This window comes from Spermophilus citellus, assembly GCF_964194105.1.
Source record: "Spermophilus citellus genome assembly, contig: SCAFFOLD_416, whole genome shotgun sequence".
NCBI classification, from domain to species: Eukaryota; Metazoa; Chordata; class Mammalia; order Rodentia; family Sciuridae; genus Spermophilus; species Spermophilus citellus.
This window is the reverse complement of record NW_027672730.1, coordinates 93,892-157,084: the sequence shown is the minus strand read 5'-3', so window position 1 is coordinate 157,084 and position 63,193 is coordinate 93,892. Positions and strand designations below refer to the sequence as shown.

At 32.8% G+C, this 63,193-nt stretch overlaps 1 protein-coding gene across 1 annotated transcript; it reads left to right on the top strand.

Annotated features, from left to right (window-relative positions):
- Positions 1 to 3,945: 3,945 nt before the first annotated feature.
- Positions 3,946 to 39,074, top strand: RAB18 (RAB18, member RAS oncogene family; the record flags this gene model as incomplete). The annotated part of the gene is made up of 6 exons (XM_081312481.1): positions 3,946 to 4,006; positions 18,249 to 18,310; positions 23,562 to 23,634; positions 27,591 to 27,709; positions 27,784 to 27,850; positions 32,422 to 39,074. Coding segments are annotated over 6 exons (558 nt in total), but the record flags the coding sequence as incomplete, so codon positions are not given.
- Between the last annotated feature and the right edge of the window lie 24,119 nt (positions 39,075 to 63,193).

The following is a 63,193-nucleotide window of genomic DNA, read 5'->3' as shown; positions in this document are numbered from 1 at the left end:
AAGCAATCTCATATTTAGCTGTACTTTCTGATGTACCTTTCTTTCAAATAACTTTTTAAGATTATGAAGTCTTACCTTTCTAGGTACTTAAGGATTTGCAAGCTAATGTAAAAAATCTGAAAATTTGTAAATTTTTTCAAGTTTGACAATACATTCTCTTAGTTCTTCTCATCTAATGTACTTTGTATACTAAAATGCAGAATTTGCACATACCAAGGAGTAGATTAATAAAACACTCTGGGTTAGCATAATTGTGTATGTGTGTAAAGTGTGAACAAAATCATTTTCATGATCACCATCTATTTTTGTACAATTTGAAGGTCAGAAGTTAATATAGTAAACATTATTTTACTAGAAATTGCATAACCTGGGCTGGGGATGTGGCTCAAGCGGTAGCGCACTCGCCTGGCATGCGTGCGGCCCGGGTTCGATCCTCAGCACCACATACAAACAAAGATGTTGTGTCCGCCGAAAACTAAAAAAATAAATATTAAAAATTCTCTCTCTATGTCTCTATCTCTCTCTCTTTAAAAAAAAAAAAAAAGAAAGAAAGAAATTGCATAACCTTCTTTCCTTCCTCTTTGTTTCCCTTGAGATAGGGCCCTCATTTAAGACATGAAATTGCTGTTTTTGAATACAAGAATAGTTGGTTGTCATTTCATGTGATTTAACCCAATATATGATAGGTTGGCACATTAATTTATGATGAGTGGATGGTGAATTAAATTGTGTATATTTTTTTGTGGAAGGTTAACTGGAGGTACAATGAACTGGAAATAATTAGTTCCCCTTTTAGAATATGGTCTTTTATGTGGATTTATCAATTTTGCTCATTCACTCTAACAATCATATATATATATATATATATATATATATATATATATATATATATATATAAATTCATTTAAAACTTTCTCAGTACTTAATGGTGAGTTGTGAACTATTCACTGCAAAATTTTAACAGTGGTACTCCAAAGAAAGAATTGCACCTAGGGACGTAGCTGTTATTTTTATAACTAGATAGACATTCTTGGTCAGTGTGATGTGTTATAGAAAACAATAAATGACTTTAAAGTTGAAGTGAGTGATTTTTTTTTTATTTTATTGTTGGTTGTTCAAAACATTACATAGTTCTTAATATACCATATTTCACAGATTGATTCAAGTGAAGTGAGTGATTTTTAAGGCAAGTTAGTACAAGAACATTTGTCATACATATGCTCATAAAGTGTTGTTCTAACTAGTAATTTGCTTCTGTTTCTTTATAGAGCTAGATCAAGTGGAAGTGAAATGGCATTGTGTTGTTGAGAAATTATTGCCCAACAAAGAATATCTTAATTTGGGCTGGGGTTGTGGCTCAGCTGTAGAGTGCTCACCTATCATGTATATGGCCCTGGATTTGATCCTTAGCACCACATAAAAATAAATAAATAAATAAAATAAAAAGTATTGTGTCCAACTACAACTAAAAAATAAATATTTAATAAAAAATAAAAAAAAATCTTAATCTGATTAGTCGATTTCCTTCCAGTTTATTTCATATTGTTAAGAGTGTAAAGACTTTGCAAGATTATGAAACTAGTGCTGCTGCTTGTGTAACCTTGTGTGTGATATTTGAACTTTCTAGGCCTTCGCTGGAAAAGTGAAGAAGTTGGGATAGAAACCTCTCAAACACTATCCAAAATTAAATGTACAGTTTACGATTCTAATTCATGGCTAGGCCTGATAAAGTAAAAATGTAGCAAAGTGTATCAAGAACAGGGAAGAATTTATAGAACCCTTCTGTTATCTAAATTGATATCCTTCCTAGAGTTAAGAATATATTTTGGGCTACCACTGTACCCTGGCAAAGATCTGACTTACACTCAGTTTGGATTTGTTGCTCTATACCATACCAATTCCCTATTTTTCTGACAAAGTACCAACGATAAGGGCTGTTATAAGGATATACAGTTATGGAAGGAAAATCTCTGGCCTAGTGCCTGGTATATTATATGTTCATAAATAAGTCAATACCATTATTACTTGTATTATTATGATATTTTATTACTACTATATAAGGTTATGTTAACCTAAGTGTTTTTTTTAGTTTTGTTATTTGTGGTTTTATTATTGTTGTTTTGGTACTAGGGATTGAACCCTGACTTTAACACTAAGCAACATCACCAGTCCTTTCTATTTTTTATTTTAATGCAGGGTCTCACTAAGTTGCTTAGAGCCTCACCAAGTTGCTACAGCTGGCCTTAAACTTGCAATCTTCTTGTCACAGTCTCTTGAGCCACTAGGATTACAGGCGTGTGCCACTGCACCAGGAAAGCCTAAGTTTTTGTAGTAATATTTTGTGTTTGACCAAGTGTAGATATATATCTTTTATTCTTAAATTGTGGGTAACTGAGTACACTGAGAGAAGAAAATAATTTTTTAAAAAGTTATTAGGTGTTTTACTAGTGTTGTTACCTGGCTCATGTTGCAAGTAAGCAAAAATATAATTAAGATGTTAAGTAGAAAAACCTAGTTGACTCTTGTGTTTTCATTTGTTTCTGTGGTGCCTGTCTTATAGCAAATACAATAAAACCAAATTTAAATCTCTTACATATAATTAAATGACACTGAGTTTTGAAACTAGCAAAACTTGTGGATAAAACTTTCTCTAGCAGCAGTAATCACAATCTATGGAAGTTTTATAAAATTTCTAATTCAGACATGGGATAATGATTTTCTTAATTTTTTAAATACAAACAGGTTGATAAAACTAACTTATGCTTTAGTAGTTATTTAAGAGCAGATTGATTAATTTTGTAAATTTTGGGCTTTTTAAAGAAAGGCTTAGATTTATTATTTTATTTATTTGGTATTTCAGATTGAACCCAAGAGCAGTTAACCACTAAGCCACATCTCCAGCCCTTTTTATTTTTTATTTTGAGACAAGATCTCCTTGAGTTCTTTTCTTTTTTAATATTTATTTTTTAGTTGTAATTGGACATGATACCTTTATTTTATTTATTTTTATGTGGTGCTGAGGATTGAACCTAGGCCTCGCACATGCTAGGCGAATGCTCTGCCACTGAGCCACAATCCCAGCCCTCTCCCTGAGTTCTTTAGGGCCTTTGCTGAATTGCTAAGGCTGACCTTAAATTTACGATCCTCCTGCCTCAGCCTCTTGAGTCACTGGGATAACAGGCATGCACCACCATGCCTGGTCATAGATTTTATTTTTGAACAACTTTTAATAATTGACCCTTCTGCCTCATATTAAGTAAAATAAAGCTGGGAGACGTAAAATCTTAGCATACCCTTCTAATCTGATGTCTTGTTTTCATCTCTTCCTTTCTGATTTCTTTACCATTTCCAAGTTTAATTTAGTTTCATACAACCTAAGGAATATTTGCCAGAATATACCTACTCTGCCTGTCACTGATCTTTCTCCCTTCCTTTTTACCATATCTTTTCTTTGCACAGGGATAATAGTTATACTTCTTGTTACAAAATACTATGCTTTTATAGTTTCTTCTTTTTACTTGAGTACAGAATAGATACCCAACAGATTTTTAAAGTCATTTCATTTCATTTCAAGAAACTTGATTTTCACCCCCTTCATCCATGAAAGCTATCATTTTCTTAGAAGGGCATGCCAGTACAAATTTTTCTTTAAGTTGACAACAGCAAAAACAAAAAACAACTTTTTGTATTTGAGGAACTGTGGAGGGGAACATAGGGTATACATTTATGAGTAAGCTGCTTTGTTCTTGGGATTTTTAAAATTGCCTTTTCAATAATTTAATTTCTCCTGATATTTCTTCCCTGAGGTAGTATTACCAGAGCTGTCCTACATCAGCTCTTCTTATCTGCGTCTAATAACTTGTGACAAAATATAACTGTGATGAACACATTTGTCGTATGATTAGAAATAAAAGCTGAATTCCTAATCTGTCTCTTTAATTCTCTTTTAGCCTGCTCTTGAGGTTCACAGATGATACTTTTGATCCAGAACTTGCAGCAACAATAGGTAAGCCTAAGTTTAAAAATTTAGAAGGAATTTTTTTAATTTTTAAAATTGTTGTTTTGTCGAAATCCCCCTATCCTCTTCTTGCCACCCCACTGCTTCCATGTGTGTTGCAATTTTATTTCTTTTAAGACTTAACTTAGATTAATTAAAACAAATACAAAATAAAAAAAAACAAGATTTAACTTTGGTGTCATTAACTCCAAAGTCTTTTCTACATCTCACCCAGCAAAAACAACTTCTTTATCTTTTACCCATGACATTTTGTTGATGTTACTAATGTGATTATCTATACATGTTTTATTCCTATAACTATGGATTTCTTTTAATTTGTTAGCATATGCAATAATTTGAGTATTATATAGCAGATACTGTCCTAAGAAGTGGAGCTTTAATGGTGAATAATACATATTTGGTCAATTTTATAGTTTTAACATTTACTGCAGTGATTGGTATATATTCTGAACTCCCTCATTTATTGATAATATCTATTAAAGATTACTAGGAGCAATGATAACAAAATGCTTTTTTTTTTTGGTACTGGGGATTGAACTCAGGGGCACTTGACCACTGAGCCACATCCTCAGCCCTGTTTTGTATTTTATTTAGACACAGGGTCTTACTAGGTTGCTTAGGGTCTTGCTTTTGCTGAGGCTGGTTTTGAACATGTGATTCCTCCTGCTTCAGCCTCTTGAGCCACTGAGATTATAGGCATGCACCACTGTGCCTGGCAGCCCCAACTGCTTTTTAAAAATAAATTTTAGATTGCCTGAAAGTGGTTTATTACGCTAGCATATAATAATATTTGAGAAAATAGAAGTAAATATTTTAATATCACATGTTTGGAAAGTAGACAACATATAAAGCCATTAGGAGACATTTTGGAATAGTTGAAAGATTGTTCAACTGGGTTAGATCTGTACAGTTGTCATGGTTTCTTCTTGAACGAGGTGTGATCTTGAGCAGGTCATTTAACACTTGGATCTTTTCATCTGTAAGTTGAGAGGTTTTGGTAAGAGATACATTTTTCTTCCAATTCTAAATGACTATAGTATTATTTATTGTCAGGGAAAAGAAAAAGTTTCTTTCAACTGGCTTTATTTGTTTTTATTTATTATGAAATAATTTCAGATTTAGAAATAAGTTCTAGTAAATAGTAAAGAATGCTTATATATTCTACTCAAATTCCCCCAAATTTAATATTTATTACATTTGTTTTATTATTTTCTATTTAAATAGTGTTCTTTTTTAGTGAATTGTTTGAGAATAAGTTGCAGACATGTTTTTAATCTGAATACTTAAATGCTTATTTCCTAAATGAGCTTGGATATAATTCTCCTGTCTACAGACAGGTTCATTAATTGTCTGATTCATATTCTGTATAACAAAAGAAAAACAATTTTTTTGGTCTAGGATCCTATCTAGGGTCAAGCATTCAATTTAGTTGTCAGTTCTCTTCAGTCTCTTTTAATTGTAATGGTTTTCAGTTTGTCTTTCCATAGCCTTGACAGTTTTGCAAATTATAGATCTTTGTATGATGTCCCTCAATTTGTGCTTGTTGAGTGTATCTTCATGGTTAGATTCTAGCCATGTATTTTTGGTATGAATTTCAAAAACCTTCTCCACACATTATGTCAGGAGCAAACCATGTTTATTTGTCCCATTAGAATGCAACTTTGGTCACATAGGATGATATATAATTATTATTTTTAAAGAGAGATTGTGAGAGAGAGGTTGAGAGAGAGAAAGAGAGAGAATCTTTTTTGTAGATGGACACAACACAATGCCTTTATTTTTATGTGGTGCTGAGAATCGAACCCATGTCCCGTTGTGCTAGGCTGGCACTCTACCGCTGAGCCACAATCCCAGCCCTGTGATATATTATTTTCCACTGTGAAGTTAATATTTTCCCTTTATAACTAATAGATTTCTTATGGAGATATTTTTTGAAACTGTATAGACAGACATTCTGATTCTTACACTCTTTACACTCTTATTTTAGTATCTATTGATAATTCTTACCTGCAACAGGTTATAAGGATAATACATGATCCTGTCAGCCCAGCTCTGGTTGTCAAATGATTTTTCAAATGCCCTCATTCTGTTTATATTTCTTACTTAAAATTCTATAACAAAGAGCTCTTCTTTTCTTATTTCTTTCAATATGAATTCATAGTGCCCTCTAAACTTTTAGTAAAAATGAGATATTACTCAGCTTTTGTATAGCAATGATATTTATAGATTTATATGTATGATAAGAAAGGTAATTATTGAAAACACTAATAATTCAATATCCATTTTAATTTGATTTTGTGCTTTTTGCTCCTCTAAAAAGTTACTTAGTAGTAAAACATTTTTTTTTTTTTTTGAGAGGATGGCTGGTAATGTATAATGTGGAGTAGAGGAATAGTAATTGGTAGAAAAATAAACTTGCTTAAAGTTCAGATTTTACTGAAGGAATAGGCCTGTATATAATATGAAGGTATCTTCATTTCCATCTCAAATGAAACATGGAGAGTTGCAGTATGATAGATCATAGGTTGTTCATATTACTAAAAAGCCTTTGTCTTCTGCAGAAACAAATACTAAGATTATAGCATGCTGATGACAATGTAAGTAATTTGTTCCTCAGATAGGTCCTTGGTCTTTTTTTTTTTTTTTTTTTGAAACTGTCATTTATAATGGAACCACATAGCATATAATCTTTTGAGACATATTTCTTTTATTTTGCTTAATGGTATTTAATGGTGGGGCTTCAACCAGGTTGTTGGAAATAATTTATTTCCTTTTGTTTCAGCTGAGTTTAATTCCATTGTATGAATGTCCCACTTGGGTTTTATCCATTCACCTATTGTAGAACATTTAAGTTTTCCTAGGTTTGGTAATTGTGAATAGACCTATTGTAAACATTCATGTACAGGATTTTATATGAATATTAATTTTTATAGTACCTATTCAGCAGGGGGATTGCTGAGTCATATGGTATATGTATATTTAACTTTGGAAAACAGTTTGGCTGTATTTTTATAAAGTGATTATATCAATTTGCATTCCCATGAGGAGCTTATGAGAATTCCTGTTCTTCCACATCCCTCATTTACATTTAGTATGAGCAGCCTTTTAAATTTTAGCCATTCAAATAGCTGTGAGTTGTGGTTTAATATGCATTTCTCTAATGACTAATAATGTTGAGGATCTTTTTATGTTCTTATTTGCTGTTGTATGTATTTATTTTTGTGTGGTGTCTGTTTAAGTCTTTCGTTAGTTTTTAAATTGGGTTTATTTCTTATTTTTGAGTTTAGAGAGTTCTTCATATATCCTGCATAAAAGTCCCTTATTAGATATTCTATGTGCTTTGCAAAATTTTTCCTCCCAGTCTTTGACTTGTCTTCATTTTTGTTACAGTATATTTCTAAGTACATGTTTTTTTTTATTTCAATGAAATTCAGTTTATCAGTTTTTCAGTGTTGTAGCTTTTGCCAAGCAGAAGGGTGCAATGATTTTTCTCTGTTCTAGAAGTTTTACAGTTTAGGTTTTATTTTAAGGATAATTTTTTTACTGTTTTTTAAATTTTTGTGTTTATATGACAGTGGAATGCACTACAATTTTTATTACACATATAGAGCACAATTTTTTCATATCTCTAGTTGTATACACAGTATATTCACACCAATTCGTGTCTTCATGCATGTACTTTGGATAATAATGATCATCACATTCCACCATCATTAATAACCCCATGCCCTCTCCTTTTTCCTCCCACCCCTCTGCCCTATCTAGAGTTCGTCTCTTCCTTCCATGTTCCCTCTCCCTATCCCACTATGAATCAGACTGCCTATATCAAAGAAAACATTTGGCATTTGGGTTTTTTTGGATAGGCTAACTTCACTTAGCATTATCTTCTCTGACTCCATCCATTTACCTGCAAATGCCATGATTTTATTCTCTTTTATTGCTGAGTAAAATTCCATTGTGTATAAATGCCACATTTTTTTTTATCCATTCATCTATTGAAGGGCATCTAGGTTGATTCCACAGTTCAGCTATTGTGAATTGTGATGTATAAACATTGGTGTGGCTGTGTCCCTGTAGTATGCTGTTTTTAAATCCTTTGGGTATAGACCGAAGAGAGGGATACCTGGGTCAAATGGTGGTTCCATTCCCAATTTTCCATACTGCTTTCCATATTGGCTGTACCGATTTGCAGTCCTACCAGCAGTGTACGAATGTACCTTCTTCCCCACAGCCTCACCAACACTTATTGTTGTTTGTATGCATAATAGCTGCCATTCTGACTGGAGTGAGATGAAATCTTAGAGTGGTTTTGATTTGCATTTCTCTATATGCTAGCAATGATGAACATTTTTTCATATATTTGTTGATTGATCACATGTCATCTTCTGAGAAGTGTCTGTTCAGATCCTTGGCCCATTTATTGATGGGGTTATTTGTTTTTGTTTTTTTTTTTTTTTGGTGCTTAGCTTTTTGAGTTCTTTATATACCCTAGAGATTAGTGCTCTGTCTGATGTGTGAGGAGTAAAGATTTGCTCCCAAGATATAGGCTTTCTACTCACCTCACAGATTGTTTCTTTTGCTGAGAAGAGACTTTTTAGTTTGAGTCCATCCCATTTATTGATTCTTGATTTTAATTCTTGCACCACAGAAGTCTTATTAAGGAAATTGGGGCCTAATCCCACATGATGGAGATTAGAGCCTACTTTTTCTTCTATTAGATGCAGGGTCTCTGGTTTTATTCCCAAGTTCTCAATCCATTTTGAGTTGAGTTTTGTGCATGATGAGAGATAGGGGTTTAATTTCAGTTTGTTGCATATGGATTTTCAGTTTTCCTAGCACCATTTGTTGAAGAGTCTGTCTTTGCTCCAATGCATGTTTTTGGCACCTTTGTCTAATATAAGATAATTGTAATTTTGTGGGTTAGTCTCTGTGTCCTCTATTCTGTACCATTGGTCTACCCATCTGTTTTGGTCTACTATTACTCTGTAGTATAGTTTAAGGTCTGGTATACTGTTGCCACCTGCTTCACTCTTCCTGCTAAGGATTGCTTTAGCTATTCTAGGTATCTTATTTTTCCAGATGAATTTCATGATTGCTTTTTCTATTTCCATGAGAAATGTCATTGGAATTTTTATCAGAATTGCATTAAATCTGTTTAGTGCTTTTGGAAGTATGGTCTTTTGATAATATTAATTCTGCCTATCCAACAGCAAGATAGATCTTTCCATCTTCTAAGGTCTTCTTTGACTTCTTCTTTAGGGTTCTGTAATTTTCATTATATAGATCTTTCACCTCTTCCATTAAGTTGATTCCCAAGTATTTTTTTTTTTTTGAGGCTATTGTAAATGGGGTAGTTTTCCTCGTTTACCCAATGCATGGAGTTCATTCCTTAAAAGAAGAAAAAAGTCAACAAATAAATGACTTGAGATAATTAAAATCACAGCTGAAATCAGTGAAATTGATTGAAACAAAAGAAACAATTGAAAAAATTGACAGATCAAAAAGTTAGTTTTTTGAAAAAATAAATAAAATTGACAGACATTTAGCCATGCTAACGAAGAGAAGGAGAGAGAAAACTCAAATTACTAACATACGTGATGAAAAAGGAAATATCACAACAGACACTACAGAAATACATAAGATAATTAGAAATTATTTTGAAAACTTGTATTCCAATAAAATAAAAAATATCAAAGACTTTGATAAATTTCTAGAGTCATATAATTGGCCCAAATTGAATCAGGATGATATACACAATTTAAACAAATCAATTTTAAGTGATGAAATAGCAGATGCCATCAAAAGTCTACCAACCAAGAAAAGCCCAGGACTGGATGGATACATAGCCAAGTTCTACAAGACCTTTAGAGAAGAATTAATACCAATACTATCAATTTATTTCTGTAAATAGAAAAAAAGGCAGCACTTCCAAACTTATTCTGTGAGGCCAACATCACCCTGATTCCAAAACCAGGCAAAGACACATCAGTGAAAGAAAACTTCAGACCAATATCCCTAATGAACATAGATGCAAAAATTCTCATAAAATTCTGGCAAATCGAATACAAAAACATCAAAAAGATCGTGCACCCAGATCAAGTGGGATTCATCCCAGGGATGCAAAGTTGGTTCAACATATGGAAATCAATAAATATAGTTCACCACATCATATCAATAGATGCAGAAAAAGCATTTGACAAAATACAGCACCCTTTATGTTCAAAACACTAGAAAAACTAGGGATAATAGGAACATATCTCAACATCATAAAGGCTATCTATGCTAAGCGCCAGGCCAACACCATTCTAAATGGAGAAAAATTGAAGGCATTCTCTCTAAAAATGGGAACAAGACAGGGATGCCCTCTTTCACTACTTCTATTAACAGAGTTCTTGAAACACTGGCCAGAACAATTAGACAAAAGAAATTAAAGGTAGACACATAGGAAAAGAAGAACTCAAATGGGCACTATATGCTGATGATATGATTCTATACCTAGAAGACCCTAAAAGTTCCACCAGAAAACTTCTAGAACTAGTAAATGAATTCAGCAAAGTAGCAGGATATAAAAATCAATACCCATAAATCAAAGGCATTTCTGTATATCAGTGACAAGCAAAATTTTTTGAAATAGTGTTTGAATACAGCATGAAGTATGGGTCAAAATTTCTTGTTTTTCTTCTTTTGCATATGAAGATCTAGTTGTTCTAACACTATCAATTGAAGAGACTGTCCTCTCTACATTTAATAAGCTTTTGTACCTCTGTAAAAATGTTGGTTGTCATTATATGTGCAGATATATTTCTGGATTTCATTCTATTCCATTTATCTATTTGTCTTTATGTCATTATCTCGCTGTCTTAATTTCTGTCGAGTTATAATAAAAAAGTCTGCAAATCAGATATTGTTAATCTGTCAGTTTTGTTCTTTTTAAAAGTTGTTTTGGTCATTCTGGCCTTTGCATTCTCTAATGAATTTTAGAGTCTGCTTGTTTTAAAAATAAAGCTTGCTGGGTTTTGAAGGAATCATCTATAGATCATTTTGAGGAGAAATGACTTGACAATATTGATTTTATGATCATAGAACCTAATTTTTATTATCTCTCCATTTAGGTCTTCAGAATTTCTCTCTGTTTTGTAATTTTCAGTGTATAGGTATTTTCATAACTTTTGCCAAATGTAACTTTAAATATTCAATAGATTTTCATTGTTAATGGTGTTTTTTTCATTTTTCCTTTATTATTAAATAAATAAATATTTCTGATTTTTTAATGTTGATTTTTTTGTTGTTGTTGTCATTCTTTAACCTTGCTGAACTTTCTTATAAGCTCTAGAAGGGTTTTTTTTTTTTTCCTTAAGACTCTAGTCCATTCTTTCTTTTCAGCCTATATGCCCTTTATTTCTTATGGCTCTAGCTAAAAATCTTCAGTAATAATGTACCATGTTAAATTGAAGGGGTAAAAGTTGATACCCTTATTTTGTACATGATGTTAGGATAAAACTTTTTTTGTCTTTTACCACTAAGTATGATGTTGTCTGTGTTTTTTTCATAGATGTTGTTTATCAAGTAAAGGAAGTTCCCTTCTATTACTAGTTTATTGAGAGGTTTTATTAGGAATGCATTTTGAGTTTTGTCAGATATATTTTCTGCATCTGTTGAGATGATCATGTGGTACACATTGATTTTTTTTTCAATGTTAGACCAACCTTACATTTTTTGGGATAATCCCTTTGTGATCATGACATTTTGTCCTTTTATATGTTTTTTGATTCATTATGTAAAATTTGTTTAGGATTTCCATTTATGTTTATGAGGGATATTTGTAAATAGTTTTCTTTAAAGTCTCTGTCAGTTTTTGGCATTAGGGTGATGTAGGACTTAAAGAAAGACAAGGAATGAAGGAAGCATTTGCTTCTCTTCAATTTCCTACAAGATATTTTTGGTGGGGGTTGTACTGGGGATTAAACTTAGGGGTGCTTAACCACTGACCCACATTTCCAGCCTCTACCTTTTTAAAAAAATATTTGGAACAGGGTCTTGCTAAGCTGCTGAAGCTGCCTCTGAACTTGAGATTCTTCTGCTTCAGCTTCCAGAACAACTGGGATTTTAGTCATGTGCCACCATTTCCAGATCCTGCAAGATCTTTTTAGAATGTATTATTATTTAAGTATTTACTGAAATTCAGTTTGGCTCTGGAGTCTCCCACCCCAGCATAGGTAGTTTTTAAGTATAGACTTAATTTCTTTAATAGATACTTAACGCCAAAGTTATCTATTTATTTACTTACTTATTTTATTTTATTTTATTTTTTTAGTTTATAGCTTTCTTCTTTTTTTTTTAATTGTTGGTTGTTCAAAACATTACATAGTTCTTGATATGTCATATTACACACTTTGATTCAAGTGGGTTATGAACTCCCATTTTTACCCCGTATACAGATTGCAGAATCACATCAGTTACACATCCATTGATTTACATATTGCCATACTAGTGTCTGTTGTATTCTGCTGCCTTTCCTATCCTCACTTACTTATTTTATAGTGTTGGGAATTGTGGGGGGTTTTTTGGTGTTGTGATAAATATATATAACATATACCTTACCATTTTAACTACTTTTACATGAATAATTCACTGAGTGAGCATATTCACATTTTTGTGCAACTGTCACTGCTATCCATTTCCAGAACCTTTTTAATCACCTCAAACAGAAACTCTGAACCAATTAAACATTAATTCTATACTAAACTCTTCCCAAAGCTCTTGGTAACCTTTATTCTACTTTCAGTATAATAAAATATCTAGAATATTTTCCCAAAGTCACTGCTATCCATTTCCAGAACCTTTTTAATCACCTCAAACAGAAACTCTGAACCAATTAAACATTAATTCTATACTAAGCTCTTCCCAAAGCTCTTGGTAACCTTTATTCTACTTTCGGTATAATAAAATATCTAGAATAGGCAAATTTGCCTATTCTAGATATATCACAGAAGAAGAATCCTAAAATATGTGTCTTTTTGTGTCTGACTTATTTCACTTTGCACAGTGTTGTCAACGTTCGTCCACGGTGTAGTATCTCAGTATTTCATTTCTTATGACTGAGTGATGTTCCGTTGTATGTGTATGGCATATTTTGCTTAGCTATTGATCCATCAACAAGCACTTATTGATTCTACCTTTTCGTAGTGCTAAAGAATACTAGTATGAACTTTCTTGTCCAGTTGTTTTGGGTATATACTTCGGAGTGGAATTAAAGGAAATGCCAAACTGTTTTTCACAATAGTTGCAATAGTTTAGATTCTCATGCACAAAGGTTATAATTTATCTAAATCCTTTTCTATACTTGTTATTTTCCTTTAAAAAAAAGCCATCCTAATGGGTATGAAATAGTATCTCATTGTGGTTTTGCAAACACTATATTGTTATTTTCCTTTTTTTAAAAAAAGCCATCCTAATGGGTATGAAATAGTATCTCATTGTGGTTTTGATATGCATGTCCCTAATGGCAAAATGATGTTGAGTATATTTTTATGTGCTTATTGGCCATATATATAAATATATATATAGAGAGGGGGGCGGAGAATGTTCATTCAAATCCTTTGCCCATTTTTTATATGGGTCCTTTGAGGTTGAGTTATAATGATTTGCAAATATTTTTTTCCATTATGAGGGGTTGTTTTCTCACTGTCTTGATAATGTCCTTTGATAACTTGTAAATTTTGGTAAAATCCAGTATTTGGGGCTTTTATTGGCCGTATTTCTACTGTCAAATCCAAAAAATGATTGCCAAATTCCACGTCATGAAGATTTGCTTTTCATGTTTTCTTCAGAGTTTTATGGACTTAGATTTTATATTGATATCTTTGATCCATTTTCTGATAACTTTTGTTTGTGGAATAGGTAAGAGTCCAGCTTCTTTCCTTTTTGCATGTGAACACCCAGTTTTTGTGAAACCATTTGCTGAAAAGATTGTTCTTTATCCATTGAATAATCTTAGCTCCCTTGTCAAAAATCCTTTCAGTATGTATATGAGGGTTTAGTGTTAATTCTCAAATTTATTCTTTTTTAAGAAAGTTTTGCTGTTCAGTGCCTCTTTCAATTCTGTGTGAATTTGAGTATCAGTTTTTCCATTTCTGCAAAACAAGCTGTTGGAATTTTTAATAGGAAATGTGTTTAATTTGTAAATTACTTTGGGTAGTGTTGTCATCTTAGCAATATTATGCTTTCCAATTCATGAATATGGGATGTCTTTCTGCTTATTTATGTTTTCTTGAATTTCTTCAGCAACTTTTGTAGTTTTCAGTGTATAGTCCTTACCTTCTTAGTTACATTTTTTTCCTAAATATTTTATTCTTTTTCATGCTGTTTTAAATGGACTAGTTTTTAAAAGTTTCCTTTTTGGATTTTTCATTACTAGTCTATAGAAATGCAGTTGACATTTGCCTGTTGATATTGTATCCTGCAACTTCACTGAAATTGATTATAAGTTGTAACAGTGTTTATATGTGTATTTGTGTGGAGCCTTTAAAGTTTTTTTCATGTAAGATCATATCATCTGTAAATAGACATAATTTTACTTTTCCCTTTCCAATTTGGTTGCCTACTCCCGCCCCCGCCCAATGTATCTGGTTAAAACTCAATACTCTGTAGAATAGAAGTGGAAAAAGTTAGTATTCTTTTCTTTTTTTCTGTTCTTAGGGAAAAATAATTTCAATCCTTTACCATTGAGTATGATGTTAGCTGTGAGTTTTCATATAAGGTCTCTGTCGTGTTGAGGAAATTTCCTCCTGTTCCTAGTTTGTGAATTTTTTTAACTATGAAAGGGTTTTGATTTTGTCAAATGCCTTTTTCTGAATCAATTTAAATGATCTTTTTCCCTTCAATTAATGTGATATATTACCTTGATCCTTGTTTTGTTTTGTTTTGATTTTTTTTTTTTGTTTTGTGAATATTTAGCCATTCTTGCATTCTGGAAAGAATTGATTACTGATCCATTCTCTCTAGTAGATCAATTTTTCTAGTTATTCGTGAGCCAATTTTGACGTATATGTTTTTTGGATTGTGTCCATTTCACCTAGATTATCCAATTTGTTGGTGTATAGTTGTCCAATATTATTTTATAATCCTTTTCTTTTCTGTAAAATTAGTAGTACATGTTGGGTGTCCCTAATCCAAAAATCCAAAATCTGAACTGCATCTATTATGGTTTAGATTTGAGATGTCCCCGAAAGTTCATGTGTGAGACAATGCAAGAATTTTCAGAGGTGAAAGGATTAGATCATAAGAGATTTAACTTAATCAGTGGATTAATTTCTGTTAATCACTGACTAAAGTAGGATCAGGGCCAGTGAGGGCTACAGGCTTCTCCAACAGCAAATACATTAGGCATTCATGGTATTAGAGGAAATTGCTTACCCATTACCCTCTGTGCAAAGTCTCTTTTGGTTCAGAGTTTATCTCAACTGGAGGAGATAGTAGAGACTATAGGCATAGTTCTTCTCTTTATAAAACCACCATGAGTCGCCATGTTTTTGACATCTCTGCCACATCTCTAGCTGTACTCTGATAACATGCCTCAAACATGCCATTTTTTGTTTTGTTTTGTTTTGGGGTCTTGTTTTGTGTTTTCTTTGTTTTGGTCTTTTTTTTTTTTTTTTTTTTTTTGCAAAGTGAAGCAAGCCTTACACCTCTAGTCAGCCATCTTGCTAACATCACTGAGTTCCCACTTGTCTCATTTTCTTTGAATCTCTTCTGCATTTTCTTGTGGGTAATTTCTTTTGTTATCTCCTCACATTTACTAATGTTTCCTTCTACAATGTTTAATATGCTGTTAATCTCATTCTGTGTATTTTTCATCTCAGACATTGCAATTTTTATATCTAGAAATTTAATTTGGTTCTTTTGTTTTACTTATGTCTTCTTGACTTTTAAAACATGTTTAAATTTCCTTTGACATTTGTGTCAATTTGCGGTTAATTTTTATTGATTGATTTTTCTCCTTTTTGACAAAACAGGTACTTCAATTGATATTTCTTTTCTTCCATTCACAAACATACATTATTGAGTTTAAATATTCCTTGTTAACGTTTTCATATTTGACCTCTTGTTTCAAAGGCTGTTTTGAATATATTATCTCGTTTTAAATAAAATACCCTTCATAAAATAGGCCTTAAAGAGATTCCTGCAAAGAAACTGAACTAAACATCATATTGAAAAATGCAGACACAGGTGAACAAAAGAAAAGTTGAAATAACAATTCTACTTCTCTTATGAGCTCCTTGTCATCCATATGAAGAGGCTGAAAGTGATTTATTGAAATGTGGTAAGAAGTTGGCAAAATCAAATTAATCATAAAAAACTCCTGTTGCTGCTACCAATAAAGACAATTTATCAGTCAAACCCCCCCCAAAAAAAACCAGGCATGGTGAAAAATCAGTTTTAGAGTATAAAAACTGAAGAGCTCAATTGAATGAGATTCATCAGGAATCCAAGGGAGGAAGAATGAAGACTTAGGGGTTTGGATCCTGATGAGTCATCCTTTTACTTCTGTTGGCTTTGACAGTAGGACTCCAGTGGGCATTGTCTCCTTTGGTGGTTATTGGTAAATTACAGATATAATGTGTCAAAAGGATGACTTGGAAATATTGTTAGTTATCCACATGCAAATTTTTCCTATGATAGAGATAGTTATTGGACTATTGACAAAATGTGCAAAAACAAGAAATAATAAAAGAGAAAAAGTGGTGGGGAAGGAAGGAAACACAAATATTCTGGGAACAGTGAGTTTCTTTACTTTTGAAAACTAATTAGGAAAGAGACTGGTTGCCCTGGACATGCTTCTGAAGTTAAAGCAGGGAAAAGTTCTTCATATACTTTCCCCTGAGAATTTAAACTGTCAATTCTCAAGATATCCAGGAGAACACATTCTGTGTAGTGTCTACCAGTGACCTTAATTTAGTGCCTACACTGAGTCCAAACCTTTTCCTTCCCTGAATCTTCCCCTTCTTCCAACCCTCCTTCCTTCCTTCTTCTTTTTCTTCTCTCCCTTCTTCTCTTATTTAGTATGTGAGATTTTTGTTTGTTTGGTTGATTGCTACATTTAAGTTTTCCTTGGACTATGTAAACTTTTTAAAAATATTATTTCTTTGGAATACAAAAAAAAATTAGGCACAATGAATATTTTAAATATGAGTTTTTATTGTTTCATTTGTGGGTGTAATGATCACTAAAAATCACCCTCAATTACTGATATATTTCCATATTGATGACAGGTGTTCTGTTAAGCATTTAGTACATGAAAGTGCTGTTCTGAATTGATTGTGATAAGCTTAAGTTATTTTCTAAATTTCTTGAGCTAATGTTTTCCCCTCTGGCCAGTGGGATAGACTGAACATTATTTTTGATACTCTTTTAAAGATGTGGGAAGTTTCTGTTTACTTAAGCCAGATGGCATGTGTCAGCTCCTTTTTTTTTGGAAAGAAGGCAATTTGGGGGAGAGGGTACTGCTGTAATAAAATCTTGGGTAACTTATGAAGGTCTTTTTCTCTTTACATATATTTGGTATTTAGAGAAGCTTTTCATAGAATTTTGGGCACCCTTCTATCAATTATGAAGATTTCCTACAAGATTGGGGACAAATGTTTCTGTATGTAAATTCTTTATGAAATTGTGTGGTAGCAAGTGATCATTTATTAGGTTATATAAATCTAATTTTTTTAGGACAAAAGTAAAGAATACCTCAGACAAGGAGTAAATGAGCCATTCATATTCTTACCAGTCCTCTAAACTGCTTATAGTTGTGATCAGAGTTAGTGGTTGGTGGGTAGTAAAGGACTGTGAAAAACAGTGTGTATATAATTTGGGAGCCCCTGAAAACTGCCATGATCCTTAATCAGTTAATATTCTTTTAGCACCATAATTCTAGCTCTTGGTTTTAAATGTGAGTAGTTAATTATCACCTTAAATTGAATTTTATTTTTCCTTTTAGGGGAAGTACAGGTAGGTGAGTGAGTGAATTCTATTGAATCTGATTTTCACTTATCCTTATTCAATCCTGAGCTGATGATCTTTAGCAACATGTTTTTTTAAAATTTCCATATCCATAATTCTAAGAATTTGGGGTGTGAGTTTGAGCACTTGATAAGTGGATTTTTCCATTTTATGGTTTTGTTAATAATATTGAATTTTAAAAGTATATGTCTGGATGACTTATATTTTTAATTTCTTCAAGGTGTTGACTTTAAGGTGAAAACAATTTCAGTGGATGGAAATAAGGCTAAACTTGCAATATGGGTAAGAGTTTTTAAAATGTTTTTAATAAGTATTAAACTTATACTTTTTAGGGAAGCAGAAATTGATTTATTAAGTATTATTAGAGGAAAATTAAAACTTGTATTAAATAACTTGAGATATTTGTTAATTAATGAATATATAATATATAGTTACATCTTAAAATTGGGTAATTAAAAACTTGTTTTACTTAAATTTTTAAAATTTATAATCACTTCAGTATATTTCAAAACAAAAGAATTTTAAAAAAATTACCTAGTCTGTCAGAGTCATTGTTACTGGATATTTTCCATTAGAGTTTTTAAAAAACCAGCTAGACTAAAGCAACATGAAAGGCATTTGTTAGGGGAAGGGAAGAGAAGTGATACTTGGAGGAAAAATATTTTTCATGTCTATGGTTATAGATATTTAAAAATTTGAGTTTGCCACTTTATATTTGCTTTTTACTACCTTGACTTTCCTTACTGGCTTGTTTTCATTTCTCTGTGAATCCTACTATTCTGATCCACATTGCTCTGCCAACTAGACCCCTTCTTGCTAATGATGAATAAGGTACCATTAACTGTCAAAAACATCCAAGAGGCATTATTGCTAACATATAAATATGTATTATACATATTTCTTATAAAATATCTATTTTTTACAAGCACTATGATACTTAAACATATGCATTTTTGTAACATGATAAATGATTTCAGAACTGAATAGCAATCATCAAATTGTGACATGCTTTCCACATGGTGGTTAAATACTAAATGCTGCCTGTTCATCAATCACAGATTGAAAAAGCAGATGTTTGTGTATTTTATAATGTCATTCATCTTCCTAGTATTCTTTGAATTTACTATTTCCATCATGTTTTATATCAAAATAATGACAGTGTGTTTAATATATTTGTGTTAATTTTTTCCTAATGTCATATTTTGATTGTTAGCCTATTTTCCCTTCTCCCCCAACTATATTTGATATGAATCAAAATAGTAATATCTACTAGAAACATTTTGGAAAATGTTGGACTATACTGTAGTAAAATATATTGAACAATTTAAGAATATTGGCTTCTCTACAGAAGTGAGGACCTGATTTTCCATATGCTTTCCATGGTTAACATTTTGCTTCTTTCTTCCATTTCTGTGGCTTCATGAAACACGTAGATTAGAATAGGATCTGAGGCTTGATGATTTCAGTGAGATTTTTCTCTCATACAGGAGGAGGGTTCCTTTGTTTTAAATTTATTTTCTACTTGCCTAATGAAAATGCTGACAGGTATTCTTAAAGAGATATCTTTAAATAGACTTATAAATATTTTTTAAAGAAGAAATTTTTCCACTTAAGAAGAATACTAGCTCATTCTAAAAAGTGTAATTAATAAGAAATTAATAGAGAAAAAAGTTTATCTTTAATCAGTATAAAGTTTTTAGTGAACATCTTTTAAAATATCTAGTCATGTGTATATATAATATTAAATATATGTATGTGTGTTTTTTAACTTGTTTGTCCCCCTGCCTACTCACAATGTATAGATTTTTTTGTGTGTCATTAGGTGTAGAGGTTCATCAGTTTAAATGGTCACCTGGTATTTCTTTTTATGGCTATTATTTAACTCAGCCATCCCTCAGTGACATGGATTTAATACCAGTTTTTCTCAAAGATAAGCAGTGCTTTCTTGAGCATCATGATTTATATATCTGTGTGTACTTATTTGGTTACCTTAGGATGTACACCTAGAATTAGAAATATTGGTTTAAAGAATATGAAGATTTAACAGTGATACCAAAAAGTCTTATTTTTCTGTTTGTATTGCTATGAATTACATTCCACCAATTGTGTTTTTTATATTCACTCTTCCAAACCTTAATTTCTACTAAGTATTTTTAATCTTTCTCATCTTTGAATCTCTGAGTAATAATTTTTTACTTGTTCTTACATTTCTTTTGAGTTTTTTCTCAGATCTATGATCATGTTTCAAAATGAATTTTATTTTTATTTACTTTGCCCATTTTATAGTAGCATTCATCTTTTCCATAATTAGTCTTTATGTACTAAAAATATTAGCTCTTTATCATATATTTTCTTACTCTTTCATTTATCTTTAAAATCTTGTTTAAAGTGAATGTTTGTGTTCTTATGCATGTAATATTAACTCTGTGACGTGCTGCAAATTACGTTTTTTCAGTTTGCCATTTATACTCAAATATTGTTAAATATGAGATGAGTTAGGGAGTTGACTGGTGGGGATGTTTTTACCATACCAAGGTTTTAGTATTTATATAGTGAAATAATTTATTTTCTTCATGGCATTAGAGTGTCATGTTGTAGTCAGGAAGGCCTTTCCACTCAATATTAGATGTACATGAAACCATAGTTGCCTCTAGTTATGCTATGGTTTTATTTATACTAGTAAAATGGGTTTACTCTCCCACATGTATACTACTCCTAGGATCAAATAGAATAATTAAACTTAGCCCTTAACCCCTGCTATCTTCTCTAAACATATACTCATCATGACCTAAATTGCATCTGAGAGGTTGTCTTTTCTTCTGTATCCTTGCCTCACTTCCACTCCCATAATTCTATTATTTGGTATTTTTAGATCTTTTCTAGCCCTTGGTTTATCTATATCTCTCTTTAATAATCCCTTCTCTCCTTACAATTTCAGTAAACAAAACCACAACATAAACACTTAAAAGGTCAGCTTCTTTTATCTCACAATGATGTTATTTCATTTATCACATATTGCTGTTTTTGAAACAGAAGCAAAAGCTTAACTTCCATTTAGGCATATAGTTCATATAAATTCTGGTCCAGTGCTACAACGTAGGGTTTTGTGATTTTCACTCAAAATTATCATACTTATTTGAGTATTTTTATGAGTAAATCCAAAATATTTTAAATATCTGCTCTATTTTAGTATTCACATGTAAAGTGCCAAACTAATATGTAATATTTTAACATGAGAATACTTTTTATGTCTTCTTTACTTTTAAAACATTAGTCTTTGTGGATATATTTATTTGAATTATAGTTCATATTTTTATGTTGTATTTCATGAAAGACAGTTTTTAAAGTTGATCTCAATGAGGAGTAGAGAGAACAAGGTTCATATTCATTTGCTTTCTGTTAGTTCTGAAAATTAATTAAAGTTATGGATACTGTTTCCCTGTGTATGCAAATAGAACTCTTTTTTCCTTGTCATAATGAAAAGGTCTTAAACTAAATTGTTTCATGCCCCAAATTATTTGTTAAAAGTGTGGTGTACTATGTATGGAAAAACAGATAATTCTTAAATTTCCAAGTTTCTGTTCCAAATCTGTTTTATTTTTCTCCTTCTTGCTCAAAAAAAGATGGCTTATGATACTTTACATGATGGAGTTCCAAAAGTGATACTGAATAATTTGAATGTTGCTAATTTATTGGGTTTTGCTTATAAGTGAATTGCTAGAATATGTTTCTCATAATGATTTTGTCTTTTTAGGATAGAATTTTTTTATTTAGTTTTTATGAGTTGGCTTTTTCAAATAGGTACTGGTGTATATATATAATCAGTTGCTTTTTAAAATGATGTTATAGTTAAACATAGAAGGAACATAGACATTATATCATCAAGGCTTCTAGTTGATTTTTTTTCTCTAAAATAAAGTGTTGATCACTTGATAATAGTGATCAAATATGATTAGAGGTCATCCATGTAGTAATGATTATTAAATCAAAATATCAAGCTACATGATGATATCAGAATTTTAATCTGCTTTAGATAGTGAATTGACTATGCTATATGTAACTTTATTTTATATTGTTATTTTTAAAAAGTTGGGTAAGTATGAAAATTGAATAATTTATAATATCAGAAGCATATTTGTAAGAACCTTGGAGGCTGAAAGAAGTTTTGTAAAGAGAGAAATAAAGTTATCTGGAAAGTTGAATTTTAGATGTGTTACTGCTTCACTTAAACATGGCAGGGATGGGGGTTAGTTAATGTAATGCTGAGAATTTGGAAGTAGGGAAATTCTATATTTATATAAATGTATCTGAACAAATAATTTATGTTCAAAGTAGTTTATATCGAAAATTATTTTCCTCTTAAGTTTCTCTTTGGGTGTAAATATCCTCAAACATTCTCTATTGTCATAGCATTACTGAGGTTTGATGTATTTTTACTTTTCTTCAGGTTACTTTGTTTTTTCTTAAATTTTTTTTTTAGTTTTTAGATGAACCCAATACCTTTATTTTATTTATTTATTTGTATGTGGTGCTGAGGATCTAATCTAGTGCCTCACACAAGCAAGACAAGCACTCTACCACTGAGCTACAACCCCAGTCCTTCAGGTTACTTTATATCAGCAGACTTCAAACTTCTTAAAAAGCCAGGTAGTAAATATTTAGTCCAACCCTAAAGCAAGCCATATGGTAATATATAAATGAATGGGCTTATCTGTGTTCAAACTTCTTTTAATAAAATGTTATATAACAAAATGTTAATAAAATATTATATAAATGTGGTTAGCTCTGCTTTGGTATTGTTGCTCTAAAGCAATGATTCAAGGTCAGTGGTAGAAAAAAGGCAGAAGGAACCAGACCTGGAAGTAGTAAATTAGTTTATTCATTTTTCCCCCTAAAAATGTTCTATATTCTATGCCAAAAATTGCATAAGACACTGAGATTAAACTGGTAATTGAACAGATGAGGTCACAGCCCTTACAAAATTTGTGTTTCATATTTAGTATACATCATTTGTGCATTTTCCTAAAAGAAGATACATAGAAACTCTATTTAATAGAGTCCAACCTCAAAATTCCTTACCTAAGTAAAACTAGACACCATCTTTAAGTTAGTAGTTCTCAGCTTTGATTCTACATTAGAATAACCTGGGAAGATTTAAAAATTTTCTGTCCTTTACCTCATCCAATTAAGTCAGAATCATTGGGAGTTGGACACAAAGACTCTCAGAAAATGATCACACAGCTGGATTGAGAATCATGGCTTTCAGTGAAATGGGTTTCATGTGCAATAAAAATTTTAAACCCCAAATAGCAAAAAATCTTTACTTGGATGCATTTTTCCTAGAGATGAATCAATATTTATTTTATGTAATACTTTTAAAAAATACAGCTTATTTAAATTCCAGGGTTTTAATGAGCTTCTATGTTGATATTATTTTTAATAATGTCATTGATTTTATACTTTTACAACAGTGTGTTAACGATCTTTTATTTATAGTTTGTTTTATTTAATAATGCTTGATTGTCAATTTTAGGATACTGCTGGTCAAGAAAGGTTTAGAACATTAACTCCTAGCTATTACAGAGGTGCACAGGGTGTTATATTAGGTAAGTTTTTAATTTTAATATAATGTTTTAAAATATTATTTACTGAAATTTCTAATTTTCCTAGTCTGGAAGTTCAAAAAGTTTTTATTTTTCTCTTGGGTTACTTTTAGGTAATTTGAAGTTATATTTCCTTATTTAATATTAATGAATATTACAACTTTAAAAATTTTGTTCAGTTCTTTGTGTAGCAATGAAAAAAAAAGATAGAATTATTTCCTTTATTTTAAAAGCACATGTTGATGAGGACATAACTGAAAACCCATATGTGTTGGTCTGTCTTGGAGTATTACCCAAAATTTCATTCATCATTAAATTAATATTTTCTTCACTCTACAAAGGAAGAAGAGAATCTGTTTTATCAATTCTGTTTATAAAAATAGCATAAAGTACTTAACACTATGGATTCAAAATCAAACAATTTGAAAAACAAATGTGGACTTTCAGTGTAATTTGTTGAAAAGTGATGTTAGTTGAAAGTGTTCTCAGTATTTCTGGGAGACTGTTTAAAAGAATATGGATTGATCATAGGGAGAGTTTCTTTAACTTATGACTTGATAGTAAATTTTACCATTTTGATTCAATATCTCCTAATTTTAGAAAACAAATAAGCTTAATATGATATAAGATGACATACGATGAAGGTAGTAACAGAGGAAGACAGTTAAGATCCCATCCACTAACTGTACTATAATTTTTTTTTAATATTTATATATTTTTTAGTTGTAGTTGGACACAATAGCTTTATTTCACTTATTTATTTTTATGTAGTGCTGAGGATCAAACCCAGAGTCTCGCATGTGCAAGGCGAATGCTCTACCGCTGAGCCACAACCCCAGCCCTGTGCTATGATTTTTTTCAAAGTTGCAATATTTGGTCTTTTTAAGAAATTAACGTAGGTGTTTATGTTTATATAAAATAATTTGTTGTTTTTCCAGGATTGGGACCTAAATATTTTTTGGTATTTGGATACATCTCTGTAATCATTATGAGGGGGAATAGCTTTTGTTTTTCTATAATTGTTTTTCAGTTCTCACATTGGATACAATTTCATTTCTGTCACAACATGTGTTTTAATAAGACTGAAAGATATGTTGTATATTTTTTCCACATTTTAATTGGTGTATTTATAGTTGTTCAATTTGATGTTTGTTACATATTTGCACATGCACAGAATATATCTATAATTTGGACAGTATCACTCCCCAGCATTTCCCACCTCGAACTTCTTGGTCACTTTCCTCTACTGATCTCCTTTGGTTTTTAGGAGATACCCACCTTTATTTTCCCTTTTTCTTTCTAGCTTCTGCATAGGAGAGAAAAACATAAAGACACTTGACCTTCTGAGTTTGACTTATATCACATAACATGATGGTCTCTAGTTCCATCCATTTTCCTGCAAATGCCATGATTTTATTTTTCTTTGTGGGTGAATAAAACTCTTGTGTATGTATAGCATATTTTATGTATCCATTCTATCTGGTGATAGACACCTAGACTGGTTCCATAGTTTGACTATCATGAATTTTTGCTGCTATAAACGTGTATTCCTGTATCACTGTAGTAAGAAGACTAATTCTTCAAGGTAAATACTGAGAAGTGATATAGCTAAGTCAGATGGTGTTCTGTGCCTACTCTTTTGAGAAACCTCCATACTGATTTCCATAGTGGTTGTACTAATTTACAATCCCACCAACAGTGTAAAAAGCCTTTCTTTTTCTCTACATCATCCTCAGCATTTATTATTTTTGTTTTCTTGATAACTGCCATTCTGACTGGTGTGAGATGAAATGTCAGTTTTGATTTGCATTTCCCTAATAAATAATGATGTTGAACATTTTTTATGTATTTATTGACTATTTGTATTTCTTCTTTTGAGAAGTGTCTCTTTGATTTATTTATCCATTTATTAATTGAGGTTTTTTTGGTGTAAAGTTTTTTTAGCTTTTTAAATATCATAGATATTAATTATCTTCAGAAGAGTAGCTAGCAAAGATTTTTCTCTCATTCTGTAGTTATCTCTTCACATTCCTAATTGTTTCCTTTGCTGTCCCGAAGCTTTTAAATTTGATACCATCTTGTTTATTAACTCCAGGCATTATTTCCTGAACTTCAGGGATTCTGTTGAGAATGTGTTTTTTCTATCCCTAAAAGCTGGAGTGTTCACCCTGCATTTTATTCTAGGAATTGCATTCTAATTCTAAGGGCTTTGATCCATTTTTAGTTGATTTTTTTTTTTTTTTTTTCAGAGTGAGAGATGAGGGTCTGGTTTCATTCTTCTACCTGTGGATAACATTGTCCCAGCACCATTTGTTAAAAAAGGCTATCTTTTCTCCAATGTGTTTTTGGCCCCTTTGTCAAGGATCAGATATGTGTGTGTGTGTGTGTGTATGTGTATGTGTGCATGTGCGCGTGTGTGTGTATGTGTGTGTGTATTTTTGTGGGTTTGTCTTTGAGTCTTATAATTCTGTACCACTGATCTATGTGTCTGATTTCATGCCAGTGCCGTGCAGTTTTTTGTTACTATAGCTCTGTAGTATAATTTGAAGTCAGGTATTGTGATGTTTCCAGCATTGCTTTTTTGGCTTAAAATTGCATTGGCTATTCTGGATCTTTTATTCTTCCAAATGACTGGTTTTTTTTTTTTTCTAGTTCTGTGAAGGATGTCATGTATTTTGGTGGGGATTACATTAAATCTGTGTGTTGCTTTTGGTAGAATGGCCATTTTAACAATATTAATTCTGCCCATCCATTAATGTGGGAGGTCTTTTCATTCTCTGGGGTCTTCTTCATTTCTTTCCTAAGTGTACTGTAGTTTTCATTGTTGGTTAGATTTATTCCTAGGTTCTTGAGTTTTTGTTGTTGTTGTTTGAGGCTATTGTGAATGGGGTTGTTGTCCAGATTTCTTTCTCAGCAGATTTGTTGGTATATAGGAAAGCTATTGATTCTTATATATTGAGTTTATAACCTGCTACTTTACCAAATTTGTTTATTAGCTCTAGCAATCTTTTGGTGGAACTTTTTTTGTATCTTCTAGGTATAGTGATAATTTGACTTCTTCCTTTCCTATTTTTTTATCCCTTTTACTCCCTTCTCTTGCCTAATTGCTCTGGCTAGAATTTCTTGTACTAAATAAGAGTGATGAGAGTTGATATCCTTGTCCCAGATTTTAAAGGAAATGCTTTCAGTTTTTCCCCATTTACTGAGTTTGGCTTTGGATTTTTTATATATAGCCTTTATGATGTTGAGGTCGGTTTCTTTTACCCCTAGTTTCTTTAGTATTTTTATCATGAATGGGTGCTGAATTTTGTCAAAGGTCTTCTTTGCATGTATTGAGATTACTGAGTGATATTTGTCCTTAATTCTGTTAACGTAATTAGTTATATTTATTGATTTGCATGTATTAAACCATCCTTGCTTGTCTGGAATAAAAACCAACTTGGTCATGGTATATAATCTTCTTAATATATTATTGAATACGATTTGCTAATATTTTTATTAAGTGTTTTTGTAGCTAAATTCATCAGGATATTGGTCTGTAATTTTCTTTCCTTGATGTGTTCTTACCTGGTTTTGGTATGACTGTGAGTGATATGGCTTCATGGAATAATTTGAAAGTATTGGCATTAATTCTTCTCTAAAGAATTAATAATTTAAAGTATTGTTAGAATTCAGCTGAGAATCTGTCTGGTCCTGAGCTTTTCTTTGTTGGAAGGCTTGTTATTACTGCTTGTATCTCATTACATGTTATTGGGCTATTTCATTTTTCTGTGTCCTCTTGTTTTCTATTTCAACATGTATTTTTTCCATATAAATTAGTAGATACTAGACACTTATTAGGCTTGACAAAAAACAGATTAGCCTATATAGTAAAGTCAGCTTCTGGCTACATATCAGAATTACGTCATTGCTTCTTATTTTTAATGTTCATTTAATAAATGATTTTGCTTGTATTTCAGTTTATGATGTCACAAGAAGAGACACCTTTGTTAAATTGGATAATTGGTTAAATGAATTGGAAACATACTGTACAAGAAATGACATAGTAAACATGCTAGTTGGAAATAAAATTGATAAGGTAAGAAGGTAGATACTTAGCAATTTGGTTCTATATTTTGGCAGCTTTTCTTAATTATAGCATTTATCTTTTAGGAAAATCGTGAAGTTGATAGAAATGAAGGCCTGAAATTCGCACGAAAGCATTCCATGTTATTTATCGGTAAGTATATGAGTGAATATCTTTTCATTAATGAGGAACTTTAAAGTGGGGTTTTTGCTAAATTTATTTGTTTATGAACCACAAAATATATTTATTTAGTTTATAGTTGCCTTGTGCTACAAAAAAATCTACCAATAGAATGAGATTCTTTCTTTCTATAAAATTAAATAGGATCATGTTATGTGAAATTGTAGAATACAATTAAATCATTTCTCTAAAGACCTAATGGCATTCAGTTCAGCCTGGCACCCACTGCTAAAGTTGTATCTTCCTGGTCCATGTGCTGGCAGTATAATATCAGCACCACCTGGGAGCTTGTTAGAAATGCTTCATCTTTGGTGCTGTCCCAGATTTTTTGGATTAGAATCTGCATTAATAAATTTTTATTTTAATAAGATTTTTAGATGGTTCATATGCATTTATATTTGAGGAACATAGTAGAGTAGGGCATGGCTAAATGCCCTACTCTACTATGTTCCTCAAATATTAATATGCATATGAACAGGATGGGCCAAATCTGGATCTCCCATTTGTAATAAATACAGCCATGTCCTTTCATTTACATATAGTCTATGACAGCTTTTATGTTACATGGCAAAGTTAAGTAGTTACCTCAGAGGTCTATAGACCATAAACCATAAAATATTCACTATCTGTACCCTTACAGATAAAGTTTACCAACCTGTCATCTTAAAAAGAGCTTAACTATATCAGAATTACCTGGGGAGCTTTTTAAAATTGCAAGTCCCTGTCCCTTATCACAAAACCAGAGGCATTTTATTTGAAGTACTTAAGGTGATTCCATTGTGAAAGCAGCTTTAGGAACTACTGATTTGGTTATCCCATGGTGTTAGAAACTACTAGGAATTTTCAAATGGAATTTGGGAAACAACATATATAGATAGAAGCAGGGATATGAGTAGAAAGAATAAAGTTTTTTGAAAAAAAATTGAGTACTACCTTTACTTCTTACTTGCTATATATCCCTCATGTATTAGTTTATTTAGTATTTTTAAACATGGAGGATATAACAATGAATAAAACAGACCAACTCACTGCCCTCATGGAGTCTACATTCTGGTAGGAAAACAGATATAAATAAATAAGTGCTGCGATGAAGCAAAGAAAACATGGTTTGTGTCGATAGAAGGACTAGGGTGGGGATCAAGTAGTAAAACTTTTTTGAGGTATTGCCTTTTGAGTAGAAATTCATCATGTGAGTTTTAGATGTGATCAACTCCCGCTAAGAGAAGAGCAGATATTTCCTGAGGTCAGAATCGGTTTAATGTGTTTAAGGAACAGAAAGAAAGCTTGTGGGATGGAACATAGCATGTGTTGGAAAGGAAGAAGACTGATGATGGTGAAAGATAAGGCTAAAAAGGTAAAGAGATTGATTTTATTGCAAGTGTAGTAGAAAACAGTGGAGTCTGATACTCTTTTTAAAATTCATTTTTGTACACCATAGGCTCTGAGAAGCAGAAGCAAGATTCTTGTTCTGCTTTTACATTGGCCCAGGTAAATGAAGCTGGTAGCTTTGACCATAGCAACAGTGGGTATTAGAAAGTTGGTAGTTCTGGGAAATACTTGGAGGTAACACTGACAGGATATGTAAATGGATTGGGTATGGAGGATAAGGAAAGAGAGCTGTCAAAGACAACTCCATGTTTTTGGCATGAGCAAGTAGATGGATTATACTGCCATTAATTAGGATGTGGAAGATTGAGAAAAGAACAGGTTGGGGTAGAGAAGTGGGAGGTCAAGAATTTTGCTTAGATATAAGAACCAATGGATGTGTTGGTCATTGGCATTTAGATTGCATTTAGGGTCTCCTGATTAGAGTGATCACTTTAAAAATATGGGCATAAAAGATCTGAAGATTGAACCTTGGGGCACTCTTAACAATTAGAGGCTAGCAGAAAAAGGTGCTAGCAAGTAAGGTAAATGACATAGCAGGAAGATAGGAAGATTACCAGGAATGTTCATTGTTGTGGAAGTGAAGTGAACACACTATTTAAGGAAAGAGTAAGTGATTAGCAGTATCAAATGCTGAAAGACTTCAAATAAAGATAGGATGTTAGATTTGACAATACAAAGGATGTTGGTGGCTTTGAAAAGAATGGTTTCAATGGAGTGGTGTGGAATAAGAGCCTAATGAGGGAATAGTAATCTCCTCTTTTCACATTTCAGTAACCTTAGTCTAAAATTATTAAATGTAAGATTTTAGAAATTAACAATTCCTAAGTTTCAAATAACTTTTTATCACAATATATTGTTTTTTTTTTATTGATTGTGCAAAACATTACAGAGCTCATGGTATATCATCTTTCATACATTAGACTCAATTGGGTTTTGAACTCCCATTTTTACCCCAAATACAGTATATTGTTATATTCTATTTTATTATTAATTGCTAATCTCTTACTCTGCCTCATTTATCAATTAAACTTTTATCATAGGTATGGACTTATAGGAAAAAAACATAATATATTCAGGGATGTCTTGGTACTTACCGCCCTTGGATAAGGGAGGGCTGCTATCATTTGAAGAAAAGAATTCGAGATAAAAAAGTGGAAGCTGCTTCTCTAGATAACTCACTCAAATAATTTCCCAAGAGACTAGAGAAACTGGGTGGTTGCAATAAGGATGTGTGGGTTATAGGGAAAATTCACGTGTGTATTTTTTTATGGCAAATAAATTGTCACACTTTAGAGAGTAGTATGTTAGAGAAGAGGGCGAGTATGATTCTTTACTACATGAGAAAGAATGGGGTTCCAGGTCTAGTGAAGGGGATTTAGATAGGAACAAGTTTATCAGTTGTAATAGACTGAAGGCAGAAAAAAGATACAAATTCAGTTAGTTTGGTAAATTTTTTTTTTTTAAAGAGAGAGTGAGAGAGGGAGAGAGAGAGAGAAAATTTTTAATATTTATTTTTTAGTTATCGGCCGACACAACATCTTTGTTTTGTATGTGGTGCTGGGGATCGAACCCGGGCCGCACGCATGCCAGGCGAGCGCGCTACCGCTTGAGCCACATCCCCAGCCCAGTAAATTTTTTTATTAGTGGAATGATAAGGTCATTCTTGCCAGATAGTTTGTTTTTTTCTCAATATAAAGCTAGATGATTTTTATTTAAAAAACATACTTCTATGACTGAGGAAAGCAAACACTTCACCATACATTTTTTTTGTGCTCATGAATATTTATTTGATTCTTAAAATTACAATCCAAAATTATTGTTACTTTGTTGTCCAAGCAATTCTAGAGTTGACCATTTTATTTATTTATTTATTTTTAAAGTTTTATATGTTTATTTTACCCCTTCAAAAATTATGAAGTTTCTCTAAAGTGAGTACTCATAAAAAATAAACTACATTGCTTCTGGTTCCTTATGTTCTATTGGTTGTTCAAAACATTTCTCTGCACACCAAAATATTAACGATGTTTTACTTAATGAGAATATACAACTTTGCAAAAAGAGTGGTAAAAGTCAACCTCATTTATGCCCACCCCTCTGGAAGGTAATTTACAGTGTATGTCAAGATACTGATGAATGTCTTGACACTTTTCCCACATAATTCGATTTTTAAAATCTACCTTAAGGAAGTGCTAAATGCCCCAAAACCTTAATACATAGTTGAGGTCATCATAGCACCATTTCTTTATTTTTTATTGGTTATTCAAAACATTACAAAGATTGCAGAATCACATCGGTTACACATCCACATTTTTACATAATGCCATAATAGTAACTGTTGTATTCTGCTACCTTTCCTATCCTCTACTATCCCCCCTCCCCTCCCATATAGCACCATTTATAAAGAGAAATCTGTAAACAAAAATAGAACGATGAAATTAATTGTAGTAAATCTAGAAATCAGTCTTACATGTTTCAAAAATGTTTATGTTACTTTTAATAAATTGGAAAAAAAAAAAAGCTAGATGATGAGGGGCTCAGGGCATAGCCCAGCATTAGAGTATACACTTAGTATGCACAAAATTCTGAGTTCTTGGATAGATTTATCAGCAGAGTTAGAGGGGTAGTAAGAAAAAGGAATACAATTAGTCACCTGAAGACAGTGAAGGTAAGGTAAGTTTAGGAATCAATGCTGAGTGTCCACTTGACTTTCGTGAGCATAAATAAAATGAGACCAGTATTCATGGTTGTACGTCATTTTATTCTGCCACCTATCGATGCTTGGTCGCATGCACAGAATCATCAGGATAATTGTTGAATTTGGGGCATAAATTTCCTTATTTTAAAATAGGAATAACATGTGCTTTAGAGGTCATTTTAAGAGTTAACTGAAAAACTAAGGAAAAAACTTGGACATAATATTTGAGTAGGGCCTTACAAGTTACAATTCAGTCACAAAATCCTGGGCTTAAATGCCTGAATCTTATGGATAAAATTTAAATAGCTTAATTTTAGAGTTGAAATTCACTAATATTAAACCTGTGAGGAGAAATTGCTTATTCAACTGTCAATGTGTTGTAGGCTGATATGAGTTTTCCAGAAAAACATGGGAAAATGGACAGGAAGTATATATTATGACCTTTTTCTTTGAATTTCAGAGGCAAGTGCAAAAACCTGTGATGGTGTACAATGTGCCTTTGAAGAACTTGTTGAAAAGATAATTCAGACACCTGGACTATGGGAAAGTGAGAACCAGAATAAAGGAGTCAAATTGTCACACATGGAAGAAAGCCATGGAGGAGGAGCCTGTGGTGGTTATTGTTCTGTGTTATAAACTCTGGGAAATTCCATCTCTTGCATATTTGATCAGATAGTGACATCTTTCTGTATATAAACTCTAACTGCTATTTTAGGCACCTTGCAGTTTGCACATAATTGTTTTGTATCATGGCAGTAAATATTTGCAAGAAATCCTACTCATCGGCCCTCCCAGGTAAAATGTTATGGTACGCATGCACAGTTTGCAATCTACAGTTTTATATGTAACATAAAATAGGTGTACCTTTATGAGTACATTTGATTTTATGATTTACATTTATCATGTAATTTTTTAAAACATCCATCTGTTTAGTGTATGTCAGTACAGGGTCTGCTGCTTTGTTTTGTTTTGTTTTTTCTGCTTAAATATTCCTGTCAATTACTGAATTACTTGGTATGTAGATAGAACTCCTAGAACCATGGGAGGTATACTGGTGTCATCAAACCTGTTAAATTTCCTTTGAGGAATAACAGAGCATGATTTCACAGCTTTTCTAGGATGTTTAAGATTCTCTTTTAGTACTAAGCAAAATTCTCAGTACAGAATGTAGCCCAGGCCAATTCATAATTAAATCTCTATTTGTTCTGATGATGCTTCTAAAATAGTACTGATATGTTAAAGAAGTTTCATATTACTTTCTAATTTACTTCATTGATTAGCTCAGTTGTTTTAACTGGACTTTTGATCCTCTATATGTACATTGGATTCATAATCCTATGTGCAGTGCTTTTAGTTATATCGCATTTGGAAGAATGGCAATAAGGTTTCCCTCACTGGGGTTTCAGAAGGACGTAAATAGTGTGTTGATCATAACTCCTTTAATACTTACCACTTTTAAAACCATTTTTTTTCTCATAAATGTTGTTAGCATTTATTCAGGTACCTCAGTGTAGCTTGTGTAATTTTTATGACTATCTGTATCTTATGACCTCCAAAAATAGCTAATTGATATTCAAAACCTATTTCTGTACTTTGAGGAGTGGGAAAGGAAAAAAAAACAAAACTAAATGACAATTTGAGAAGAGTATACTGCTTCCAGATTCTGACCTGTGTGGGAAAATGCTATTGCAATGAAAATCTTGACGATTTATTATAACAAGTAACAAATAGCTTATTAAAACCAACTTTGTATACATTAACATCTTTTCTACAGTATTTGGTTTTCTAATCTTCTGTTGTTGCAAATTGTATGTTTTTTCCTATCCATATGTTATTTAATTTACATTGATCTCTGCTATTTTAAGCCCCCAAATAATATGTCTTTTAAAGGGTAGTCACTACAATACCCCTCAGTAAGATTCTGATACTAATTTCTTATCAATTTAATCTCTGTACAATTATAAATGAGATAAACATATTTGTGGACCTTTGAAGTATGTGTTAATGAATTTACTTCAAGTTGGATTCTTTCTGAAATGCACATTCTCACATGTGAAAACTTCATTTTCTACTTGGTTTACACTTGTTAGTCTACATTACATATGATTAAAGGTTTTATACATCCTGTATATTTCACTAAATATAAAACATTTACTTCTACAATGTTAGAAAAAAGGTAGTTAACTGTGTACTTATGATTTGTTCATGTTACATTAAAATTTAGATTTGTGTATTTATGTAGTCTGTATTGACAAAACTTTTCTGTGTATTACTTTTTGCTCCTTGAGTGACATAATAATATTCCTGTGCATTGGATTGTTGTCTTGATTTGGATAGAATTTGGATACGTATGAGTCACTCATATATAACCTTAAAAATGAATTTTGTTTGATAGATTTATATTGTAATCTTTTGTAGTTTTTGAATAAATATAGCCTGCTTTCCCTAGATGCATTTGTGCAGGACGTATTATACATTTTCCTTTTACTCCCATTAGTTAAGGAGCATTTTAATTTAGTGCTATCAAATTCTCTTATTTATGTGGCTTTCATTTTACTATTTTGTGTTATATGCACAATGTTTTGTAGTGAAGGTTTTTTAAAGGAAATGGTTGTAATATCTAAAATCAGGCACCTGAACAACTTCAGGATTTTGTTAATTCCTTTCAGAATAATTTGAAGTATTTTAAAGATATTTTTGCAGATGGTACAAAATAGAATGATTAGAATATAGTATTTTGAGTTCTAGGAGTACCAACATAGACCTAAACAAATTAACTTTTCAATTTATGAGTAATAGTTAACATTTATTGAAAGCTTCCTTGGTGGTAAGTGCTGTTCTAATGCTGAATTGTTTCGGTAAACCTTACAGCAACTTTAAGAGAATGGTATTCCTATTATGTCCATTTTAATGAAGAAGATAATGGAATAGGCATATTAGATAACTTCCCACAGATCAAGATAGCTAATCAATGAGCAAGTTAGATTCCAAGGCTTATTCACTCCTGACCCCACTCTTAACCATTGCTCCTTGTATTATGGCTAGTTGCTAGCTTTTGTTTGAACACAGCCAACTTAAAGGAGTTCCCCTGCTTTATCAATCTCTTTGGTTATAAGTGAAGTATTTCAAATTTATTGGCTATAGAACAAATCCCATTTGACCTAAATGTTCAGGTAGTAGAGTATATGGTCCCTCATCCCTGATTTAGTAAATGTAAAATGTTAGGGAGCTTATGGCCCCTTACCTAGGTACTTGTAATTGGACATGAAAAAACAATTAAGTTTAGAAACAGTCTTTTGCTTAAAAATCTGGGGTGGTTTTATTTCAAGCACTTAATTTCCAGCTATAAACTCACACTTTATTTACATTTTTAGTTGAGTCTAGTGGAATTAGTCTTGATTTTGATGAATACTTGAGTTTGCATACTCAAGACATACCAATAATTGTCTAAGTGTGAGATTAGCCCCAAGCTCATAAGTCAGTTCTTACACCATTACTTATTTTACTTGTGGGACAGCACAGACTTACTTCATATCCATAGTATTTTTTAGGTACAGTTTAGGTGATTTTTTTTCTGTTTTCTCCAAGTGACCTGAGACAACAATCCTATTGTATTAAGTATTATAAAGATTTCAGAATTCAAGCATTATATGTCTCTCACAGATTTTGCTAATAATACTTAAAAAGTTTTCATCCATTAATGTTTCTAGTTAGATAGAAGGATAAAAACATGTAATCAGAGCTGGGTGTGGTGGTGCATGCCAGTAATCCCAGCAGTTTGGGAGGCTGAGGCAGAAAGATCACGAGTTCAAAGCCAGCCTCAGCAAAAGCAAGGCACTAAGCAACTCAGTGAAACCCTGTCTCCAAATAAAATACAAAATAGGGTTGGGGATGTGGCTCAGTGGCTGAGTACCAATTCCTGGTACCAAACAAACAAAAAATACATGTAGTCAGTTTTCAGACATTTTTCTGGTTCTGATTTCAACTCTTCTATGGATAGTCAACTATAGACTTTATTTCAGGTTTTGTCTAGATATTGGAAGAAGAGAATACTAGAAATAGACTGAGTCACATAGATGAAGTCAAAAACGTGGGAATAAGGAGTATAGAATTCCTCAGAAATCTTTGTGTTTTATTTTAGTGGGAACATTAATCAGGTTGGAGGACAAAAAAGGTAATTTCTTTGTGAGGTTTACATTTTACTATTTTCATTGCTAGTTTATTGTTTCATATTTAAGAATCAACAGTGTTTCTGTATAGAGTTTGCTTACATGCCTCTTAGGTTAAACTGCTTCATACATACATACATACACACTGTGTGCACATGGGTACACATAATTTTTGATATGTGCATTTTAACAGTATGAATACCAGTTTTGCCTCTTTACCATCTCTTATATTTCTCTCTTTTTTAAGTTGATAAACAATAAATTATGTAGTTTTATTTGCATTTCTTTGATTACTGGTAAGGTTGAGCCCTTGTAATATCTAATTGGATACTTGGATTACTTGAAATTCTTGTTTATGTGTTTTGTGTTTACCTATTAGCATCTACTTCTCTCACCAATACCACACAATTTGCTGTTTGAATAACCCCTCTTACATCCCTGCAAATAATCATGTATGTGGGTTGGGTGGCATTATTACATGCTCATCTGTCTAGGTTGACTGGCCCAGTTACCTTTTAAGCAATGTTCCCCTCCTCAGTAGTAAATGATTTAGGAATGGGTACCTGACCCTGATCAGACTATGGAGATGCAAGAAGATATTTGCTGAAAAGACACTTTCTTGCAGAAAGTATTCTGGGATGAGTAAATTTCTTCCTGCAGCTAGTTTTTCTAATAAGCCAACCTTAAGCAATAACAAGAAAATAAGAGGGCATCTAAATTGAAGCCCTGATGCAATCTGGAACCCATGGATGTGGAGTGAGATATATTTCTGAATTTTGACTTATGTGAGCCAGTAAATTTCTTTTTCGTTTAAGCCAATTAGACAATAGTTTTCTTTCCTAACAACTAAATGTATATTATATAAGTACATGTGTTTTTCTTATTGTTAGGAGTTTTGTGTACATCAGGTTCAATTTGCTGGTGTATATATTGCATTAGGAAGAAAGAAGTAAGTCTATTACTTTGAAAAGCCACTACTCTTAAGTACTATTAACATTTTAGTGATATTACTTCCATATATTTCTGTATGGATATGTACATAGTTGACTTCATACATTGTTTTAAGGCTACTTGATTTGTAAGGTCTTATATTCTGTCATTTAGTTTCTGTGTCACTGTTTTCGTCAGTTTCTTCATCCCTGTGACTAAAGGACCTAAGCAGAACAACTGTGGAGGAGGAGAAGTTTATTTGAGGGCTCACAGTTTCAGAGGACTATGGACTAAGGTCCTTAGGAGGGCTGGCTCCATTCCTCGAGGCTTGAGATGAGGCAGGACATCATGGCAAAAAGTGTGACTGAGGGAACTAGCTCACATGATGATCAGAAAGCAGCAAAGAGAGGTCTTGCCTTGCTGAATACAAATACATATCCCAAAGTCATAACCCAATTCCCACCTCCTTCCAGCCACTTCAGTTACCACTCAGTTAATCCCTGTGAGGGGATTAATTTACTGATTGGGTTAAGACTTTAACAACCCAATCATCTCTCCTCTGAACCTTCTTGCATTATCTCACAGTGAGCCTTTGGGGAACACCTCACATCCAAACCATAACAGTCACCCAAGCATTTCCTATCACCCCTCTCCTTGCCAAGGTTATCAATTTCAGATCATGGCATATGTACCCTCTTTGTATTTTCCATGCCTCTAAATCATGCATATATGTACATACATACATAGCTTTATTTTTTATATAGTTACAATTTGCTTAAAGAACATAGTTTACAGAAATGAGATAATCTGTATATTCATCTCTGCATGTTACTCTTCCTAACATAGATTATGAAAATGCCTACAAGCCAGTTTATTATGTACATGTAACATTCATTTTGATGGTTGTACAATATTAATATCCCATGGTATAGACCTACCACAGTTTATTCAACTATCTCTCTGATAAGGATTATTATTGTATTTCCATTTTTCTGCCACCGCAGATATCACCACAGTAAATATTCTTGTACACATATCTTTTTAGATCTAAGTGTTAGATTCATGGGTTTAGGAAAGCATGTTGTTTTAAATTTTTGATGTATTTTGCTAATAGCTTTCAAAAATCTGTAACATTAATTTACATTCCCATGGCAATATGTGACATTGTTTTCCCTGCATTCCCCATCAGCCTCAAGAGGTATTCTTATACTTTAATTTTTGCTGCCTTGATATTTATAAGATACACTTTGTGAAGCACAAGTGTTATTTTAGTTTGCATTTTCTAAAAAGTACTTTTTCACATTTCTAATCCATCTGTAGTTGCCTTTTTTGAAATTATTATTCATATCCTTTGACAGTTTTTCTGTTCAGTTTTTTGTAATTTTTAAACAGTTATGTAAGTTTTCTATATAGTACAGATATTAATTCTCATGTGTATCTTATAAGCATATTGTCCTAACCTATGGCTGTTTTTAAAAATTTTTTTTGTCCTGTATTTTCCCTACAATTTAAAATATTTATATTTTATATCATCTGGATTCCCCAGCCCTTAAATTATGCATACAGTCTCTTTAACCTTGTTTGAGATTTTTTGTTCATACTTGTAGTAATTTGGAGTTCACATTGGCATATAGCACAAATTAAGGAGCCATCTCATTCTTTCCCATGTGGACAGTCAATTGTGTCAGAACTATACATTTTTCTCACTGAGCTGAAACACTACTTTTCTCTAGATGAGATTCCCATAATCTACTTTGTCCTTATATTTTAAAGTCTCTTTGAAATGTAATGTATTTTAGTTAATTGGTTTTCTTTTATTTTATTTTGTGCTTTAAAAAACATTTTTAGAATGGCTCTGCAGGTCATTTACTGTCAGACTGCCATAGAGGCCTGATAAAGCAGAATTGTTAATGGTGAGTGTCCTTATAAAGTTTAGTCACTTGTAAGGCATTTTTTTTAACATATCAAGCTTAAAGATTTCCTTTGTTCATTATTCCTATTGATGGGTCATTTTTTTTTTTTTTTTTTTTTTTTTATTGGTTGTTCAAAACATTACACAGCTCTTGACATAGCATATTTCTTACATAAGCTTTGAGTGAGTTATGAACTCCCATATTTACCCCCAACGCAGATTTCAAAATCATATCATTTAAATATCCCCATTTTTACAAAATGCCATATTAGTAACTGTTGTATTCTGCTACCTTTCCTGTCCTATACTATCCCCCCTCCCCTCCCCTCCCCTCCCATCCTCTCTATCTACCCCATCCACTGTAGTTTATTTCTCTCCTTATTAATTTTCCCATTCCCCTCACAGCCTCTTATATGTATTTTTGTATAACAATGCGGCTCTCCCTCCATTTCCATGTAATTCCCTTTTTCTTTCCCTTTCCCTCCCCCTTCATGTCTCTGTTTATTGCTAGTCTTTTCTTCCTGCTCTTCCTCCCTTCTCTAATCTTAATTGCTCTCATTATATCAAGGAAGTCATTTTGTATTTGTTTTTTAAGGATTGGCTAGCTTCACTAAGCATAATCTGCTCTAGTGCCATCCATTTCCCTGAAAATTCTATGATTTTGTCATTTTTTATTGCTGCATAGTACTCCATTGTGTATAGATGCCACATTTTTTTAATCCATTCATCTATTGAAGGGCATCTGGGTTGGTTCCACAGTCTAGCTATTGTGAATTGTGCTGCTATGAACATCGATGTGGCAGTGTCCCTGTAGCATGCTCTTTTAAGGTCTTCAGGGAATAGTCCGAGAAGGGCAATAGCAGGGTCAAATGGTGGTTCCATTCCCAGCTTTCCCAGGAATCTCCATACTGCTTTCCAAAGTGGCCTAACCAATTTGCAGTCCCACCAGCAATGTACAAGAGTACCCTTTTCCCCACATCCTCTCCAGCATTTGTTGTTGTTTGACTTCATAATGGCTGCCAATCTTGCTGGAGTGAGATGGTATCTTAGTGTGGTTTTGATTTGCATTTCTCTGACTGCTAGAGATGGTGAGCATTTTTTCATGTACTTGTTGATTGATTGTATGTCCTCCTCTGAGAAGTGTCTGTTTAGGTCCTTGGCCCATTTGTTGATTGGGTGATTTGTTATCTTGCTGTCTAATTTTTTGAGTTCTTTATATACTCTGGATATTAGGGCTCTATCTGAAGTGTGAGGAGTAAAAATTTGTTCCCAGGATGTAGGCTCCCTATTTACCTCTCTTATTGTTTCTCTTGCTGAGAAAAAACTTTTTAGTTTAAGTAAGTCCCAATTGTTGATTCTTGTTATTAACTCTTGTGCTATGGGTGTCCTATTAAGGAATTTGGGGCCTGACCCTACAATATGTAGATCGGAGCCAACTTTTTCTTCTATCAGACGCAGAGTCTCTGTTTTGATATCAAGGTCTTTGATCCATTTTGAGTTAATTTTTGTACATGGTGAGAGGAGAGGGTTTAGTTTCATTTTGTTGCATATGGATTTCCAGTTTTCCCAACACCATTTGTTGAAGATGCTATCCTTCCTCCATTGCTTGCTTTTAGCCCCTTTATCAAATATTAGGTAGTTGTAACTTTGTGGGTTAGTCTCTGTGTCCTCTATTCTGTACCATTGGTCCACCCGCCGGTTTTGGTACCAGTACCATGCTGTTTTTGTTACTATTGCTCTGTAATATAATTTGAAGTCTGGTATTGCAATACCGCCTGATTCACTCTTCCTGCTTAGTATTGCTTTTGCTATTCTGGGTCTTTTATTTTTCCATATGAATTTCATGATTGCTTTATCTATTTCTACAAGAAGTGCCATTGGGATTTTGATTGGCATTGCATTAAACCTATAGAGAACTTTTGGTAATATTGCCATTTTGATGATGTTAGTTCTGCCTATCCATGAACAGGGTATATTTTTCCATCTTCTAAGATCCTCTTCTATTTCTTTCTTTAGGGTTCTGTAGTTTTCATTGTATAGGTCTTTCACCTCTCTTGTTAGGTTGATTCCCAAGTATTTTATTGTTTTTGAGGATATTGTGAATGGGGTGTTTTTCCTCATTTCCGTTTCAGAAGTTTTGTCGCTGATATACAGAAATGCCTTTGATTTATGTGTGTTGATTTTATATCCTGCCACTTTGCTGAATTCATTTATTAGTTCTAGTAGTTTTTTTGTAGACCCTTTTGGGTCTTCTAGGTATAGAATCATGTCATCTGCAAATAGTGATAATTTAAGTTCTTCTTTTCCAATTTTTATGCCTTTAATTTCTTTCGTCTGTCTAATTGCTCTGGCCAGTGTTTCTAGAACTATGTTGAACAGAAGTGGTGAGAGCGGGCATCCTTGTCTTGTTCCAGATTTTAGAGGGAATGCCTTCAATTTTTCTCCATTCAGAATGATGCTAGCCTGAGGCTTAGCATAAATAGCTTTTACAATGTTGAGGTAAGTTCCCGTTATCCCTATTTTTTCTAATGTTTTGAACATAAAGGGATGCTGTACTTTGTCAAATGCCTTTTCTGCATCTATTGAGATGATCATATGGTTCTTATCTTTAAGTCTATTTATATGGTGGATAACATTTATTGATTTCCGTATATTGAACCATCCTTGCATCCCAGGGATGAATCCTACTTGATCATGGTGCACTATTTTTTTAATGTGTCTTTGTATCCGATTTGCCATTATTTTATTGAGGATTTTTGCATCTAGGTTCATCAGAGATATTGGTCTGTAGTTTTCTTTCTTTGAGGTGTCTTTGTCTGGTTTCGGAATCAGGGTGATGTTTGCCTCATAGAATGAGTTTGGAAGAGCTCCCTCTTTTTCTATTTCCTGGAATAACTTGAAAAGTATTGGTATTAATTCTTCTTTAAAGGTTTTGTAAAACTCCGCTGTATACCCATCCGGTCCTGGGCTTTTCTTGGTTGGTAGTCTTTTGATGGCTTCTTCAATTTCATCCATTGATATTGGTCTGTTCAAATTGTGTGTATCTTCCTGACTCAGTTTGGGCAAATCATATGTCTTAAGAAATTTATCGATGTCCTCACTATCCTCAATTTTATAGGAATATAGGTTTTCAAAATAATTTCTAATTATCTTCTGTATTTCTGTAGCATCTGTTGTGATATTGCCTTTTTCATCCCGTATGTTAGTGATTTGAGTTCTCTCTCTTCTTCTCTTCGTTAGCATGGCTAAGGGTCTGTCAATCTTATTTATTTTTTCGAAGAACCAACTTTTAGTTTTGTTAATTTTTTCAATAGTTTCTTTTGTTTCAATTTCATTGATTTCTGCTCTGATTTTAATTATTTCTTGCCTTTTGCTGCATTTGTTGTTGTTTTGTTCTTCCTTTTCTAGGGCTTTGAGATGAAGTGTGAGTTCATTTATTTGTTGGTTTTTTTTTTTTCTGAGGAATGACCTCCAGGAGATGAATTTCCCTCTTAAAACTGCTTTCATTGTGTCCCATAGATTTCGATAAGTTGTATCTGTGTTTTCATTTATCTCTAGGAATTTCTTGATTTCCTCCTTTATGTCTTCTGTAACCCATTGATCATTAAGTAACATATTGTTCATTTTCCATGTGATATAGGATTTTCCCTTCCTTCTTTTATCATTAATTACCAGTTTCATTCCACTATGGTCAGATAAAGTGCATGGTATTATCTCCACACCTTTATATTTACTAAGGGTTGCCCTATGGCATAATATATGGTCTATTTTTGAGAAGGATCCATGTGCTGCTGAGAAAAACGTATATACACTAGAAGATGGTTGATATATTCTATATATGTCAGTTAAGTCTAGGTTATTAATTGTGATATTGAGTTCTATAGTTTCTTTATTCAACTTTTGTTTGGAGGATCTGTCCAATGGTGAGAGAGGTGTGTTGAAGTCACCCATAATTATTGTGTTGTGGTCTATTTGATTCTTGAACTTGAGGAGAATTTGTTTTATGAACGTCGCAGCACCATTATTTGGTGCATAAATATTGATAATTGTTATATCTTGTTGGTGAATGGTTCCTTTTAACAGTATATAATGTCCTTCCTTATCCCTTTGGATTGATTTAGTCTTGAAGTCGATTTTATTCGATATGAGGATGGCCACGCCTGCTTGCTTGCGAGGACTGTGTGCATGATATATTTTTTCCCAACCTTTCACCTTCAGCCTGTGTACGTCTTTTCCAGTCAGATGTGTCTCCTGGAGGCAGCATATTGTTGGATTTGTTTTTTTAATCCATGTTACCAGCCTATGTCGCTTTATTGGAGAGTTTAAACCATTAACATTTAGAGTTACTATTGATGTATATTTTGTACTTCCAGCCATGTTTGATTGTTTATCTCTTTTTTTTTTTTTTTTTATAGTTTAGTTTGTTTCTCCATGGTTAGCTTTCCCCCCACCATCTGTCCTTATTGAGGTACTTCCCATTGTTGGCTTTGGTTATTGTTATTCACTTCTTCCTCGTGTAGTGTTTTGTTCAAGATGCTTTGCAATGCTGGTTTTCTGGCTACAAATTCTTTTAGCTTTTGTTTATCATGAAAGATTTTTATTTCGTTGTCGTACCTGAAGCTTAATTTTGCTGGATACAGAATTCTTGGTTGGCATCCATTGTCTTTCAGTGTTTGAAATATGTTGTTCCAGGATCTTCTCGCTTTCAGCGTCTGTGATGAAAAATCCGTTGTTAATCTTATTTGTTTACCCCTGAATGTAATCTGTCTCTTTTCTCTTGCAGCTTTTAATATTTTCTCTTTGTTCTGTATATTTGATATCTTCATAACAATGTGTCTTGGCGTTGGTCTACTGTGATTTTGTGTGCTCGGTGTCCTGTATGCATCTTCAATTTGTATATCTGTTTCCTTTTTTATTTCTGGAAAGTTTTCTGTAATTATTTCTTTTAGCAGGTTACTCATTCCCTTGGTTTGACTCTCTATCCCTTCCTCTATCCCAATCACTCTTACTGATGGGTCATTTTAAAAAATATATGAAAGAGGTTTTTTCTAAAATGTGTTATGGATACTGGTCTTGTTATTATGTATTGCATAATCTTCACCCATGACTTGTTTTGGAATTTGTTTGAAACATTGCATACTAAAAAGTTTTCAAAAACCAAAAGTGTAATGATTTTAATCAACTTTTAAAGATTAGCATTCAAATTGAAATCATCTGGTAGTCTGCATTTATTCTGAGAAAACTGATAATTAAATGTCAAAGACTTGCCATTAGGATATATGGGCATTTTTGTATTGTTCAGATTTTATACTGTTCTTCAATATTTTATAGTTTTCTTCACATAAGTCCTGTATCTTTTTTTATAAAAGTTATTCCTAGAAAAAACCTGATAGTTTTTTAATGTTTATATATTTACACAGAGGAAATTGTAGGCATTTAAAAATTTAATATTTTGAAGCCAGTCTCTGACAAGCATTTGGAGGAAACCTCCCATGCAACAACTGATATGAAGCTTAGCTTTGAATAGAGGTGACTCAGATGTGCAACTCCTAGGCCATGTTGGCCACAGTTTCTCCTATCTCTCTCCAAGGCCAACTCTTCCTAGATTTCCATATGTCAAATTCTCCCTAGTGTCAGTCACTTTGATTTTCTTTTTACATGTCAGAGGGAGACTGAACCATTGTGTTTCTGTTGTCGCCAACTCCATGTTTGACTAGATCCAGAAGATTGGTAAGATTTCTTTTTCTATATGCTGGAATATATAATTTTTAAAAATGAGTTTAAATGATGGTTTATTGCAAGTTTCTCAGAAGTCAGTGTAACATAATAGTGTGGACTTTTGTTATAAAATTGGGCTCATACCCTAGCCCAGCTTGATTAACCGTTTTAACCTTTTGGATTTCAGTTTCTTCATAGTGAAAGTGAGCGTAATAATGATCTCAAAAAATCACAGGCTTGTTGTGAGCATTAAATGCATTAGGAAGCATAAAACACAGTGTGTGTCAATTAGAGGCTAATTATTAGCCTACCTTGGCTAATGGTCTTTTGGTCTTCTCAGCTTTTCTGTTGTCTTGAATTCATTTTTATAATTCACATAGGGAAACAATACTTTTCTTTTTTCTAGGATCAAATTTTTCCTGGAACAAAACTGGACGTATTCCAGTTAAAAATAATTTTAAAGTTATTTTTCTACTGGGACTGGTAATACACACCTATAATCCCAGCAACTAAGAAGGCCGGGGCAGGAGGATCATAAGTTCAAGGCCAACCTTGACAGATTATTGAGACACTGTTTAAAAATTAAAAATTAAAAAAGGGCTGGGAATGTATGCAGTCATAGAGTGCCCCTGGGTCCTATAACAATACCACACAAAAATGTTAGTTTCTGAGTAAGTTCCTTATTTGGTGTGTGTGTATGCATTATATGTATAGTGTTTTGGGTTTGTTTTGTTTTGGAAGCAGTTTATGGTCTTTTTGATTTTTTTTTTTTTTTGGTCACTTTAGACAACAAGTCTTGAAAAGTGAACTGGAAATCAATCAGGAGTGATTTATAAAGAGATGGGGGTAGGTAATTGCAAATGAGGTACCTGTTGAGAATACTTAACAGGTTTCCTTCTTTGTGAAGACCTGAATGTTAACAACAGGCTTCCCCTGCAACTGCAGGACATCCAGTGTCTCAGCACTCTGAAGTTAACACATATCAAAGAAGCTTGAAGCATTGAGCTTGCTATGTCACAAAATAGTATAGATGCCTGGTCATAAGACATTTATAATCTTAGTTTTGTATTCCTTTAGCCATATTTTCTTCACTAGGAATTTTAAGCTAATTAATATTTCCATGTGTCACACTCATACCTTTTTTTTTTTTTTTTTTGGTACCAGGGATTGAACTCGGGGGCACTCAACTACTGAGCCACATTCCCAGCCCTTTTTTGTATTTCATTTAGAGACAGGTCTCACTGCATTGCTTAGTGCCTTGCTAAATTGCTGAGACTGGCTTTGATCTCATGATCATCCTGCCTCAGTCTCCTGAGCTGCTGGGGTTATGCACCACCGTGCCTGGCTCACATCTTTATTTATTTATTTATTTATTTATTTATTTTTTAAGGGTAAGCATACAACCAAAGTTTTCTCTAAAACTACAGTAATAAATTTTATCATACCATATAAGATCCATCATATCATGTATGTTTATAAACATGTCTGCGTATACTTACCTCTTGAACAGTTCGCTCACTGTTCATTAACAGTCTCATGATTAAATCACTTAGAAAATGGTTTCAGTATTATAGTTCCATGGAACTATGAACCACAATCCTAATGAAATAACAAAAATTTGTTTGCTTTCTTTTTGTCTTTAGGTGTTATCTCACTAGGCATACATAATCAGACGTTCAAATTACTTGAATAAATTCTTTTTTCTGTGTGGTTTTATTATCAGTGTGATATAGTTAAGTTGACTTTTTTCTGCTTGTATTCAGTTATAAGTTCTTTTTCATCCTTTAATCTTTTGAATAATTATTGATATGGTTAAAATGAGATACTATATGAAAAGATCTATCAGTGAAGTCATGTTCCCATCCCTCTCTGTTCCTTGGAACTATAATACTGAAACCATTTTCTAAGTGATTTAATCATGCTACTGTTAATGAACAGTGAACTGTGCAAGTCGTTAACACTAGCTTCTGGTTTATTCTTCCTTTCTTCCTGTGTTTCTTTTTGCAAAAATGCAACTTACAGCCCACTTTTTCACAGAAGGTAGCGTTCTATATATACTCTTTTGAATCTTCCTTTTTTACCTTAGAATGTAACCCAAAAAGTCACTCTATAAATCATCATTTCATAGAGCACTTCCTTATTGTATTATGACTGCACAAATTGTGCTTGCACAATAAACTGTGGGTTGTTCAGTTTATTTAAACAGTTACCTATAATATTTCTAATATTTTTTAAATTATAAATAATTCTACAGTGAATAACTTATGTATTGTATTGTTCTGTATCTACAGAGGATAGGTCCCTAAGGCAATTCTCAAAATCTTTTTTTTTTTTATTTTTTGGTGGTGCTGAGGATTAGAACCCAGGGCCTTGTGCATACAAGGCAAACACTCTACCAACTGAGCTATATCCCCAGCCCCTCAAAATCTTTATTGAGGTTTATTTTACATAAAATGCACCCATTTAAGACATTTTATGAGTTTTAGTAAATATGTACACTTGTATAAACACTATCACAATCAAGATACATGACATTCCTATTGTCAAAAAGTACATTATTTGGTTTTCCCTTCACTGACCAAAAGGCTTGTTTGGCAACCCCCAGGCAGATTGGCTGTTGTTGACTGTTGCCAACTACCGATTGTAGATTTCCTTTTTCCTCCTTTTTAATCTATTTTTTTCCATTTAGCATAAATTATATAAATATCTTAATATGTTTTTCAAAGACTTTGCTATTACAGTTTATTCTTTTCTTCAATGCTTTTAATATATTTTAACCCATGAAAAAGTTTTAAGATGTATGCTTGGGTATACCCTCCTAAGTCAAGAGTAGTTATTTATTTTTTAATTATTTCATTTTTATGTACTCAAAGTTATTTCTTGTATGGTTTCTGAAATTCCCTTTTACTTAAGAAGACAACCCTATCTCAATTTATACAAATGTTCTTGTTTTCTCCTGTGCTTTCGTAGTTTTGTTGTTTGCTTGCTTTTGTGTTCACATTCTTGGTATGTAATCTGTCTGAAATTTATTTATGGTGTTTTTATGTTATTTTCTTCTAGCTGATAGCAACGTATGCCAATACAATCTATTAAACAAGCCTTTTTTTCTTGAATATAAATGCCATAATTCATTGATTTCTTTAGCAAAGATTCATTTCATACTTTCTGTTTGCCAGACACTCTTCCAAGTCCTAGAAATACAGGGGTGAATAAATCAAAGACAGTGAATGCCCTCAAGTCATTTAGTAGAGTGGAAAACTTAAACAAATTACATGGTTTTGAAGTAAGAAGTAGAACTATAAGAAAATGACCGCAATAAGTGGATAAAAAGTGCAGTCGGCCTCAAGCAAATTCTCTCTGAGCAAGTAAGGCTTGAAGGGAAAACTTTGTAACAAGATAAGATCCTGCTACATATAAATCTGGGATAAGAGCATTCCTGGCAGAGGGAATAACAAATGTGAAAGGGCCTGAGCATATCCAGCTTAGTGAGCTTGGAAAATAACAAAGCCATGTTTATGGACCATGAGTGAAAGACCATATAGGACCTTGTAGACCTGAGTGAAGTTTGAATTTCATGCTAAGTGTGATAGGACACCAGTGACAAACTTTAATTAAGAGGGATTGTATTACTTAGGATTAGCTTCCACTTTATATAAGAATATCAAGATAATAGTTGTTTAAATGTTCAAAGGTTTTCTTACATATTATGAGAAGCCCCAAAATGATCATTCAAGACCATTGTTGATGGCTCCATTAAACATATCCTTCCTTTAGGCTTTCATCCTCAAAACTACTTCATGGTTTAAATTGGCTAGAGGAAAGTAGCTTTATTTATCATATCCATATTCCAGCCAGCATGAAGGAGAGGAACAAAAGAGCATATTCAGGGTGAGCTCCCTTTAGGGAAACTATTTAGAGATTATGTTCCTGTTTATTTTACTGATCGCAATGTAATCACCTAGCTGCCTAACTATAAGGAAAGCTAGAAAATATAGGTTAGACTATTGCTGTTCTCAGTGGCATAAAAGTTCTATAAGGAGGATGTTAAAGTCTAAGGAAGGGATGCTGATGTATTAGACTAAAGGTGGTAAGAAGTAATCAGATCCAAGGTTTGCAATCATGCACCACATAATAACAATTCAATCAATAATGAATCATATATGTGACTGTGGTCTTTTCAGATTGCCTAGGGATATCATAACCATCTTTGGTTGTCATGATGTTTGCACAACAAAATCAATGACACAGTTCTCAGAATGTATTCCTGTCATTAAGCAATGCATAATTATATTCTAAAAATAGATACAATTAAACTTTCTAATAGATTAGATGGAGAAGCAAATGAGAAGAGAGGAATCAAAGGATAATTCTTGGTGGTTTAGCATTAATAACTGGGCAATGACACTCCATTAAAAGGTAGGAAATAGGGAGAAACAGATCTTGAGAGGGAAATTAATTTGAGCTTACTAAATTTGAGTTGCCTTTGGATATCCAAATGGAAATTTTGAATAAAGATTTTTATACAAGTCTAGGGTTCAGGAGAGAGGAGAGAGCTGGAAATATATATACATATATGTATGTATATGTATATATATATGTGTGTGTGTGTGTGTGTGTGTGTGTGTGTGTAGGTACTGGGGTTGTGGCTCAGCGGTACAGCACTTGCCTAGCACGAGAGACACTCTGGGTTTTATCCTCAGCACCACATAAAAATAAATAAATAAGGGTATTGTGTCCAACTATAACATATGTGTGTGTGTGTGTGTGTGTGTGTGTGTGTGTGTGTGTGTATGTATAAAGAATCATTAGTACATAAATGAAATTTAAAGTTATAAACAAATGAAATATATAGATCACCAAGGGAGAAAGTATAAATAAGAAGAAAAGGTAAGTAATAAATCTGACCACCTTTCCCTACTTAAAAGACTAGCAGGAGAATCCACCAAAGGAAACTGAGGAGTTGCCCGAAAAATCAGGAGTATGTGTTATCGTGAAAGTCAATAGAAATAAAGACTTCAAGAAGAAGGGAGCAATCAATTGCAATTATAGCCAACACTTATTGAATGCTGATGTTTTGCCAGGTATTTCCAGAGTACTTGACACATTAAATCATGGAATCTTCCCAAACCCTTTAACATAGTGTTAGAATCATATTATTATCCTCCTTTTACAAATGGATAAACCTAGACACTGGAAGATAAAGAACTTGTCTGTGTATTCATAGCTGATTCAAGACCAGGCATTTGGCTCCACAGCCTGTGCTGTCCTTTAGTATAAAATGCTTCGAGATGCCTTCTTTTACATACTGTTGAGAGTCAAAACACACAAGGACAGATAATTCCCATTTGGATTTGGTAATCTAAAGGTCTTGGGTGACCTTGTCAGCTTTTAAAGGTGAGATGAGGGCCTGGTGGTAGTGGTTAAAGAATCACTGGGTACCCTTTTCCCCACATCCTCGCCAGCCCTCGTTGTTGTTTGACTTCGTCATGGCTGCCAATCTTACTGGGGTGAGGTGGTATCTTAGGGTGGTTTTGATTTGCATTTCCTTGACTGCTAGAGATGGTGAGCATTTTTTCATGTACTTGTTGATTGATTGTATGTCCTCCTCTGTGAAGTGTTTGTTCATGTCCTTGGCCCATTTGTTGATTGGGTTGTTTGCTTTCTTATTGTCTAATTTTTTGAGTTCTTTGTATACTCTGGATATTAGGGCTGTATCTGAAGTGTGAGGAGTAAAAACTTGTTCCCATGATGTGGGCTCCCTATTTACCTCTCTTATTGTTTCTCTTGCTGAGAAAAAACTTTTCAGTTTAAGAAAGTCCCATTTGTTGATTCTTGTTATTAACTCTTGTGCTATGGGTGTCCTGTTAAGGAATTTTGAGCCCATCCCCACAATCTGCAGATCGGAGCCAACTTTTTCTTCTATCAGACGGAGAGTCTCTAATTTGATATCTAGCTCCTTTATCCACTTTGAGTTGACTTTTGTGCATGGCGAGAGTAGGGGATTCAGTTTCATTTTGTTGCATATGGATTTCCAGTTTTCCCAACACCATTTGTTGAAGATGCTATCCTTTCTCCATTGCATGTTTTTAGCTCCTTTATCAAATATAAGATAGTTGTAGCTTTGTGGATTAGTCTCTGTGTCCTCTATTCTGTACCATTGGTCCACCCGCCTGTTCTGGTAGGTACTGCAAACGGGTGCGGCCAATTTGGAAAGCAGTTTGGAGATTCCTGGGAAAGCTGGGAATGGAACCACCATTTGACCCAGCTATTGCCCTTCTCGGACTATTTCCTGAAGACCTTAAAAGAGCACACTACAGGGATACTGCCACATCGATGTTCATAGCAGCACAATTCACAATTGCCAGACTGTGGAATCAACCCAGATGCCCTTCAATAGATGAATGGATAAAAAAAAATGTGGCATTTATACACCATGGAGTATTACGCAGCACTAAAAAATGACAAAATCACGGAATTTGCAGGGAAATGGATGGCACTAGAGCAGATTATTCTTAGTGAAGCTAGCGAATCTCTAAAAAACAAATACCAAATGTCTTCTTTGATATAATGAGAGCAACTAAGAACAGAACAGGGAGGAAGAGCAGGAAGAAAAGTTTAACATTAAACAGAGACATGAGGCGGGAGGGAAAGGGAAAAAAAAAGGGAAATCACATGGAAATGGAGGGAGACCCTCATTGTTTTACAAAATTATATATAAGAGGTTATGAGGGGAATGGGATAACAAACATGGAGGGAAATGAATTACAGTAGATGGGGTAGAGAGAGAAGATGGGAGGGGAGGGGAGGGGGGATAGTAGAGGATAGGAAAGGTAGCAGAATACAACAGTCACTAATATGGCAGTATGTAAAAATGTGATGTGTAACCGATGTGATTCTGCAATCTGTATTTGGGGTAAAAATGGGAGTTCATAACCCACTTGATTCTAATGTATGAAATATGATTTGTCAAGAGCTTTGTAATGTTGTGAACATCCAATAAAAAAAAAAAAGAATCACTGGGAAAGGAGAAAGTGGAAACAGAGTGGATTTCTTGCTGGAATGGAATTATATATGGAAAGATATTGGTTCCAGGAAAAGATTGGATAGGAGATGTTACAGAATGTATATTGATGGGTATGCTCTACTTGAAAGAAAATAATAGTTACAAGCAGGCAAACTTTAGAGGAACAAAGTTCTTGAGTAGATGAGAAAGAATGAAATCCACTGCTTGAATGAAAATGGTACATAAATTAAAATTAATTTACATTGAAGAAGAGATAGTACAGCCCCATGTAAAAAGAACACATGAGCATGGGTGTGGACAGGCTTGGAGATTTGGGGTGGGAATATGGTGGATTTCTCTTTCAATTGCTTCTGTGTTATCCATGTTTTTAAAGTCATCACTAAAGCAATTAGTGGAGAGAGTTTCAGGAAAGAGAAGATGAAAAATAATCATCTTAAAATAGGAAAGAAATTTTTATTTGGGGAACATAGTAGAATTAAGAAGCAATGCAAAGATTGAAATTTGCAATCAAATATGGAGGCTAATCTGTTTTTATATTTTTCTCTCAGTATGTTCTGTCAGAGCCACTGAATGAGTGGGAAGTTGAATTTGGCCAGGGCTGGAATTTTTTCTAAGGGAGTGAAATGGGAGATAGATGCGTAAGTTATTTGAGAGCAAAAATGCATGGGACAAAATTATAATGACTCATTATGGAGTTTGAATTGGATAAAGAGGAAAGTGAGGCCAACAAAAAAAATTGTTGATAGAAGTAGCGGGGAGGTAGAATCAAAGGATGGGTGAAATAGTTTGGTATGGGTATATCAAGGCAAGTGAACTTGAAAGACAAGCAATGTCAGAGAAGCTTGGCCTTGAGATTAGGAGATAGGTCAAGGTCATAGCTATGTATACATGCTTGAGGTGGTATTAAAGCAAGGAGGCCCAGGTGCTAGATGGACGCTGGGTATTCAATCAAAGGATACATTCCTATACACAGTTGAATCTGTTACTAGATTCTATTCTGGTTCACTAACAGTCCTATGCCAAAATCATGACTATTTTAATTTATAGTATATTTTTATAAAGCAAGTTCTCAGTAGTTTTTAATAGCTATTGTTATGTCAATCATTTTATTCAGTTACAAAGAAAAGTCCTAAAGAATTCTGATAGAAGCTGCATTAAATTTACATGTTAATTTATAAAAATGACATTTTATATATGCATACATACATACACACAGTTCTTTTTTTTTTTTTTTTTAGATCTTGCTATGTTTTCCATATTGGCCTTGAATTCCTGGGCTTAAGTGATCCTTCTGCATCAGCAGTCCAAGTACTGGGACTATAGGTGCATGCTATCACAACCCACTCTAGTTTTATATCTTGTATCCTTTTTATTTGTGTATCAGTTTGAATTTCATCTTTGGGTAGAACCTATTTTGAGAAGTGTGTCTTAATTTCATATTGTATGGACTTTATTCTCCCTTAAAGTTATTTTTTCTTCTGTAAACTTCTAGGTTATATTTGAGTTGTAGTTGCAGGATATGAAACGGATCTTTCTACATTTTGGTGTCCATTAATGTCTTCATGGCCAAGAATTTAAATTGATGATTTTTTTCATTGTTTGGTTCATACTTTATCATTACTCGTTTTAGATTTATTGTTGGGTAACATAGGACAGCCAATGGCAAGAGCATTTCATCTGGTATGCTGCTCAATGAGATATCTGACTTACTTTAAGCTGCAATGATGTTATGGGTTAGCCCAGCATGGGGATCTAAAATTTTCCCAAGTAGTAGAGGGCAGTGATGTGAAATTTGAGTAAAAAGCACTTAGTATTAAAGTTGGGGAAGGTAAAGATCAAGAAAAAATATTATAGAAAGAACACTATCATTTCTAACTCGTAGGTATCAGTTTCTTTGCTACTCTTACTCATTAGTCATTAAACCTTTACAATAATTCAAACAGTAGAAGTGACGGTTTTTATTGTACACAGAAGGAAATGGAAACTCAGAAATATTTTTATTTTATTTTTTATAAGTAACCTTCTCAAGGTCACCTAGCTAATAAATGATAGAGTTGAGATTTTGATTTTTTAAAACTACTTCATGGATATGAGAAATGATTTATGTTATTTATAGAAAACAAACTTTTACACAGATAAATTTATTAATAAAACATGTATCATTAACATCTGTAACATTATTTTGTGTATTTGAACTGACAAATTCTGAAAGAGTTGTATTAAATATAATGATAGATGATTTTATCAGGTTCTAGTTGCTCTGAACATTTGAGCTTTATGTTATTTAGTGTGTGAAGAAATAAAATGCATATATTCTTTATTGTTTTAAATTTTATCATTACACAATACTCTCTATTTGTTTTGCTTAATTAGCTTGGGCCTTGAATTTGCTTAATTTGATATCATCATGTTGCAACCAAGTTATCTTTTGTTTTTATTTTAATATCACTTTTATCTTTACAAAATAGTACAGATAATATAGATATATTATGAAGAATAATATGATGAACCATTGAAGTCCTACCATTTGTGTATATCTGTACTTATATACATATATAGATTGTGTAGCTTATTTTTAGAGGATTCTTAAATTTCTATATAGTTATATAATTCAAAACAGACTATTTATTCATACATTTTTTTTCTTCCAACTTTTGAAAAATTTGAAGGACATGCAAAATACAAAATCGGGAATTCAGATTTGTTTTCAAACTTTACTAAAGTTTGAGTGGAGCCCCAAACAGTATACAGAGTTTGGATAGATTCAAAGTTAGGTGAACAAAATTGCCCCAAACTCACTTTCATGTACAAATTTGGTGAGGGAGAGCATGTGGTTGAAGCATTTGAAGGGGAGGACATAGAAATGTCTAAATTCACCCAATTTCAAATGACCAAGGTGTAGCTATTAAAAATATTATTTTAATCTCCAGTGAAGGATATTATTTGTAAAATTTACACCATATATTTAGAAGTAATTTTTTTGTGTGTGTGAAACACCACCCACACTATGGCACTTCTGCAGAGAAAGCCATGTTGTTTTGCTCTGTCAGTAAGATATAAAAGCTCCTTGGACATAAATTTATTGTTATATTTCAGTTCCTATTTCTAATGCTAACATCACATGATTTGGAATAGAACTTGAAATTTGAGAGACAACAATACAGAAAATAAGGAAATTTGACTTTGTTAGGATATTGTAAAAAAGATGATGAATCAAGAACATAAAAATCAATTTCAATTTGTTCCCAAATTTTGAAATTTAGATATTAGCTTTGTAAAGCTTGTGTTCAGGAAAGAATTATAGCCTGTCATGTCAGACTATTTGTCTGCACAGTCATGTTTGAGTTTGACTGATGGTGTATCTAGATTACTTAAAATGAGATTATATTTTATTTCACTCATATGTGTGTGCTATATAATTCTATGGCTATCAAGATTTGAATTCATGTGGCTGGAGTTGTGACTCAGTGGTAGAGTGCTTGCCTAGCATGTGTGAGGCACTGGGTTCAATTCATACCACCACATTAAAAAAATAAATAAATAAACAAAATATAGGTCCTTTGACAACTAATATATATTTTTAAAAAAAGATTTGAATTCATTATTTTTTAACTTAAAATTTTTTTTTTAACTGATGCAAAAAACATAAGGATTAGCTGGACACAGTGGTGCATGCCTGTAATCTCAGCCACTTGGGAGGCTGAGGCTGGAGGATCATGAGTTCAAAGCCAGCCTCAGCAAAAGTGAGGTACTAAGCAACTCAGTGAAAACCTGTCTCTAGATAAAATACAAAGTAGGGCTGGGGAATGTGCTCAGTGGTCAAGTTCCCTGAGTTCAATCCTCAATACCCCCCCCACACCAAATGTATTTATTAATGAAGTTAATGTAAAGGAAAATTTGTATCAAGAAGACTATGTCTTTTATAAGGAAATTCATGTTATCGTTTTCTTTTTAGTTTTTTTGTTTGTATTTTGCTTTTTATAAAAGAGAAAAGGAAGATGAAAATATGTGATTGTGGAATCAGTGTGTCTGAGATCTTTCAGTTCTCCATGAGGTGGCAGCAGTTCTTCAGTAACATGAGGGAGCCTGTGGTGAAGGTCAAGTTCAAAGACTCCTTAGACACTGTCCAACTGAGAACTTTTACAAGGCTGTGCTTTCTTTTGCCAGATTTTTTTTCCTGTGACTTTGTTTCTTTTCTTTTCTGTTTGGCAGAGTTCAGCCATGAATCACCTTTTTATTAGATCTGGGCCTTTCTGTTCTGAAATGGCCTGCTTTTGCTGAAGTCAACAGACAGATTTCACAACAGTCCACGGGCCAAATTACAGTTCAGCATCTACAGAGATGACTTAACTTAATAGAAGCATAATTGCTCTTGCATCTTGAAGGACAGAATTGCTTCCTTCCTATGGCATTTTATCTTTTTAGGGAGAATTTTCTGGAACCTCAATAGAATCATTATAGATAAAAAGAAAATGCCATCAGTATTTTGTAATAGTGTTAATTTAGGGCTTTAAAATTATTATATTTTTTCATCAAAACCATCTTAGAGATTAAAGATGAGATTATACTAGGCTTCTTTTTGTGAGAATAGAGAACTGTTTTCTGGAAACACTCAGTTAAAATAAAGGACTTAAAATTGCACTTCATTGCACCAAACTTTTAAAACTAAATTGTTCGATGATTTGGACTTCAGTATATTGAATACATTTAATTCTAATAGGCTTCCTTCTCCAAATGTTTCAAATTATAAAACAGTTCTGTCATTGTATTCTTCATCAGAATCTGGCACTATCCCTTTTTCTCAGCCTTTCTTTGCTTTAATGACAACTATTTCTAGATGAGTAATGACAGACATTCTTGATGTGAGTACATGTTTGTAATGTTACATTTCTAGAAGGTTCAGAAGTCTATTTTCACCTATCATTCTTGATCAAATTTGCAACTTGAATCTTGATTTTGTTGATAAAGTTTACTTTTTATTATTGATGTTTTAATTTTCATTTCATTATTGATTAGTTTCTCCTTTTGCCTTCACAGACTTATTTTTAGAATATTGTTTTCTTCATAGCAACATTGATAACTGTTCTGATATCCTTCTGCCATCATATATTGTCAATGTCCCCCACATTTGTGATAATCAATAAACTTACAATGACACATCATTATCAATAGAAATCCATAATTATCATTTGGCTTCACTCTTGTTATTGTACATTCAGTGGGTTTTGACAAGTATTTAATTACTTGTATCTTCCATTGTGATGTTATACAGAATGGTTTTGCTGCCCTAAACATTCTCTGTGTCCATTCATCCCCTGGCAGTCACTAATATTTCTACTGTCTCCATAGTTTTACCTTTTCTGGAGTATTATATAGAAATCCTTATAGTATGTAACTTTTCAGATTGGCTTTTTTCACACCAGAATATGCATTTAAGTTTCCTCCACATCTTTTCATGACTTGATAGCTCATTCCCTTTCAGTGTTGTTCTCTTACTGAATCTAAATTAATGTATCTGCTCACCTATAGGAGAACAACCTGGTTGCTTCCAAGTTTTAACAATCATGAATAAACTATAAACATGTACAGGTTTTTGTATGGATATAAGTTTTCAGTTTTTTGGGGGGAACACTAGAAACTGCAAAACTGTCTTCCAAAATGGATATACCATTTTTCATTCCCACAAGCAATGAATGAGATGAGATGATGCTCACACCCTCACCAGCATACAGTAGTGTCAGTATTTTGGATTTAGCTATGTGAGTACGTGTGTAATGGTATCTTGTTTTTGTTTTAATTTGCAATTTTCAAAGACATATGATATTCAACATCTTTTGTTTGTTTACCATCTTTTTATCTTCTTTGATGAGATGTCTGTGGCCAATTTTTTAGTTGAGTTGTTTGGGTTTTTTATTGGTGGGTTTTACAAGTTATTGGTATATTTTGAATAACCCTCTTTTATTTGATATATTTTTCACATATATTTCTCCTATTCTGTAGCTTATATTTTCATTTTATTGACAGTGCCTCTCGCAGAGAGGAAAAATTTAATTAAGTCCAGCTTATTCTTTCTTTCATAGATCATGCCTTTGGTGTTTTACCTAAAAAGTCATTGCCATTCCCAATATCATCTAGATTTTCTCCTGTAGTGTCTTCTAAGTATTTTATAGTTTTATATTTCTCATTTAGGTCTGTGATCCATTTTCAATTAATTTTTGTTAAGAAGGTTTGGTCTGTATTTAGATTCATTCTTTGCATGTGGGTGTCCAGCAATTCTAGCACCATTTCTTGAAAAGAATACTTTCTTCCATTGTTTTGCCTTTATTCCCTTATGAAAGATTAGTTGGCTGTATTTATGTAGATTTATTTCTAAGTTCTCCATTTCCTTCTGCTAGTATATATCAATATCATCTTGTCTTGATTATTATAGCTTTAAATTAAATCGAAGTTCATCACTATAATTACTTTGACTTTTATTCTTCTCCTTCAATGTTGAGTAGGCTCTTCTGGGTCTTTTGCTTCATTACATAAACTGTTCAATTTATAAGTGTTCAAAAAAGAATTGGCTGGGATTTTGATTGGCATTGTATTAGATCTATACATCAAGTTGGAAAGAGCTGATATTTTATTGATATTGATTTTTTATTATCCATGAACATGGACTATCTCACCATTTATGTCTTCTTTCTTGATTTCTTTTATTGGAGTTCTGTAGTTTTTCTCATATAAATATTATGAATATTTTTTACATTTATACCTAAACATTTTATTTGGGGGATTGCTAGTATAAATAAAAATGTGCTTTAATTTGAAGTTCACTAATAGCATATAGAAAAACAATTGACATTTGCATATTGATCTTTTACCTGCAATCCAGCTATAATTTCTTACTAATTTTTAGAGTTTGTTTTTATTTATCAGTTCTTTTAGATTTTCTACATGGATAATCACATCATCTGTGAATAGGACAGTTTTATTTCCTTGCTCCCAACCAATATACACTGAATTTATTTTCTAGTCTTTTGGCATTAACTAGGACTTCCAGTAAGATATTGAGAAGGAATGTCAGGAGGACACAGCATTTCCTTGTTCCTGATCTTAAAGAGAAAGCTTCTAAGTTCTTCCCATTAACTGTGATGTAGGTTTTAGGATATGCATTTTATCAACGTGGGAAGTTTCCTTCTATTCCTAGTTTACTGTGATACTTATCAAGAATGACTTGAATTTTATCAAATTCTTTTCTGCATCTATTATTTCTTTAGCCTATTGATGTGGTATATTAATTTATTAATTTATATTAATTTTCAAATGTTGAACCTTCTTTGCACACCTGGGATAAATTTGTCTTGGTCATGGTGTATCAACTATTAACAGAATATCACAGAATGGGCAATTTATAATAAACAAGGATTTATTGGTTTATGGTTATAGAGGTTGGGAAATTTAATACCAAGGTGCCAGTATCCACTGAGGGCTTTCTTGATGCAATAAAATATGTCAGAATATATCACATGAGAGAGGGAGCAAGAAAAGGCCAAAAATCATCCTTTTAAAAATATTTGTTCTAATTAGTTATACATGTCAGAAGAATGTTTTTTGACACATCATACATAAAGCATATAACTTATCATTCTTCTGGTTGTGCATGATATAGAATTACACTGGTTGTGTAATCATAAACACACATAGGGTAATAATGTCCAATTCTTCTACATCTTTTCTACACCTATGCCCACTCCCTTCCCTTCATTCCACTCTGTCTAATTCAAAGTACCTCTATTCTTCCCTAGCCACAACCCCCCCATTGTGAATTAGCATCTGCATATTATAGAAAATCCTGGGCCTTTGGTTCTTTGGGATTGGCTTATTTTGCTTAGCATGATATTTTACAGCTCCATCCATTTACCTTCAAATGCCATAATTTCATTCTTCTTTAAGGCTAAGTAATAGTTCATTGTGTATATGTACCTCATTTTCTTTATTCATTTATCTACTGAAGGGCACTTAAGTTGGTTCCATACTTTAGCTATTGTGAATTGAGTTACTATGAACATTGATGTGGCTTTGTCAATGTAGTATGCTGAATTTAAGTCCTTCGGGTAAAAACTGAGGAGTGGGATAGCTGGGTTAAATGGTAGTTCCATTCCAAAGTTTTCTGAAGAATTTCCATACTGCTTTCCTTACTGGTTGCACCAATTTTCAGTCCCCCAGCAGTGTATGAGTGAACATTTTCCCCCACATCCTTGCCAACATTTATTGTTGCTTGTATTCTTGTTAATTGCCATTCTGACTGGAGTGAGATGATATCTCAGTGTAGTTTTACTTTGCATTTCTCTAACTGCTAGAGATGTTGAATATTTTTTATATATTTGTTGACTGATCATATTTATTCTGCTATGAAGTATCTTTTGTTCCTTAGCCCATTGGGTTAATTAGTTTTTTTGGTGTTAGGTTTTTTCAGTTCTTTATATATTCCTGGAGATTAATGTTCTATCTGAGGTACAGGTGGTAAAGATGTTCTCCCATTTTGCAGGCTTTCTGTTCATATTGTTGATTTTTTTTTCTGTGAAAAAGATTTTTAGCTGGGTTTCATCCCATTTATTAATTCTTGACTTCTTGTGCTTTAGGAGTCTTGTTAAGGAAGTCAGTTCCTAAGTTGACGTGAAGGATATTTGGGCCTACTTTTTCTTCTATTAGGCACAAAGTCTCTGTTCTAGTGCCTTTTTGTGAAGGGTGAGAGATATGGGTTTAATTTCATTTTGCTACATATGGATTTCCAGTTTTCTCAGCACCATTTGTTGAAGAGGCTACCTTTTCTCCAATGTATTTTTTCGGTGCCTTTGTCTAGTATCAGATAACTGTATTTATGTGGGTTTCTCTCTGTGTTTTCTATTCTGTACCACTGGTTTATATTGTTTGTTTTGATGCCAATACCATGCCACTTTTGTTACCATAGCTTGGTAGTATAATTTAAGGTCTGGTATTATGATGCCTCCTGCTTTACTTTTATTGCTAAGGATTGTATATTCTGGGCCTCTTATGTTTCCAAATGAATTTCATGAATGCCTTTTCTATTTCTATGAAGAATGTCATTGGAATTTTAATACAAATTGGATTAAATGTGTATAACACTTTTGGTAGTACAGCCATTTTGACAATGTTAATTCTGCCTATCCAAGAGCATGGGAGATCTTTTTTCTTAGGTCTTATTCAGTTTCTTTCTTTAGTGTTTTGTACTTTTCATCGTAGAAGTCTTTCACTTCTTTCGTTAGATTGATTCCAAATAGTTTTTTTGGAGGCTATTGTCAATAGGATAGTTTTCCTAATTTCTCTTTCAATGGATTCATCACTGATGTATAGGAATGCATTTGCAAAATCATTCTTTTATGAGGAACCCACCTTCTGTGATAATAATTTCATTCTCATGATAATGGCATTAGTACATTCAGTCAGTACCTTCATGAAGGCCAAGCTCTTATGACCTAAACACCTCTTAAGTGTTCCACTTCCCAACACTTTTACATTGAGGATCAAGTTTCTACAGCATGAATTTTGGGATATACATTAAAACCATGGACTAACCCATTATCAAATGAAGTTTTACTACAAAAGTGAATAATCAAGAAATGTACTCAGTCAAAAGTAAACCACTATAGATGACACAGATATTAGAATTAGCAAACAAGAACTTGAGTAGATATTATGAATATATCCAAAGACTTAAAGGAAGTGGCTACAGATGAATAATTTTATCAGAGAAATAATAAAAGGAATCAAATTAAGATTATAGAAACAAAAAGTTCTGTATCTGAAATGAAATGTTTTCTGATTGGGATTGCCTATAGTTTAATGATGGTAGAAGAAACAATCAAGAACTGAAGATAAATCAATAGGAAGTGTTCAATATGAAGAACAGCATGAAAAATCAAATGGGGGAAAAATCTAATAAATGGGGAAAAATCAACCTCCTATACAGCAATACCAAGTACACCAATATATGTGTAACTGGAGTCCCAAAAGAAAGAATGAGAAAGAAGAAAAAAATTGAAGGAGTAATGCCTAAGAATTTTCAAAACATAGTTACTCTAATGATGAAAAACTACTTGAACAAGCCAAAGTAAGGTTAAATCAAAGAAAATCACAGCTATTTAATATTGTAATCAAATTCTAAAAACAAAATCTAGAGAGAAAATCTTGAAAACAGCCAAGGGAACAATGATGCAAATGATGTCTAACATGTTAAATATGTAAAGAAAAGAATCTGTGCACTTAATTTTTATACCCAGCTAAAATATTATTCAAAACAAAAGATGAAATAAAGAAGTTTATGACAAATTAAAGCAGACAGGTTTTCCAGCATTTTTACACTGCAAGTCTGAATAACGTTCTTCAAAATAGGGCAATATCAAATGGAAATGTAGGATTACAGAAATAAATAAGACTACTCAAATGGTAAATAAGTAGGTAAATATAGAAGAATGTCTTTTTTTCTCTTTAAGAAATGTGATCAATTGTTTTAAAAATTTTTTGTACATGTAGATGGACAGCATTCCTTTATTTTGTTTATTTATGGTGCTAAGGATTGAACCCAGTGCCTCACACATGCTAGGCAAGCACTGTGCCTCTGAGCTAAAGCCCAAGCCCATAATCAATTATTTTAATAGCAAAATAGCAGCTATTGATTATTGAGTGACTTAAATTTACTGTTATTTTACATAATTTAATCCACTTAGTTGAAACAACAAATCTAATTTATAGAAACACTATCCCAACATGGAAGCACATGGATGTTTACCAAAGCACATCGAATGTTCAGCAAAATGGATCATATCCTGGACTATGAAAGAAGACACAATTTCAAGAAATAAAATTTTACAGAATATGTTCCAAAACCACAATAGAATCAAAATCAGCAATATGAGTTTTCACTTTGTTAGAAAAATAAAAGTAAATTAGTACCAAAGTAAGTAGAAGAGAAGTAATAATAATAAAAGCAGAGGTAAAAGAAATGGGAAACATAACATTTCATTGTCAGAGTAAACTGATAAAATCTTAGTATAATTGCACATGAAAAAAGAGAGCACAAATTAATATCAAGGAGAAAATAGGGAACATCACTACAAATGCTACAGAGATTATGAAAATATTAAGGGTCTTCAAATTCCTTCAAACTCATGTCAATTAATTTTAAAACTGAAATGTACAAATTCCTCAAGAAAACAACTCCTCAAACTGAAACCTTAATAAGCAAATTTGAATAATCTTGTGTCTATTAAATAGATTTAATTCATAATAAATATATCCTCACAAAGAAATTTCCAGACTCAGATTATTGTGCTTGTTAATTCTATCAAATATTTGAAGAATAAATTTTATAAATTTTACTCAAATTCTCTTAGAAAATGAAAGGCAAAGTATAGATTATCAAACTTCTAAGAAATGCATAATATTGATACTAAAAAGTGAGAAAGAATAATGC